Source organism: Cetorhinus maximus, unplaced genomic scaffold (genome assembly GCF_964194155.1).
Source record: "Cetorhinus maximus unplaced genomic scaffold, sCetMax3.hap1.1 HAP1_SCAFFOLD_1664, whole genome shotgun sequence".
Taxonomy (NCBI): domain Eukaryota; kingdom Metazoa; phylum Chordata; class Chondrichthyes; order Lamniformes; family Cetorhinidae; genus Cetorhinus; species Cetorhinus maximus.
In genome coordinates, this window is record NW_027597604.1 from 290 (window position 1) to 70,237 (window position 69,948).

The 69,948-nt window shown below is 52.3% G+C and overlaps 1 protein-coding gene across 1 annotated transcript; it reads left to right on the top strand.

Annotated features, from left to right (window-relative positions):
* The first annotated feature begins 26,597 nt into the window (after nucleotides 1-26,597).
* LOC144676522 (uncharacterized) lies at nucleotides 26,598-51,705 on the top strand. Its single transcript, XM_078536918.1, has 5 exons — nucleotides 26,598-26,972; nucleotides 41,520-41,551; nucleotides 41,869-42,678; nucleotides 50,526-50,577; nucleotides 51,367-51,705. The coding sequence occupies exons 1-5, from the start codon at nucleotides 26,689-26,691 to the stop codon at nucleotides 51,515-51,517; spliced, it is 1,329 nt and encodes a 442-aa protein (XP_078393044.1). The 5' UTR covers nucleotides 26,598-26,688; the 3' UTR covers nucleotides 51,518-51,705.
* Nucleotides 51,706-69,948: the final 18,243 nt, after the last annotated feature.

The following is a 69,948-nucleotide window of genomic DNA, read 5'->3' on the forward strand; positions in this document are numbered from 1 at the left end:
GAAGAGAGAGAGAGAGACTGTGGGTGAAGAGAGAGAGAGAGAGAGAGAGAGAGACTGTGGGGGCGAAGAGAGAGAGAGACTGTGGGGGCGAAGAGAGAGAGAGAGTCAGTGGGGGCGAAGAGAGAGAGAGAGAGACTGTGGGGGCGAAGAGGGAGAGAGAGAGAGACGGTGGGGGCGAGGAGGCAGATAGAGATAGACGGTGGGGGTGAGGAGGGAGAGAGAGAGAGACGGTGGGGGCGAGGAGGGAGAGAGAGAGAGACGGTGGGGGCGAGGAGGGTGAGAAAGAGAAACGGTGGGGGGCGAAGAGAGAGAGAGAGAGACGGTGGGGGCGAAGAGCGAGAGAGAGAGACAGACCGTGGGGGCGAAGAGAGAGAGACAGAGAGACCGTGGGGGCGAAGAGAGAGAGACAGAGAGACCGTGGGGGCGAAGAGTGAGAGGGAGAGAGACCGTGGGTGCGAAGAGTGAGAGGTAGAGAGAGAGAGACGCGGGGGCGAAGAGTGAGAGAGATAGAGAGAGAGATACCGTGGCGGCGAAGTGTGAGAGAGAGAGAGACCGTGGGGGCGAAGAGAGAGAGACAGAGATGGAGAGAGAGAGAGATAGAGAGACCGTGGAGGCGAAGTGAGAGAGAGAGAGAGAGACACCGTTGGGGCGAAATAGAGAGAAAGAGACTGTGGGGGCGAAGAGATAGAGGGAGAGGACTGTGGGGGCGAAGAGAGAGAGTTACTGTGGGGGCGAAGAGAGAGAGAGAGAGAGACTGTGGGGGCAAAGAGAGAGAGACAGAGAGACTGTTGGGGCGAAGAGAGTGAGACAGAGAGACGTGGGGGCGAGAGAGAGAGAGAGAGACTGTGGGGGCGAAGAGAGAGAGAGAGACTGTGGGGGTGAAGAGAGAGAGAGAGACTGTGGGGGCGAAGAGAGAGAGAGAGACTGTGTGGGCGAAGAGAGAGAGACTGTGGGGGCGAAGAGAGAGAGAGAGAGAGACTGTGGGGGCGAAGAGAGAGAGAGAGAGAGACTGTGGGGGCGAAGAGAGAGAGAGAGAGAGACTGTGGGGGCGAAGAGAGAGAGAGAGAGACTGTGGGAGCGAAGAGAGAGAGAGAGAGAGAGAGAGACTGTGGGGGCGAAGAGAGAGAGAGAGACTGTGGGGGCGAAGAGAGAGAGAGAGACTGTGGGGGCGAAGAGAGAGAGAGAGACTGTGGGGGCGAAGAGAGAGAGAGAGACTGTGGGGGCGAAGAGAGAGAGAGAGACTGTGGGGGCGAAGAGAGAGAGAGAGACTGTGGGGGCGAAGAGAGAGAGAGAGACTGTGGGGGCGAAGAGAGAGAGAGAAACTGTGGGGGCGAAGAGAGAGAGCTAGACACTGTGGGGGCGAAGAGAGAGAGAGAGACTGTGGGGGCGAAGAGAGAGAGAGAGACTGTGGGGGCGAAGAGAAGAGACTGTGGGGGCGAAGAGAGAGAGAGAGACTGTGGGGGCGAAGAGAGAGAGAGAGAAACTGTGGGGGCGAAGAGAGAGAGCTAGACACTGTGGGGGCGAAGAGAGAGAGAGAGACTGGGGGCGAAGAGAGAGAGAGAGACTGTGGGGGCGAAGAGAGAGAGAGAGACTGTGGGGGCGAAGAGAGAGAGAGAGACTGTGGGGCGAAGAGAGAGAGAGAGACTGTGGGGGCGAAGAGAGGGTGAGAGAGACTGTGGGGGCGAAGAGAGGGTGAGAGAGACTGTGGGGGCGAAGAGAGGGTGAGAGAGACTGTGGGGGCGAAGAGAGGGTGAGAGAGACTGTGGGGGCGAAGAGAGGGTGAGAGAGACTGTGGGGGCGAAGAGAGGGTGAGAGAGACTGTGGGGGCGAAGAGAGGGTGAGAGAGACTGTGGGGGCGAAGAGAGGGTGAGAGAGACTGTGGGGGCGAAGAGATAGCGAGAGAGACTGTGGGGGCGAAGAGATAGCGAGAAGACTGTGGGGGCGAAGAGAGAGAGAGAGACTGGGGGCGAAGAGGGAGAGAGAGTCGGTGGGGGCGAAGACGGAGAGAGAGAGAGAGACGGTGGAGGCGAAGAGGAGAGAGAGACTTTGTGGGCGAAGAGAGAGAGAGAGAGACTTTGGGGGCGAAGAGAGAGAGAGAGAGACTTTGGGGGCGAAGAGAGAGAGAGAGAGACTTTGGGGGCGAAGAGAGATAGAGAGAGACTTTGGGGGCGAAGAGAGAGAGAGAGAGAGAGAGACTTTGGGGCGAAGAGAGAGAGAGAGAGAGAGAGAGAGACTTTGGGGGCGAAGAGAGAGAGAGAGAGAGAGACTTTGGGGGCGAAGAGAGAGAGAGAGAGAGACTTTGGGGGCGAAGAGAGAGAGAGAGAGAGACTTTGGGGGCGAAGAGAGAGAGAGAGAGAGAGAGAGACTTTGGGGGCGAAGAGAGAGAGAGAGAGAGACTTTGGGGGCGAAGAGAGAGAGAGAGAGAGAGACTTTGGGGGCGAAGAGAGAGAGAGAGAGAGAGAGACTTTGGGGGCGAAGAGAGAGAGAGAGAGAGAGAGAGACTGTGGGGGCGAAGAGAGAGAGAGAGAGAGACTGTGGGGGCGAAGGGAGAGAGAGACTGTGGGGGCGAAGAGAGAGAGACTTTGGGGGCGAAGAGAGAGAGACTTTGGGGGCGAAGAGTGAGAGAGAGACCGACCGTGGGGCCGAAGAATGAGTGAGAGAGTGAGAGAGAGGGAGACCTTGGCAGTGAAGAGTGAGAGAGAGAGAGAGGGAGAGAGACCGTGGGGGCGAAGAGTGAGAGGGAGAGAGAGAGAGACCGCGGGGGCGAAGAGTGAGAGAGATAGAGAGAGAGATACCGTGGGGGCGAAGAGAGAGAGACAGAGATGGAGAGAGAGAGAGATAGAGAGACCGTGGAGGCGAAGTGAGAAGGAGAGAGAGAGACCGTGGGGCCGAAGAGAGAGAGAGAGAGAGAGAGACACCGTTGGGGCGAATAGAGAGAAAGAGACTGTGGGGGCGAAGAGATAGAGAGAGAGGACTGTGGGGGCGAAGAGAGAGAGATACTGTGGGGGCGAAGAGAGAGAGAGAGAAAGACTGTGGGGGCAAAGAGAGAGAGACAGAGAGACTGTTGGGGCGAAGAGAGTGAGACAGAGAGACTGTGGGGGCGAAGAGAGAGAGAGAGACTGTGGGGGCGAAGAGAGAGAGAGAGACTGTGGGGGCGAAGTGAGAGAGAGAGAGAGAGAGAGAGAGAGACTGGGGCAAAGAGAGAGAGACAGAGAGACTGGGGCAAAGAGAGAGAGACAGAAACTGTGGGGTGAAGAGAGAGATACAGAGAGACTGTGGGGGCGAAGAGAGAGAGAGAGACTGTGGGGGCGAAGAGAGAGAGAGAGACTGTGGGGGCGAAGAGAGAGAGAGAGAGAGACTGTGGGGGCGAAGAGAGAGAGAGACTGTGGGGGCGAAGAGAGAGAGAGAGACTGTGGGGGCGAAGAGAGAGAGAGAGACTGTGGGGGCGAAGAGAGAGAGAGAGACTGTGGGGGCGAAGAGAGAGAGAGAGACTGTGGGGGCGAAGAGAGAGAGAGAGACTGTGGGGGCGAAGAGAGAGAGAGAGACTGTGGGGGCGAAGAGAGAGAGAGAGACTGTGGGGGCGAAGAGAGAGAGAGAGACTGTGGGGGCGAAGAGAGAGAGAGAGACTGTGGGGGCGAAGAGAGAGAGAGAGACTGTGGGGGCGAAGAGAGAGAGAGACTGTGGGGGCGAAGAGAGAGAGAGAGACTGTGGAGGCGAAGAGAGAGAGAGAGACTGTGGGGGCGGAGAGAGAGAGAGACTGTGGGGGCGAAGAGAGAGAGAGAGAGACTGTGGGGTTGAAGAGAGAGAGAGAGAGACACTGGGGGCGAAGAGAGAGAGAGAGAGAGACTGTGGGGGCGAAGAGAGAGAGAGAGACTGTGGGGGCGAAGAGAGAGAGAGAGACTGTGGGGGCGAAGAGAGAGAGAGAGACTGTGGGGGCGAAGAGAGAGAGAGAGACTGTGGGGGCGAAGAGAGAGAGAGAAACTGTGGGGGCGAAGAGAGAGAGAGAGGCTGTGGGGGCGAAGAGAGAGAGAGACTGTGGGGGCGAAGAGAGAGAGAGAGACTGTGGGGGCGAAGAGAGAGAGAGAGACTGTGGGGGCGAAGAGAGAGAGAGAGACTGTGGGGGCGAAGAGAGAGAGAGAGACTGTGGGGGCGAAGAGAGAGAGAGAGACTGTGGGGGCGAAGAGAGAGAGAGAGACTGTGGGGGCGAAGAGAGAGAGAGAGACTGTGGGGGCGAAGAGAGAGAGAGAGACTGTGGGGGCGAAGAGAGAGAGAGAGACTGTGGGGGCGAAGAGTGAGAGAGAGACTGTGGGGGCGAAGAGTGAGGGAGAGACTTTGGGGGCCAAGAGAGAGAGAGACTTTGGGGGCCAAGAGAGAGAGAGACTTTGGGGGCGAAGAGAGAGAGAGAGACTTTGGGGGCGAAGAGAGAGAGAGAGACTTTGGGGGCGAAGAGAGAGAGAGAGACTTTGGGGGCGAAGAGAGAGAGAGAGAGAGACTTTGGGGGCGAAGAGAGAGAGAGAGAGACTTTGGGGGCTAAGAGAGAGAGAGAGAGAGACTTTGGGGGCGAAGAGAGAGAGAGAGAGACTTTGGGGGCTAAGAGAGAGAGAGAGAGAGAGAGACTTTGGGGGCGAAGAGAGAGAGAGAGAGACTTTGGGGGCAAAGAGAGAGAGAGAGAGAGAGAGAGACTTTGGGGGCGAAGAGAGAGAGAGAGAGAGACTTTGGAGGCGAAGAGAGAGAGAGAGAAAGAGACTTTGGGGGCGAAGAGAGAGAGAGAGACTGTGGGGGCGAAGGGAGAGAGAGACTGTGGGGGCGAAGAGAGAGTGACTTTGGGGGCGAAGAGAGAGGGAGAGACTTTGGGAGCGAAGAGAGAGGGAGAGACTTTGGGGGCGAAGAGAGAGACTTTTGGGGCGAAGAGAGCGAGACTGTGGGGGCATAGAGAGAGAGAGACGGTGGGGGCGAAGAGAGAGAGAGACGGTGGGGGCGAAGAGAGAGAGAGAGACTGTGGGGGCGAAGAGAGAGAGAGAGACTGTGGGGGCGAAGAGAGAGAGAGAGACTGTGGGGGCGAAGAGAGAGAGAGAGACTGTGGGGGCGAAGAGAGAGAGAGAGACTGTGGGGGCGAAGAGAGAGAGAGAGACTGTGGGGGCGAAGAGAGAGAGAGAGACTGTGGGGGCGAAGAGAGAGAGAGAGACTGTGGGGGCGGAGAGAGAGAGAGACTGTGGGGGCGAAGAGAGAGAGAGAGGCTGTGGGGGCGAAGAGAGAGAGAGAGACTGTGGGGGCGATGAGAGAGAGAGAGAGACTGTGGGGGCGAAGAGAGAGAGAGAGAGAGACTGTGGGGGCGAAGAGAGAGAGAGACTGTGGGGGCGAAGAGAGAGAGAGAGACTGTGGGGGTGAAGAGAGGGAGAGAGAGACTGTGTGGGCGAAGTGAGGGAGAGAGAGACGGTGGGGGCGAAGTGAGGGAGAGAGAGACTGTGGGGGCGAAGAGAGAGCGAGAGAGACTGTGGGGGCGAAGAGAGAGAGAGATACTGGGGGCGAAGAGGGAGAGAGAGACGGTGGGGGCTAAGACGGAGAGAGAGAGAGAGAGACGGTGGAGGCTAAGAGGGAGAGAGAGAAAGAGACGGTGGAGGCGAAGAGGGAGAGAGAGAGAGAGAGACGGTGGGGGCGAAGAGGGAGAGAGAGATTATGGGGGCAAAGAGAGAGCGAGAGAGACTGTGGGGGTGAAGAGAGAGAGAGACTGTGGGGGCGAAGAGAGAGACTGTGGGGGAGGAGAGAGCGCGAGAGAGACTGTGGGTACAACGGGAGAGAGAGAGAGACTGTGGGGGTGAAGAGAGCAAGAGGGAGACTGTGGGGGAGAAGAGAGAGGGAGAGACTGTGGGGGCGAAGAGAGAGAGAGAAAGACTGTGGGGGCTAAGAGAGAGAGAGAGACTGTTTGGCTGAGAGAGAGAGTGTGTGTGTAAGACTGTGGGGGCGAAGGGAGAGAGAGAGAGACTGTGGGGATGAAGAGAGAGAGAGAGACTGGGGGCGAAGAGAGAGAGAGACTGTGGGTGAAGAGAGAGAGAGAGAGAGACTGTGGGGGCGAAGAGAGAGAGAGAGACTGTGGGGGCGAAGAGAGAGAGAGAGAGAGAGACTGTGGGGGCGAAGAGAGAGAGAGAGAGAGAGACTGTGGGGGCGAAGAGAGAGAGAGAGTCAGTGGGGGCGAAGAGAGAGAGAGTCAGTGGGGGCGAAGAGAGAGAGACTGTGGGGGCGAAAGAGAGAGAGAGAGAGAGACTGTGGGGGCGAAGAGAGAGAGAGAGACTGTGGGGGCGAAGAGAGAGAGAGACTGTGGGGGCGAAGAGAGAGAGAGAGACTGTGGGGGCGAAGGGAGAGAGAGACTGTGGGGGCGAAGAGAGAGAGAGAGACTGTGGGGGCGAAGAGAGAGAGAGACTGTGGGGGCGAAGAGGGAGAGAGAGAGACTGTGGGGGCGAAGAGGGAGAGAGAGAGAGACGGTGGGGGCGAGGAGGCAGATAGAGAGAGACGGTGGGAGTGAGGAGGGAGATAGATCGAAACGGTGGGGGCGAGGAGGGAGAGAGAGAGAGACGGTGGGGGCGAGGAGGGTGAGAAAGAGAAACGGTGGGGGGCGAAGATAGAGAGAGAGAGACGGTGGGGGGCGAAGAGAGAGAGAGAGAGACGGTGGGGGGCGAAGAGAGAGAGAGAGAGACGGTGGGGGCGAAGAGCGAGAGAGAGAGAGAGACGGTGGGGGCCAAGAGCGAGAGAGAGAGAGAGACGGTGGGGGCGAAGAGTGAGAGAGAGACCGACCGTGGGGCCGAAGAATGAGTGAGAGAGTGAGAGAGAGGGAGACCTTGGCAGTGAAGAGTGAGAGTGAGTGAGAGAGAGAGAGAGACAGACCGTGGGGGCGAAGAGAGAGAGACAGAGAGACCGTGGGGGCGAAGAGAGAGAGACAGAGAGACCGTGGGGGCGAAGAGTGAGAGGGAGAGAGACCGTGGGTGCGAAGAGTGAGAGGTAGAGAGAGAGAGACCGCGGGGGCGAAGAGTGAGAGAGATAGAGAGAGAGATACCGTGGCGGCGAAGTGTGAGAGAGAGAGAGACCGTGGGGGCGAAGAGAGAGAGACAGAGATGGAGAGAGAGAGAGATAGAGAGACCGTGGAGGCGAAGTGAGAGAGAGAGAGAGAGACACCGTTGGGGCGAATAGAGAGAAAGAGACTGTGGGGGCGAAGAGATAGAGGGAGAGGACTGTGGGGGCGAAGAGAGAGAGATACTGTGGGGGCGAAGAGAGAGAGAGAGAGAGACTGTGGGGGCAAAGAGAGAGAGACAGAGAGACTGTTGGGGCGAAGAGAGTGAGACAGAGAGACTGTGGGGGCGAAGAGAGAGAGAGAGACTGTGGGGGCGAAGAGAGAGAGAGAGACTGTGGGGGCGAAGAGAGAGAGAGAGACTGTGGGGGCGAAGAGAGAGAGAGAGACTGTGGGGGCGAAGAGAGAGAGAGAGACTGTGGGGGCGAAGAGAGAGAGAGAGACTGTGGGGGCGAAGAGAGAGAGAGAGACTGTGGGGGCGAAGAGAGAGAGAGAGACTGTGGGGGCGAAGAGAGAGAGAGAGACTGTTGGGGCGAAGAGAGAGAGAGACTGTGGGGGCGAAGAGAGAGAGAGAGACTGTGGGGGCGAAGAGAGAGAGAGAGACTGTGGGGGCGAAGAGAGAGAGAGAGACTGTGGGGGCGAAGAGAGGGGGAGAGAGACTGTGGGGGCGAAGAGAGGGGAGAAAGACTGTGGGGGCGAAGAGAGGGTGAGAGAGACTGTGGGGGCGAAGAGAGGGTGAGAGAGCTGTGGGGGCGAAGAGAGGGTGAGAGAGGCTGTGGGGGCGAAGAGAGGGTGAGAGAGACTGTGGGGGCGAAGAGAGGGTGAGAGAGACTGTGGGGGCGAAGAGAGGGTGAGAGAGACTGGGGGCGAAGAGAGGGTGAGAGAGACTGTGGGGGCGAAGAGAGGGTGAGAGAGACTGTGGGTGCGAAGAGAGGGTGAGAGAGACTGTGGGTGCGAAGAGAGGGTAGGAGAGACTGTGGGGTGCGAAGAGAGGGTGAGAGAGACTGTGGGGGCGAAGAGATAGCGAGAGAGACTGTGGGGGCGAAGAGAGAGAGAGAGACTGGGGGCGAAGAGGGAGAGAGAGTCGGTGGGGGCGAAGACGGAGAGAGAGAGATAGAGAGACGGTGGAGGCGAAGAGGGAGAGAGAGAGAGAGACGGTGGAGGCGAAGAGGGAGAGAGAGATTATGGGGGCAAAGAGAGAGCGAGAGAGACTGTGGGGGTGAAAGAGAGAGAGAGACTGTGGGGGTGAAGAGAGAGACTGTGGGGGAGGAGAGAGCGCGAGAGAGACTGTGGGTACAACGGGAGAGAGAGAGAGACTGTGGGGGTGAAGAGAGCAAGAGGGAGACTGTGGGGGAGAAGAGAGAGGGAGAGACTGTGGGGGCGAAGAGAGAGAGAGAAAGACTGTGGGGGCTAAGAGAGAGAGAGAGACTGTTTGGCCGAGAGAGAGAGTGTGTGTAAGACTGTGGGGGCGAAGGGAGAGAGAGAGAGGTAGAGACTGTGGGGGCGATGGGAGAGGGAGAGACTGTGGAGGCGAACAGAGAAAGGGAGAGAGAGGCTGTGGGGATGAAGAGAGAGAGAGAGAGAGAGAGACTGTGGGGGCGAAGAGAGAGAGAGAGACTGTGGGGGCGAAGAGAGAAAAGGAGAGAGAGACTGTGGGGATGAAGAGAGAGAGAGAGAGACTGTGGGGATGAAGAGAGAGAGAGAGAGACTGTGGGGATGAAGAGAGAGAGAGAGACTGTGGGTGAAGAGAGAGAGAGAGAGACTGTGGGGGCGAAGAGAGAGAGAGACTGTGGGGGCGAAGAGAGAGAGAGAGTCAGTGGGGGCGAAGAGAGAGAGAGAGTCAGTGGGGGCGAAGAGAGAGAGTCAGTGGGGGCGAAGAGAGAGAGTCAGTGGGGGCGAAGAGAGAGAGAGAGAGTCAGTGGGGGCGATGAGAGAGAGAGAGAGACTGTGGGGGCGAAGAGAGAGAGAGAGAGACTGTGGGGGCGAAGAGAGAGAGAGAGAGACTGTGGGGGCGATGAGAGAGAGAGAGACTGGGGGGGCGAAGAGAGAAAAGGAGAGAGAGACTGTGGGGATGAAGAGAGAGAGAGAGAGACTGTGGGGATGAAGAGAGAGAGAGAGACTGTGGGGATGAAGAGAGAGAGAGAGACTGTGGGTGAAGAGAGAGAGAGAGAGACTGTGGGGGCGAAGAGAGAGAGAGACTGTGGGGGCGAAGAGAGAGAGAGAGTCAGTGGGGGCGAAGAGAGAGAGAGAGTCAGTGGGGGCGAAGAGAGAGAGTCAGTGGGGGCGAAGAGAGAGAGAGAGAGACTGTGGGGGCGAAGAGAGAGAGAGAGAGAGACTGTGGGGGCGAAGAGAGAGAGAGAGAGACTGTGGGGGCGAAGAGAGAGAGAGAGAGACTGTGGGGGCGAAGAGAGAGAGAGAGAGACTGTGGGGGCGAAGAGAGAGAGAGAGACTGTGGGGGCGAAGGGAGAGAGAGACTGTGGGGGCGAGAGAGAGAGAGAGACTGTGGGGGCGAAGAGAGAGAGAGAGACTGTGGGGGCGAAGAGAGAGAGAGAGACTGTGGGGGCGAAGAGGGAGAGAGAGAGACTGTGGGGGCGAAGAGGGAGAGAGAGAGAGACGGTGGGGGCGAGGAGGCAGATAGAGAGAGACGGTGGGGGTGAGGAGGGAGATAGATCGAAACGGTGGGGCGAGGAGGGAGAGAGAGAGAGACGGTGGGGGCGAGGAGGGTGAGAAAGAGAAACGGTGGGGGGCGAAGAGAGAGAGAGCGAGACTGTGGGGGCGAAGAGAGAGAGAGAGAGACTGTGGGGGCAAAGAGGAGAGACAGAGACTGTTGGGACGAAGAGAGTGAGACAGAGAGACTGTGGGGGCGAAGAGAGAGAGAGAGACTGTGGGGGCGAAGAGAGAGAGAGAGACTGTGGGGGCGAAGAGAGAGAGAGAGACTGTGTGAGCGAAGAGAGAGAGAGAGACTGTGGGGGCGAAGAGAGAGAGAGAGAGAGACTGTGGGGGCGAAGAGAGAGAGAGAGAGAGACTGTGGGGGCGAAGAGAGAGAGAGAGAGAGACTGTGGGGGCGAAGAGAGAGATAGAGAGAGACTGTGGGGGCGAAGAGAGAGAGAGAGAGACTGTGGGAGCGAAGAGAGAGAGAGAGAGAGAGAGAGAGAGAGAGAGAGAGAGAGAGAGAGACTGTGGGGGCGAAGAGAGAGAGAGAGACTGTGGGGGCGAAGAGAGAGAGAGAGACTGTGGGGGCGAAGAGAGAGAGAGAGACTGTGGGGGCGAAGAGAGAGAGAGAAACTGTGGGGGCGAAGAGAGAGAGCTAGACACTGTGGGGGCGAAGAGAGAGAGAGAGAGACTGTGGGGGCGAAGAGAGAGAGAGAGACTGTGGGGGCGAAGAGAGGGTGAGAGAGACTGTGGGGGCGAAGAGAGAGAGAGAGACTGTGGGGGCGAAGAGAGAGAGAGAGAAACTGTGGGGGCGAAGAGAGAGAGCTAGACACTGTGGGGGCGAAGAGAGAGAGAGAGACTGTGGGGGCGAAGAGAGAGAGAGAGACTGTGGGGGCGAAGAGAGAGAGAGAGACTGTGGGGGCGAAGAGAGGGTGAGAGAGACTGTGGGGGCGAAGAGAGGGTGAGAGAGACTGTGGGGGCGAAGAGAGGGTGAGAGAGACTGTGGGGGCGAAGAGAGGGTGAGAGAGACTGTGGGGGCGAAGAGAGGGTGAGAGAGACTGTGGGGGCGAAGAGAGGGTGAGAGAGACTGTGGGGGCGAAGAGAGGGTGAGAGAGACTGTGGGGGCGAAGAGAGGGTGAGAGAGACTGTGGGGGCGAAGAGAGGGTGAGAGAGACTGTGGGGGCGAAGAGAGGGTGAGAGAGACTGTGGGGGCGAAGAGAGGGTGAGAGAGACTGTGGGGGCGAAGAGAGGGTGAGAGAGACTGTGGGGGCGAAGAGAGGGTGAGAGAGACTGTGGGGGCGAAGAGAGGGTGAGAGAGACTGTGGGGGCGAAGAGAGGGTGAGAGAGACTGTGGGGGCGAAGAGAGGGTGAGAGAGACTGTGGGGGCGAAGAGAGGGTGAGAGAGACTGTGGGGGCGAAGAGATAGCGAGAGAGACTGTGGGGGCGAAGAGATAGCGAGAGAGACTGTGGGGGCGAAGAGATAGCGAGAGAGACTGTGGGGGCGAAGAGAGAGAGAGAGACTGGGGGCGAAGAGGGAGAGAGAGTCGGTGGGGGCGAAGACGGAGAGAGAGAGAGAGAGACGGTGGAGGCGAAGAGATAGCGAGAGAGACTGTGGGGGCGAAGAGAGAGAGAGAGACTGGGGGCGAAGAGGGAGAGAGAGTCGGTGGGGGCGAAGACGGAGAGAGAGAGAGAGACGGTGGAGGCGAAGAGGGAGAGAGAGACTTTGGGGGCGAAGAGAGAGAGAGAGAGCCTTTGGGGGCGAAGAGAGAGAGAGAGAGACTTTGGGGGCTAAGAGAGAGAGAGAGAGACTTTGGGAGCGAAGAGAGAGAGAGAGAGACTTTGGGGGCGAAGAGAGAGAGAGAGAGAGAGAGAGACTTTGGGGGCGAAGAGAGAGAGAGAGAGACTTTGGGGGCGAAGAGAGAGAGAGAGAGAGACCTTGGGGGCGAAGAGAGAGAGAGAGAGAGAGACTTTGGGGGCAAAGAGAAAGAGAGAGAGAGAGAGACTTTGGGGGCGAAGAGAAAGAGAGAGAGAGAGAGACTTTGGGGGCGAAGAGAGAGAGAGAGAGAGAGACTGTGGGGGCGAAGAGAGAGAGAGAGAGAGAGACTGTGGGGGCGAAGGGAGAGAGAGACTGTGGGGGCGAAGAGAGAGAGACTTTGGGGGCGAAGAGAGAGAGACTTTGGGGGCGAAGAGTGAGAGAGAGACCGACCGTGGGGCCGAAGAATGAGTGAGAGAGTGAGAGAGTGAGAGAGAGGGAGACCTTGGCAGTGAAGAGTGAGAGTGAGAGTGAGAGAGAGAGAGAGACAGACCGTGGGGGCGAAGAGAGAGAGACAGAGAGACCGTGGGGGCGAAGAGTGAGAGGGAGAGAGACCGTGGGTGCGAAGAGTGAGAGGGAGAGAGAGAGAGACCGCGGGGGCGAAGAGTGAGAGAGATAGAGAGAGAGATACCGTGGGGGCGAAGAGAGAGAGACAGAGATGGAGAGAGAGAGAGATAGAGAGACCGTGGAGGCGAAGTGAGAGAGAGAGAGAGAGACCGTGGGGCCGATGAGAGAGAGAGAGAGAGACACCGTTGGGGCGAATAGAGAGAAAGAGACTGTGGGGGCGAAGAGATAGAGAGAGATGACTGTGGGGGCGAAGAGAGAGAGATACTGTGGGGGCGAAGAGAGAGAGAGAGAGAGACTGTGGGGGCAAAGAGAGAGAGACAGAGAGACTGTTGGGGCGAAGAGAGTGAGACAGAGAGACTGTGGGGGCGAAGAGAGAGAGAGAGACTGTGGGGGCGAAGAGAGAGAGAGAGACTGTGGGGGCGAAGTGAGAGAGAGAGAGAGAGAGAGAGAGAGAGAGAGAGAGAGACTGGGGGCAAAGAGAGAGAGACAGAGAGACTGGGGCAAAGAGAGAGAGACAGAAACTGTGGGGTGAAGAGAGAGATACAGAGAGACTGTGGGGGCGAAGAGAGAGAGAGAGACTGTGGGGGCGAAGAGAGAGAGAGAGACTGTGGGGGCGAAGAGAGAGAGAGAGACTGTGGGGGCGAAGAGAGAGAGAGAGACTGTGGGGGCGAAGAGAGAGAGAGAGACTGTGGGGGCGAAGAGAGAGAGAGAGACTGTGGGGGCGAAGAGAGAGAGAGAGAGACTGTGGGGTTGAAGAGAGAGAGAGAGAGAGAGACTGTGGGGGCGAAGAGAGAGAGAGAGAGACTGTGGGGGCGAAGAGAGAGAGAGAGACTGTGGGGGCGAAGAGAGAGAGAGAGACTGTGGGGGCGAAGAGAGAGAGACTGTGGGGGCGAAGAGAGAGAGAGAGACTGTGGGGGCGAAGAGAGAGAGAGAGACTGTGGGGGCGAAGAGAGAGAGAGAGACTGTGGGGGCGAAGAGAGAGAGAGGCTGTGGGGGCGAAGAGAGAGAGAGAGACTGTGGGGGCGAAGAGAGAGAGAGAGGCTGTGGGGGCGAAGAGAGAGAGAGAGACTGTGGGGGCGAAGAGAGAGAGAGAGACTGTGGGGGCGAAGAGAGAGAGAGAGACTGTGGGGGCGAAGAGAGAGAGAGAGAGACTGTGGGGGCGAAGAGAGAGAGAGAGAGACTGTGGGGATGAAGAGAGAGAGAGAGACTGTGGGGGCGAAGAGTGAGAGAGAGACTGTGGGGCCGAAGAGAGAGAGAGAGACTGTGGGGGCGAAGAGAGAGAGAGAGACTGTGGGGGCGAAGAGAGAGAGATAGACTGTGGGGGTGAAGAGAGAGAGACTGTGGGGGCGAAGAGAGAGAGAGAGACTGGGAGCGAAGAGAGAGAGAGAGACTGGGGGGGCGAAGAGAGAGAGACTGAGGGGGCGAAGAGAGAGAGAGAGACTGTGGGAGCGAAGAGAGAGAGAGAGACTGTGGGGGCGAAGAGAGAGAGAGAGACTGTGGGGGCGAAGAGAGAGAGAGAGAGACTTTGGGGGTGAAGAGAGAGAGACTTTGGGGGCGAAGAGAGAGAGAGAGACTTTGGGGGCGAAGAGAGAGAGAGAGAGACTTTGGGGGCTGAGAGAGAGAGAGAGAGACTTTGGGGGCAAAGAGAGAGAGAGAGAGACTTTGGGGGCGAAGAGAGAGAGAGAGAGACTTTGGGGGCGAAGAGAGAGAGAGAGAGACTTTGGGGGCAAAGAGAGAGAGAGAGAGACTTTGGGGGCAAAGAGAGAGAGAGACTTTGGGGGCAAAGAGAGAGAGAGAGAGAGAGACTTTGGGGGCAAAGAGAGAGAGAGAGAGACTTTGGGGGCAAAGAGAGAGAGAGAGAGACTTTGGGGGCAAAGAGAGAGAGAGAGAGAGAGACTTTGGGGGGCGAAGAGAGAGAGAGAAAGAGACTTTGGGGGCGAAGAGAGAGAGAGAGAAAGAGACTTTGGGGGCGAAGAGAGAGAGAGAGACTGTGGGGGCGAAGGGAGAGAGAGACTGTGGGGGCGAAGAGAGAGAGACTTTGGGGGCGAAGAGAGAGGGAGAGACTTTGGGAGCGAAGAGAGAGGGAGAGACTTTGGGGGCGAAGAGAGAGAGACTTTGGGGGCGAAGAGAGCGAGACTGTGGGGGCATAGCGAGAGAGAGAGACTGGGGGCGAAGAGAGAGACTGTGGGGGCGAAGAGAGAGAGAGGTAGACTTTGGGGGCGAAGAGTGAGAGAGAGACTTTGGGGGCGAAGAGAGAGAGAGAGACTTTGGGGACGAAGAGAGAGAGAGAGAGACTTTGGGGACGAAGAGAGAGAGAGACTGTGGGGGCGAAGAGAGTTAGAGAGAGAGAGACTCTGGGGGCGAAGAGAGCAAGACTGTGGGGGCATAGCGAGAGAGAGAGAGAGAGAGAGACTGTGGGGGCGAAGAGAGAGAGAGAGAGACTTTGGGGACGAAGAGAGAGAGAGAGACTTTGGGGACGAAGAGAGAGAGAGGGACTTTGGGGACGAAGAGAAAGGGAGAGAGACTTTGGGGGCGAAGAGAGAGAGAGAGACTTTGGGGGCGAAGAGAGAGAGAGAGAGAGAGACTTTGGGGGCGAAGAGAGAGAGAGAGATTTGGGGGCGAAGAGAGAGAGAGAGATTTGGGGGCGAAGAGAGAGAGAGAGATTTGGGGGCGAAGAGAGAGAGAGAGATTTGGGGGCGAAGAGAGAGAGAGAGAGACTTTGGGGGCGAAGAGAGAGAGAGAGACTTTGGGGGCGAAGAGAGAGAGAGACTTTGGGGGCGAAGAGAGAGAGAGAGAGACTTTGGGGGCGAAGAGAGAGAGAGAGAGACTTTGGGGGCGAAGAGAGTGAGAGAGACTTTGGGGGCAAAGAGAGAGAGAGAGACTTTGGGGGCGAAGAGAGAGAGAGAGACTTTGGGGGCGAAGAGAGAGAGAGAGACTTTGGGGGCGAAGAGGGAGAGAGCGACTTTGGGGGCGAAGCGAGAGAGAGAGCGACTTTGGGGGCGAAGCGAGAGAGAGAGAGACTTTGGGGGTGAAGAGAGAGAGACTTTGGGGGTGAAGAGAGAGAGACTTTGGGGGTGAAGAGAGAGAGACTTTGGGGGTGAAGAGAGAGAGACTTTGGGGACGAAGAGAGAGAAAGAGACTTTGGGGACGAAGAGTGAGAGACTTTGGGGACGAAGAGTGAGAGACTTTGGGGACGACGAGAGAGAGACTTTGGGGGCGACGAGCGAGGGAGAGACTTTGGGGGCGAAGAGAGAGAGAGAGACTTTGGGGGCGAAGAGAGAGAGAGACTTTGGGGGCGAAGAGAGAGAGAGAGACTTTGGGGGCGAAGAGAGAGAGAGAGAGAGACTTTGGTGGCAAAGAGAGAGAGAGAGAGACTTTGGGGGCGAAGAGAGAGAGAGAGACTTTGGGGGCGAAGAGAGAGAGAGACTTTGGGGGCGAAGAGAGAGAGAGACTTTGGGGGCGAAGAGAGAGAGAGAGACTTTGGGGGCGAAGAGAGAGAGAGAGACTTTGGGGGCGAAGAGAGAGAGAGAGACTTTGGGGGCGAAGAGAGAGAGAGAGACTTTGGGGGCGAAGAGGGAGAGAGCGACTTTGGGGGCGAAGCGAGAGAGAGAGCGACTTTGGGGGCGAAGCAAGAGAGAGAGAGACTTTGGGGGCGAAGCAAGAGAGAGAGAGACTTTGGGGGTGAAGAGAGAGAGACTTTGGGGACGAAGAGAGAGAAAGAGACTTTGGGGACGAAGAGTGAGAGACTTTGGGGACGAAGAGTGAGAGACTTTGGGGACGAAGAGTGAGAGACTTTGGGGACGACGAGAGAGAGACTTTGGGGGCGACGAGCGAGGGAGAGACTTTGGGGGCGAAGAGAGAGAGAGACTGACTTTGGGGGCGAAGAGAGAGAGAGAGAGATAGACTCTGGGGGCGAAAAGAGAGAGAGAGATACACTCTGGGGGCGAAGAGAGAGAGAGAGAGAGAGACACTCTGGGGGCGAAGAGAGAGAGAGACACTCTGGGGGCGAAGAGAGAGAGAGACACTCTGGGGGCGAAGAGAGAGAGAGAGAGAGAGACACTCTAGGGGCGAAGAGAGAGAGAGAGACTGTAGGGGCTTAGGGAGATAGAGAGAGACTGTGGGGGCAAAGAGAGAGTGAGACTGTGGGGCCAATGAGAGGGTGAGACTGTGGGGGCAAAGAGAGGGTGAGACAGTTAAATAAGGCAGGATCTGGCCAAGGTAGCATCAACTTGCGGGGAATTCTACAGGTGAGCAGTTCAAAGAGGAAATCGGGAGGGTACAGGCTCCTTCGGAAGGAACACCTTTGGTCTGTCCGCAAGCATGACCCAGACCTCCCTGTTGATTGCCATTTCAACACTCCGCCCTGCTCTCATGCCCACATGTCCGTCCTTGGCCTGCTGCAATGTTCCAGTGAAGCTCAATGCAAACTGGAGGAACAGCACCTCATCTTCCAACTAGGCACTTTACAGCCTTCCTGACTGAATATTGAGTTCAACAATTTGAAATCATGAACTCTCTCCTCCATCCCTACCCCCTTTCCCATCCCCCTTTCCCATCCCCCTTTTTTCCAATAATTTATATAGATTTTTCCTTTCCCACCTATTTCCATTATTTTTAAATGTATTTCCATCCATTGTTTTATCTCCAACTTTTAGCCTATTGCGATCCCTTCCCCCCACCCCAACCCCACTAGGGCTATCTGTACCTTGCTCGTCCTGCTTTCTACCCTTAATGTCACCTATTAGCACATTTCTTAGGTAATATCACCACCGTCAACACCTCTTTGTCCTTTTGTCTATGACATCTTTTGGCAATCTCCACCTATCACTGGCCCTCTATCCACCTCTACTTGTCCCACCCCCCTTAAACGAGCTTATATTTCACCTCTCTTCTATTTTTCTTTAGTTCTGTTGAAGAGTCATACGGACTCAAAACGTTAATTGTGTTCCTCTCCGCAGATACTGTCAGATCTGAGTTTTTCCAGGTATTTTTATTTTTGTTTTTGTTGTGATGACAGAAGGATGCTTTAGTGACTGGAAGCCAGTGGCGTACCACAGGGACCTGTGCTGGGTCCCCTATTATTCGTCATTTATGTAAACGACATGGATGACTATGTGGGGGGAAGGATTATTAAGTTTGCGGATGACACAAAGATTGGCCAGTGGTTAACAGTGAGGTTGAGTGTTTTCGGCTACAGGAAGATATAGACGGGATTGCCAAATGGGCAGATAAGTGGCAGATAGAATTTAACCCTGATAAGTGTGAGGTGGTACACTTTGGAAGGAGTAATTTGACAAGGGAGTATTCAATGAATGGCATGATACTAACAAATTCTGAGGAACAAAGGGACCTGGGTGTATGTGTCCATAGATCTCTCAAGGCCAAGGGGCATGTTAGTAGGGTGGCAAGAAAGGCGTATGGGACACTTGCCTTTATCAATCAAGGCATAGATTACAAAAGTAGGGAGGTCATGTTGGAATTAAATAGAAGCTTCGTGAGGCCACAGCTGGACTACTGCGTGCAGTTCTGGTCGCCACATTATCGGAAGGATCCAGCTCAACCTGTCCCACCCCCCCGCTTAAACCAGCTTATATTTAATCTCTCTTCTATTTTTCTTTAGTTCTGTTGAAGAGTCATACGGACTCGAAACATTAACTGTGTTCCTCTCCGCAGATGCTGTCAGACCTGCTGAGTTTTTCCAGGTATTCTGATTTTCGTTTTTGTATGGGAAGAATGTGATTGCACTGGAGGGGGTGCAGAGAAGATTCACCAGGATGTTGTCTGGGATGAAACATTTAAGTTATGAAGAGAGGCTGGATAGAGCTGGGTTGTTTTCGTTGGAGCAGAGAAGACTGAGGGGCGACCTGATCGAGGTGTGCAAGTTTATGACGGTCATGGCATGGCCACGGTGGATAGGGAGCAGCTCTTCCCCTTAGTTGAAGGGTCAGTCACGAGGGGACATAAGTTCAAGGTGAGGGGCAAGAGGTTTAGGGGGGTTGTGAGGAAAAGCATTTTTACCCAGAGGGTGGTGACGTTCTGGAATGCACTGCCTGGGAGGGTGGTGGAGGCGGGTTGCCTCACATCCTTTAAAAAAGTACCTGGATGAGCACTTGGCACGTCATAACATTCAAGGCTATGGGCCAAGTGCTGGTAAATGGGATTAGGTAGGTAGGTCAGGTGTTTCTCATGTGTCGGTGAGAAGGGCTTCTTCTGCACTGTATGATTCTGTGATTCTGAGTGGGGTGGTGTGCTGGGTCTGTGTGCAAGAATGGGAGAGACGGGCCGGGTGTGTGGGTCAGCATGGCCTTGGTGGGAGAAAAGAGGTGGGGAAAAGGAGGCTGGGGAGAAAAGAGCCGAAAGAGTGTGGGGAGGGGAAAGAGGGAGGGCAGCCGGTGGAGTGGAGGGAGTAGGGTGAGGACAGAGGGGCAGTGTGGGAGAGGGAGGTAGGGCATTCTGGGTGGGATGTTACGGGGAGGATGGCAATAGTGGGAGGGTAGCTGGGGGCTGGGGAGAGAGAAGGGTCAAGTGGGGATGGTGGGGGCGGACAGCTGGGATTGTGGTGTGGGGGTTGTCGGGGGTGGTGCTTGTTGTGGAGAGATGAGGGGAAGTGATCTGGGGCTGCGAAGGGAGATGAGCTGGATGCAGTTTGGATCCAGACACGGGGGACATGGTGGGTGAAGATATGGACATGGGTTTGAGGGCGGGTGGAGGGAGAGGACCTGGAGGCTGGAGAGATGAACCCAGTTTGGTGTTGGTGTTGAGGCAGATGGTGGAGAGGGCCAAAATTAAGAGTGGACCTGGGAGCTGCCTCCATTTTTAGACAGAGCAATGAGTAACTGAAAAGATGGTGGGATCAATGGTTCGAATGATTGTCAGAACCAAAGAAAGAGAGCCGGAGTGAGTGGTTTTGCCCTTTGAGCCTTCTCCACTGTCCAAAAGATCATGGCTGATCATCTCCCTCAACTCCACCTGCCTACACTATTCCCATATCGGCGAATTCCCTTCGCATTCAAAAATCTAACCACCTCTGTCTTGAAGGTAGTTAATGCTGTATGGGGTACATAATTCCAAAGTTCTCAGTTCGAAATGGTTGACCCTTTATTCTGAGACACTGACCCTGTGTTGCCGAGTGATGACTGGGGAACCCATTAACCCCTTTTCAACATATACAACTCTTAACTCCCATTCTCAGAAACTTCAGGGAATCTAGTCCTCCATGATTCAATCTCTGCTGAAAGGGCAGCCCCCTTACCTCTGGAAGCAGATGCATTTTCCAAGGTGAGTATATCTATCCTTGGGTAAGGAGACCAAAACTGCCTCACGAAGGCCCTGTATAATGACTTTGAGACTTCTCTAATCCTTCTATCGCTTTGCAATAAAGGATAACATACCATTTGCTTTCCTAATTGTTTGATGTACTTGCATGTTAACTGTCTGTGATTTGTGCACAAGGACACCCAATTCCAATAAAAACCAACATTTCCCAATCTCCCAGCATTGAAAAAGGTATTCAGCTTTTCATTTTTCTTTCCAAAGTGGACTTCAAAACGGAGGGAAGACTACCGGCCAGTTAGCTTAACATCTGTCACAGAGAAAATGTTAGAAACTATTGTTAAAGACATGAACACTTGGAAAAAATCAGGGAAATCGGGCAGAGGCAACATGATTTCGTGAAAGGGCAATCATATTTAACCAATTTATTGGAGTTCTTTGATAAAGTAAAATGTGCTGTGGATGAAGTGGAACTGGTGGATGTACTGTATTTATAGCTCAAGAAGGCATTTGATAAGGTGTCACATCAAAGATTATTGTGAAAAATAGAAGCTTATGGTGTAGGGGGTAACATTGGCATTAACACAAGATTGGCTGGCTAACAGGAAACAGAAGGTAGGCATAAAGGGATTTTTCTGGTTGGCAACATGTAACGAGTAGTGTGCCACAGGGATCAGTGCCAATCCTGAACAAAATGACTTTGCTGAAGGGACTGAGGTATGGTTGCTAAATTTGCTGATGACACAAAGATGGCATAATAAGATGTGAAGTGGACACGAGGTTACAAAGTGACATAGATTGTTTAAGTGAGTGGGCAAAGACCTAGCAAATGGAGTACAATGTGGGAAAGTGTGAAATTGCCCATTTTTGCAGGAAGAATAAAAAAGTTTATTATCTAAATGGTGAGAGATTGCAGAGTTCTGAGGTGCAGAGGGATCCAGGCGTTGGAGTGCACAAATCGCAAAAGGTTAGTAAGCAGGTGCATCATGTAAATAGGAAAGCCAATGTAATGTTATCATTTATTGCGAGGGAATTGAAGACATATTCAGGAGGTTGTGCTTCAGTTATACAGAGCACTGATGAGACCACATCTGGAGTACTGTGTACAGTATTGGTCACCTTATTTAAGGAAGCAGTTCAGAGAACATTTACCAGACTAATATCTGGAATGGGCAGGTGTTATCAGGTTCGGCTTGTATCCACTGGAATTTAGAAGCGGAGGAGGCGACTTGATTGAAACATAAATACTGAGGGGTCTTGACAGGGTGGATATGGAGAGGATGTTTCCTCTTGTGGGAGAAAGTAGTAGGGGCCAAGCTTTTAAAATAAGAGGTCACCCATTCAGGACAGAGATAAGGAGAATTTTTTCTGAGGGTTGAGTGTTTTTGGAACCCTTCTTCAAAAGGTGGTGGAAGCAGAGTCTTTGAATATTTTTTAAGGTAGAGGTACATAGATTCTTGATAAGCAAGGGGGTGAAAGGTTATCGGGGTAGGCTGAAATGTGGGGTTGAGGTTACATTCAGATCGGCCATGATCTTATTGAATGGCGGAGCAGGCCCCAGGGGCCGAGTGGCCTACCCTTGCTCCTGATTCGTATGTTCACACTTCCCCACATAAAAGTCTGTCTGCCTTGTTCTTGCCCACTTGCAATGATAGATTTCCAGGATGTTATGACACACACTTGGCCAGGGGTTAGCAACCCATTGTTTTGGAGGCTCATGTCATTTATTTTGTCAAGAAAATGTGCTGTTAAAATTCTCCAGGAAACCTTCATAAAGCTGAAGGCAAATTGAGATTTAGGTAGTATCAAGATTGAAGTTGGAAATGTAAAGTCAAAGTTTGATCTATTCCTGGGTTGTAGAAACCAGATGTTCTGCCCAACCTATATACAAGATTGAAATTCTAGGACGTTCAAATGCAATTGTGGCCATTCTTCATCTCAGAGAGAAATTACAGCAAATTACTTTGTACACAAACACAAGCGCGTATTATTCCTTCGATTCTCCCTGATCACTGTCGCTGGTTCAGAATCCTGGAACTCACTCCCCAATAGCACTGTGGTGTACCTGGACCACATGAATTGCAGCAGTTCAAAAAGGTAGCTCACCACCATCTTCTCAAGGGCATTTGGGGAAGGGCAATAAATGCTGGCCTAGCCAGTGACACCCAAATGGATAATAAAAAAAAGGTATGATTGTGCCTTTCATCCATTCTTTCATCTTTGTTGTCTTCCCTATAGATATTGTTGGCGAACTTTTTAAGAAAAAAGGCAGTGCATGTTTAAAAAGGTTGATGATCCCTTCCAAGGGAGTCGGTAGCTCAAAACTATCAAGATATATTCAAAACAACAAACAATGATCCAGGAGATGAGTGTATTTGCAAACCATGGAGTCATGCATCCTCCTTAAATACAGCAAGAATTAAGAGTTTAAAAAAGTTGGGCACTTGATTTATCCTGACTGTCAAGCTGAAATGCTTCTGTCCCCGAGACTTGGTGAGGTAAATTTTATTTAGAGAGTTATCATGATCCTACATACAAGGAAAGAGGCTGATTGGAGGCAGTTGTAATAACTTTCAAAGGAAAATGGGTGCACCCTTCAAATGAAGAATTTTCAGCGATGTAGGAGTGAGCATTGAGAAATTGCGATAAAATGGCTAACTCTTTCGAAGACTATTGTGAGAGAAATGGGATTCAATTCATGAGGCAGTGTCACCAGTACTGGGGAGATTGGGAGCTGCACCACTGGGACAGGCTTCACTTGAACCATACTGGGACTCTGGTGAGTTGTATAGCTAGGGTGGGAAAGAGGGCTTTAAACTAAATAGAGGGGGAAGGGATCATGCGAGAGAAGATGCAATAAATCAAAGGGAAACAACGAGGTAATGGAGCAGAGTAGTGATTTGGAAAATGATAACCAGGGTGTGTGAAGAAGGAAGAGAGGACAAATTTAAGATTACACTAGCAATTAAGGCTATGAGAGTGCAAAAAGACAAAATTTAAAGGTTCTATATCTGAATGAGCGCAGCATTCATAACAAAATAGATGAATTGTTAGTAGAGACAGAAATAAATAAGCATGATCTGATACGATCACAAGGGTGGAATCTAAATGTTGAAGGATATTTGGCATTTCGAAAAAAGAGGAAGCTCGGAGAAGGTGGTGGGGTAGATCTGTTACTTAATGATGTCATTCGTAAGTGCTCGAAAGAGCAAAATGTAGAATCAGTTTGGGTAGAAGTAGGAAATAGTAAAGGTAAGAGGTCACTTGTGGGAGTAGCCCATGGGTCCCTAAGAATAGTTACATGGTAGGACAGGGTATACAGCAAGAAATAAATGGGACGTGTAAAAAAAAAAGGTATGGCTATAATCATGGGTGACTTTAATCTAAACGTAGATTAGGTGAATCAAATTGGCAAGGTAGCCTGGAAAATGAGTTCAATGAGTGTATTTGGGGCAGTTTCTTCAAACAGTACATTCCGCCTGCCCTTAGCACAGACAAGATGGGCTGAATGGCCTCTTTCTGTACCGTAACTTTTCTGTGGTAGTCCCTGTACCATCAGCAAATACAAAGAGTTTTTCTTTGTCTACCTCATCTGAACCTGTCATAATCTATCAATTCTCCCTTCAATCTCTGTTACGCCAAGGGTAAAGCTCCAGCTCCCCAGACCAAAACTTGTAGCTAAATTGCCTGCTCTCCAGAATGATTGTGGTAAATCTGTACTCTCTCAAGGACGGGTTGGTGGAGTGGGCGGTAAAGCGGCAGATGGATTTTAACATAGAGAAGTGTGAGGTCATACATTTAGGGAGGTCAAGCAGTTACAGGGATTACAAAATAAATGGGAATATACTAAGAGGGGTAGATGAAGTGAGAGATCTTGGCGTACAAGTACACAGGTCCCTGAAGGCAGCAGTTCAAGTAGACAAGGTTGTAAAGAAGGCATATGGAATGCTCTCCTTCATTGGCAGAGGTATAGAATAAGGTAAGGATATAATGTTGGAATTGTATAAAACACTGGTGAGGCCACAACTGGAGTATTGTGTGCAGTTCTGGTCACCACATTACAGGAAGGACGTAATAGCTCTGGAGAGAGTGCAGAGGAGGTTTACAAGAATGTTGCCAGGGTTAGAAAAGTGCAGCTATCATGGAGAGATTGGATAGGTTGGGGTTATTTTCCTTAGAACAAAGAAGGATGAGAGACTTGATTGAAGTGTACAAAATTATGAGGGGAATAGATAGAGTGGACAGGATAAAATTGTTTCCCTTGATGAAGAATTCTAGAACCACGGGACATAGATTCAAGATAAGTGGCAGAAGGTGCAGGGGGGACATGAGGAAAAACTTTTTTATGCAGAGGGTAGTGGGTGTCTGGAATTCGCTGCCCAAGTTGGTGGTAGAGGCAGAAACTCTAAACTCTTTTTAAAAAGTACCTGGATCTGCACCAAAAATGCTGTAAGCTGCAGGGTTATGGGCCGGGTGCAGTAAAGATGGGATTAGAAATGGCACCTGGGTGTCCTCGGTCTGGCATGGACAAGATGGGCCGAATGGCCTCCTTCTGTGCTGTAACTTTTCTATGGTTCTAACCTGGCCCTGAATGCTGTATAATGTTTAGTTTGATTCAGTTAGGGAAGGCATAGAATTGAAGATTCTACCTGTGAGTGACAGCATGACACCAAGTGGTGTCATGATACAAATCCACTTGTAAAAACCTGCACATCTTAATTGCTAATTTAAAGGACAAAGCGATAATTTGATTAAATATTTCTCAAACATTTATTTTTAATGAGCTGAGAAACAATGTTCCATTTCGCAAACTGCATGTGAAAACCATGCATCTTCCACGTAGATTTCAGCTAGATATATTTTTTTTAGATATATAAAGGGTAAGAGAGAGGCAAAAGTGGACATTGGGCCGCTGGAAAATGACGCTGGAGAAGTAATAGTGGGGAACAAAGGAATGGTGGAGGAACTGAATAGGTACTTTGCGTCAGTCTTCACAGTGGAAGACATGAGTGACATGCCCAAAGTTCAAGAGAGTCGGGGGGCAGAGGTGAGTATGGTGGCCATTACCAAGGAGAAGGTGCTAGGAAAACTGTAAGGACTGAAGGTGGATAAATCACCTGGACTAGATGGATTACACCCCAGAGTTCTGAAGGAGATAGCTGAAGAGATAGTGGAGGCGTTATTGATGATCTTTCAGTAATCACTGGAGTCAGGGAGGGTCCCAGAGGACTGGAAAATCGCTAATGTAAACCCCCCTGTTTAAGAAGGGAGTGAGGCAAAAGACGGGAACTTACAGGCCGATTAGCCTGACCTCAGTCGTTGGTAAGATTTTAGAGTCCATTATTAAGGATGAGATTTCAGAATACTTGGAAGTGCATGGTAAAATCGGGCAAAGTCAGCATGGTTTCATCAAGGGGAGGTCATGCCTGACAAATCTGTTAGAATTCTTTGAGGAGGTAACAAGTAGGTTAGACAAAGGAGAGCCAATGGATGTTATCTACTTGGACTTCCAGAAGGCCTTTGACCAGGTGCCGCACAGGAGGCTGCTCAGTAAGATAAGAGCCCATGGTGTGAGAGGCAAGGTATTAGCATGGATAGAAGATTAGCTGTCTGGCAGGAGGCAGAGAGTGGGGATAAGGGGGTCCTTCTCAGGATGGCGGCCGGTGACTAGTGGAGTTCCGCAGGGGTCAGTGTTGGGACCACAACTTTTCACTTTATACATTAATGATCTAGATGAAGGAACTGAGGGCATCCTGGCTAAGTTTGCAGATGATACAAAGATAGGTGGAGGGACAGGTAGTATTGAGGAGGCTGCAGAAGGATTTGGACAGGTTAGGAGAATGGGCAAAGAAGTGGCAGATGGAATACAACATGGGGAAGTGTGAGGTCATGCACTTTGGTAGGAAGAATAGAGGCATGGACTATTTTCTAACTGGAGAGAGAATTCAGAAATCTGGAGTGCAAAGGGACTTGGGAGTCCTAGTCCAGGATTCTCTTAAGGTTAACTTGCAGGTTGAGTCGGTAGTTAGGAAGGCAAATGCAATGTTGGCATTTATTTTGAGAGGACTAGCATATAAAAGCAGGGATGTGCTGCTGAGGCTTTATAAGGCTCTGATCTGACCACATTTAGAATATTGTGAGCAATTTTGGGCCCCGTATCTCAGAAAGGGTGTGCTGGCCCTGGAGAGGGTCCAGAGGAGGTTCACGAGAATGATCGCAGGAATGAAAGGCTTAACATATGAGGAACGTTTGAGGACTCTGGGTATATACTCGATGGAGTTTAGAAGGATGAGGAGGGATCTGATTGAAACTTACAGAATACTGAAAGGCCTGGATAGAGTGGACGTGGGGAAGATGTTTCCATTAGTAGGAGAGACTAAGACCCGAGGGCACAGCCTCAGAGTAAAGGGAAGACCTTTTAGGACAGAGATGAGGAGAAACTTCTTTAGCCAGAGAGTGGTGAATCTATGGAATTCATTGCCACAGAAGGCTGTGGAGGCCAGGTCATTGAGTGTATTTAAGACGGAGGTAGATAGGTTCTTCATTGGTAAGGGGATCAAAGGTTACGGGGAGAAGGTGGGAGAATGGGGTTGAGAAACTTATCATTCATGATTGAATGGCGGAGCAGACTCGATGGGCCGAATGGCCTAATTTCTGCTCCTATGTCTTATGGTCTTATACTGACTGTGGCATTTATCAACGATTAATGTCACTGTTAGCATCAGACACATCTTCCGACCTTCAAAACTTCTTGAATCTGTCTACACCTTCTGTCTTGCTATCATATCACTCTCAATACTTCTGTCAGCCTCCCCCATTCCCACGGAAGATTGTCTCTATCACTCAACAAGCTTTTCTCCAGGTGCAGGCACAGAGAAGCTGCTCCTGTTTCGGAGGGGGGGGCGGGGGTGGAATGAGAAAATAACAATATTCTGATCACGAATTCAAGATCAATTGCTTCACTCAGAGAGGTGTGAGCAGCTGGATCTGGTTACCAGCAGGAGCAACAGAGGGGAAACACCGCAGCGATATCAAAAATGAGGCTGGGGGTGGCAGGCGTCATGAAGCAGAGATAGGGAGGCGTCAGTACGTAGGGCGGGACTTAGAAAAGCGTCATCACGCAGGGTGCCGGTGGAAGCGTCGGCAGGCTGGATCAGGCTCTGGTTGCTAGGGCTGGTGCGTCATTGCGTAGCGCCGCGCTGGTTGCTATGGCACTTACCGGCCGTGCGCGCCCCCGACAGGTGGACGTGCGCGCGCTCTCGTAGCGTCCGCAGTCTGGGCCCCGGGACGGTGATTCCCCCGCCCCCAGGCTGAGCCCAGCGGGATGGCCCAGCTTCAGACCCCATCTCAGGGCCAGGCTCCCCGCCTGCGGGCCTCAAGCCGGACCCCGGCACCTCCGCCACCACAGCCCCCAGCCCCCGGGAAGCGCCGCCGCGGACGGCCCCGGATTCGCACCGAACTGGAGCTGGAGCAGCGCCGCAAGGCCTGGTACCGCCAGCGGTACCTATGTAGCGTCTATCTGGGTCAACAGAGCGAACGCTGGAAGCGGGTTCGCCAACAACTCGGGCATCACAAGGACGAGCAGACTGCTCAGAGCCTGCTAGACAGGTCAGATAGAGAGACTTGGGTGGGTGGGGTGGGGGTGGTGGTGAGCTGAAAGAAGGAGGGTGGACAGAGAGAGAGAGACGGGGGGAGCTGGGCAGAGAGAGAGAGACGGGGGGGAGCTGGGCAGAGAGAGAGATGGGGGGTGGGCAGAGAGAATGACGGTGGGTGAGCAGAGAGCAAGATGGGGGAGGGTGGGCAGAGAGAGAAATGGGTGGGCTGTGCAGAGAGAGAGATGGGGTGCTGGGCAGAGAGAGAGAGTGACGGGGGTGGGGATGGGCAGAGAGAGAGAGAGACGGTGGGGGGTGGGCAGAGAGAGAGAGACGGGGGGGTGGGCAGAGAGAGAGAGACGGGGGGGTGGGCAGAGAGAGAGAGAGACGGGGGGCTGGGCAGAGAGAGAGAGACGGGGGGCTGGGCAGAGAGAGAGAGACGGGGGGCTGGGCAGAGAGAGAGAGAGACGGGGGGCTGGGCAGAGAGAGAGAGAGACGGGCTGGGCAGAGAGAGAGAGACGGGGGGCTGGGCAGAGAGAGAGAGACGGGGGGGGTGGGCAGAGAGAGAGAGACGGTGGGGGTGGGCAGAGAGAGAGAGACGGTGGGGGTGGGCAGAGAGAGAGAGAGACGGTGGGGGTGGGCAGAGAGAGAGAGACGGGCTGGGCAGAGAGAGAGAGACGGGGGGCTGGGCAGAGAGAGAGAGACGGGGGGCTGGGCAGAGAGAGAGAGAGACGGGGGGCTGGGCAGAAAGAGAGAGACGGGGGGTTGGGCAGAGAGAGAGAGACGGGGGGGTGGGCAGAGAGAGAGAGACGGGGGGTGGGCAGAGAGAGAGAGACGGGGGGGTGGGCAGAGAGAGAGACGGGGGTGGGCAGAGAGAGTGACGGGGGGGTGAGCAGAGAGCGAGACGGGGGAGGGTGAGCAGAGAGCGAGACGGGGGAGGGTGAGCAGAGAGCGAGACGGGGGAGGGTGGGCAGAGAGCGAGACGGGGAAGGGTGGGCAGAGAGCGAGACGGGGAAGGGTGGGCAGAGAGCGAGACGGGGAAGGGTGGGCAGAGAGCGAGACGGGGAGGGTGGGCAGAGAGCGAGACGGGGAGGGTGGGCAGAGAGCGAGATGGGGGAGGGTGGGCAGAGACCGAGATGGGGGTGCTGTGCACAGAGAGAGAGAGACGGGGGGGTGGGCAGAGAGAGAGACGGGGGGGTGGGCAGAGAGAGAGATGGGGGACGGTGGGCAGAGAGCAAGATGGGGGAGGGTGGGCAGAGAGCAAGATGGCGGGGCTTTGCAGAGAGAGAGAGAGATGGGGTGCTGGGCAGAGAGAGAGAGAGAGAGCCTTGGGGGCGGGCAGAGAGCGAGACGGGGGAGGGTGGGCAGAGAGCGAGACGGAGGGTGGGCAGAGAGCGAGACGGGGGAGGGTGGGCAGAGAGAGAGAGAGCCGGGGGTGTGGGCAGAGAGAGAGAGCCGGGGGTGTGGGCAGAAAGAGAGAGAGTCGGGGGGGCGTGGGCAGAGAGAGAGAGACGGGTGGGGTGGGCAGAGAGAGAGAGTCGGGGGGGCGTAGGCAGAGAGAGAGAGCCGGGGGCATGGGCAGAGAGAGAGAGAGACGGGGGGCTGGGCAGAGAGAGAGACGGGGGGGGTGCTGGGCAGAGAGAGAGAGACGGGGGGTACTGGGCAGAGAGAGAGAGGGACGGGGGGGGCTGGGCAGAGAGAGAGAGGGACGGGGGGGCTGGGCAGAGAGAGAGACAGGGCGGGTGCTGGCAGAGAGAGAGACGGGGGGTACTGGGCAGAGAGAGAGAGAGAGATGGGGGGGGTGGGCAGAGAGAGAGAGAGACGGGGGTGTGGGCAGAGAGAGAGAGAGACGGGGGGGTGGGCAGAGAGAGAGAGAGAGACGGGGGGGGTGGGCAGAGAGAGAGAGAGACGGGGGGGTGGGCAGAGAGAGAGAGACGGGAGAGGATGCTGGGCAGAGAGAGAGAGACGGGGGGATACTGGGCAGAGAGAGAGACAGGTGGCTGGGCTGAGAGAGAGAGGGACGGGGCGGCTGGGCAGAGAGAGAGAGACAGGTGGGTGGGCAGAGAGAGAGACAGGTGGGTGGGCAGAGAGAGACACGGGTGGGTGAGCAGAGAGAGAGACGGGGGACGGTGGGCAGCGAGCAAGATGGGGAGGGTGGGCAGAGAGCGAGACGGGGAAGGGTGGGCAGAGAGCGAGACGGGGGAGGGTGGGCAGAGAGCGAGATGGGGCAGAGAGAGAGAGAGAGATGGGGTGCTGGGCAGAGAGAGAGAGACGGAGGGGTGGGCAGAGAGAGAGACGGGGGACGGTGGGCAGCGAGCGAGACGGGGACGGTGGGCAGCGAGCGTGACGGGGGAGGGTGGGCAGAGAGCGAGACGGGGAATGGTGGGCAGAGAGCGAGATGGGGAAGGGTGGGCAGAGAGCGAGATGGGGAAGGGTGGGCAGAGAGCGAGATGGGGAAGGGTGGGCAGAGAGCGAGATGGGGAGGGTGGGCAGAGAGCAAGGTGGGGCTGAGCAGAGAGAGAGAGATGGGGTGCTGGGCAGAGAGAGAGAGACGGGGGGGTGGGCAGAGAGAGAGAGACGGGGGGGGTGGGCAGAGAGAGAGAGACGGGGGGTGGGCAGAGAAAGAGAGACGGGGGAGTGGGCAGAGAGAGAGAGAGACGGGGGGGGTGGGCAGAGAGAGAGAGACGGGGGGGTGGGCAGAGAGAGAGAGCAGGGAGGTGGGCAGAGAGAGAGAGCAGGGGGGGGATGGGCAGAGCAAGAGAGTCGGGGGCGTGGGCAGAGAGTGAGAGATGGGGGGGTGGGCAGAGAGAGAGAGACGAAGTTTGGGCAGAGAGAAACGGGGGGGTGGGGGGAGAGAGAGAGACGGGGGGTGGGAGGAGAGAGATGGGGGGTGGGGAGAGAGAGGCACGGGGATGGGCAGGGAGAGAGAGGGAGATGGGGGGGAGAGAGACTGGCTGGGGGGAGAGGGGTAGAGAGAGATGGGGGGTGGGAGGAGAGAGACGGGGGGGTGGGAGGAGAGAGACGGGGGGGGGTGGGAGGAGAGAGACGGGGGGGTGGGAGGAGAGTGACGGGGGGGGTGGGAGGAGAGAGACGGGGGGGTGGGAGGAGAGAGACGGGGGGGGTGGGAGGAGAGAGACGGAGGGGGTGGGAGGAGAGAGACGGTGGGGTGGGAGGAGAGAGACGGTGGGGTGGGAGGAGAGAGACGGTGGGGGTGGGAGGAGAGAGACAGGAGGGTGGGAGGAGAGAGACGGGAGGGTGGGAGGAGAGAGACGGGGGGGTGGGAGGAGAGAGACGGGGGGGTGGGAGGAGAGACGGGGGGGTGGGAGGAGAGACGGCGGGGGTGGGAGGAGAGAGACGGAGGGGGTGGGAGGAGAGAGACGGTGGGGTGGGAAGAGAGAGATGGGGGGTGGGGAGAGTGAGACGGGGGGTGGGTGGGGAGAGAGAGGCACGGGGGTGGGCAGGGAGAGAGAGGGAGATGGGGGGAGAGAGACTGGCTGGGGGGAGGGAGAAGGGGAGAGAGAGAGACTGGCTGGGGGGAGGGAGAATGGGAGAGAGAGAGACTGGCTTGGGGGAGGGAGAGGGGGAGAGAGAGAGACTGGCTGTGGGGGGGAGGGGGAGAGAGACTGGCTGTGCGGGGGAGGGGGAGAGAGACTGGCTGTGGGGGGGAGGGGGAGAGAGACTGGCTGTGGGGGGGAGGGGGAGAGAGACTGGCTGGGGGGAGGGGGAGAGAGACTGGCTGGGGGGGAGGGGGACAGAGACTGGCTGGGGGGGAGGGGGACAGAGACTGGCTGGGGGGGAGGGGGACAGAGACTGGCTGGGGGGGAAGGGGACAGAGACTGGCTGGGGGGGAGGGGGAGAAAGACTGGCTGGGGGGAGGGGGAGAGGGAGAGAGACTGGCTGGGGGGAGGGGGAGAGGGAGAGAGACTGGCTTGGGGGGGAGGGGGAGAGAGACTGGCTTGGGTGGGGAGGGGGAGAGAGACTGGCTTGGGCGAGAGGTAGAGAGACTGGCTGGGGGCAAGAGGGAGGGAGACTGGGTGGGGGCGAGAGGGAGGGAGACTGGCTGGGGGCGAGGGGGAGGGAGCGAGAGACTGGCTGGGGGCTAGAGGGAGGAAGACTGACTGGGGGCGAGAGGGAGAGAGCGAGAGACTGGCTGGGGGGTAGAGGGAGGGAGACTGGCTGAAGGGAGAGGGAGTGAGCAAGAGGCTGCCTGGGGGAGGGGGAGTGGGGCTGCTAGAGAGGGAGTGGGGCTGGGGGAGAGGGAGTGGGGCCGGAGGGGGAGAGAGAGAGAGAGAGAGAGAGACTGGCTGTGGGGGCGAAAGAGAGAGAGAGAGACTGGCTGGGGGAGAGAGAGAGAGAGAGAGAGTGAGTCTGGCTGGGGGAAGAGAGAGAGTGAGAGAGAGACTGGCTGCGGGGGAGGGAGAGCGAGAGAGACTGGCTGGGGGTGGGAGAGCGAGAGAGACTGGCTGGGGGGTAGAGAGAGAGAGAGAGAGTCTGGCTGGGGGGAGAGAGAGAGTGAGAGAGAGACTGGCTGCGGGGGAGGGAGAGCGAGAGAGACTGGCTGGGGGTGGGAGAGCGAGAGAGACTGGCTGGGGGGTAGAGAGAGAGAGAGAGAGACTGGCTGGCGGGGTGAGAGAGAGATACTGGCTGGGTGGGACAGAGTGAGAGAGACTGGCTGGAGGGACAGAGAGATAGAGACTGGCTGGGGGATAGAGAGAGCGAGACTGACTGGGTGGGACAGAGTGAAGAGACTGGCTGGTGGGAGAGACTGGCTGAAGGGAGAGAGTGAGAGAGACAGGCTGGAGGGAGAGAGTGAGAGAGACTGGCTGGAGGGAGAGAGTGAGAAAGACTGGCTGGAGGGAGAGAGTGAGAGAGACTGGCTGGAGGGAAAGATTGAGAGAGACTGGTTGGAGGGAGAGTGTGAGAGAGACTGGCTGGAGGGAGAGAATGAGAGAGACTGGCTGGAGGGAGCGAGTGAAAGAGACTGGCTAGGGGAGGAGAGAGAGAGAGAGATTGGCTGGGGGGGAGAGAGAGAGACTGGCTTGCGGGGAGAGAGAGACTGGCTTGGGGCGTAGAGAGTGAGAGAGAGACTGGCTGGCTGGGTAGAGAGCGAGAGAGAGACTGGCTCGGGTGGAGAGAGAGAGAGCGTCTGCCTGCGGGGGCGAGAGAGAGACTGGCTTGGGGGGAGAGCGAGAGAGAGAGACTGGCTGGGGGGCAGAGAGAGAGAGAGAGATAGAGACTGGCTTGGGGGGAGAGCGAGAGAGAGAGACTTTCTGGGGGGGTGAGAGAGAGACTGGCTGCGGGGGCGGGAGAGTGAGAGAGAGACTGGCTGGGGGGGAGAGAGAGAGAGAGACTGCCTGGGTGCCAAGAGAGAGAGAGAGAGAGAGAGAGACTGGCTTGGGGGGAGAGAGAGACTGTCTGGGGGGTGAGAGAGAGAGTGAGACTGGCTGCGGGGGCAGGAGAGCGAGAGAGACTGACTGGCAGTGGGGGGGAGAGTGAGAGAGACTGGCTGGGGGTGAGAGAGTGAACGAGACTGGCTGGGGGCGAGAGAGTGAGAGAGGCTGGCTGGGGGCGAGAGAGTGAGAGAGACTGGCTCTGGGGGAGAGAGTGAGAGAGACTGGCTGGGGGGAGAGAGAGTGAGAGAGACTGGGGGGAGAGAGAGAGAGAGACTGACTGAGGGGGTAGAGAGCGAGAGAGACTGGCAGGGGGGGAGAGATGGAGAGAGACTGGCTGGGTGGGACAGAGTGAGAGAGACTGGCTGGAGGGACAGAGAGATAGAGACTGGCTGGGGGGGTAGCAGAGAGAGTCTGGTTGGGTGGGACAGAGTGAGAGAAAGTGGCTGGAGGGAGAGAGAGAGAGAGACTTCCTGGGTGGCGAGAGAGAGAGAGAGAGACCGGCTTTGGGGGAGAGCTAGAGAGAGAGACTGTCTGGGGGGTGAGAGAAAGAGAGAGACTGGCTGCGGGGGTGGGAGAGCGAGAGAGACTGGTGGGGGGGGAGAGAGTGAGAGAGACTGGCTGTGGGGGAGAGAGTGAGAGAGACTGGCTGGTGGTGAGAGAGTGAGAGAGGCTGGCCGGGGGGGAGAGAGTGAGAGAGACTGGCTGGGGGGAGAGAGAGAGGGACTGGCTGGGAGCAGAGAGTGAGAGAGAGAAACTGGCTCGGTGGGAGAGAGAGAGAGAGAGACTGGCTGGGGGGTAGAGAGAGAGAGACTTGCTGGGGGTGAGAGAGAGAGAGAGAGAGAGACTGGCTGGGAGGGAGCGAGAGAGACTGGCTGGGGGGGAGAGAGAGAGAGAGAGAGACCGGCTGGAGGGAGAGAGTGAGAGAGACCGGCTGGAGGGAGAGAGTGAGAGAGACTGGCAGGAGGGAGAGAGTGAGAGAGACTGGCAGGAGGGAGAGAGTGAGAGAGACTGGCTGGAGGAAGAGAGTGAGAGAGACTGTCTAGGGGAGGAGAGAGAGAGAGACTGGCTGGGGGGAGAGAGAGGGACTGGCTTGGGGCGTAGAGAGCATGAGAGAGTGGCTGGGGGGGAGGGAGAGCAAGAGAGAGATTGGCTGGGGGTGGGAGAGAGAGAGAGACTGGCTGGGGGGTAGAGAGTGAGAGGGACTGGCTGGGGGGCAGAGAGTGAGAGAGACTGGCTGGGGGGGAGAGAGAGAGACTGGCTGGGGGGGAGAGAGTGAGAGAGACTGGCTGGGGGGGGAGGGAGAGAGAGACTGGCTGAGGGGGGAGAGAGTGAGAGAGACTGGCTGAGGGGAGAGAGAGAGAGAGGCTGGCTGGGGGGAGAGAGAGAGAGAGGCTGGCTGGGGGGGAGAGAGAGAGAGACTGACTGACTGGGTGGGGGAGAGAGAGAGAGACTGGCTGGGGAGGGTAGAGAGCGAGAGAGAGACTGGCTGGTGGGGAGAGAGAGAGAGACTGGTTGGGGGGGTAGAGAGCGAGAGAGAGACTGGCAGGGTGGGAGAGATGGAGAGAGACTGGCTGGGTGGGACAGAGTGAGAGAGACTGGCTGGAGGGACAGAGAGATAGAGACTGATAGAGACTGGCTGGGGGGATAGACAGAGAGAGACTGGCTGGGTGGGACAGAGTGAGAGAAAGTGGCTGGAGGGAGAGAGAGAGAGAGAGACTTCCTGGGTGGCGAGAGAGAGAGAGACCGACTTGGGGGGAGAGCTAGAGAGAGAGACTGTCTGGGAGGTGAGAGAGAGAGACTGGCTGCAGGGGCGGGAGAGCGAGAGACTGGCTGGGGGTGGGAGAGAGAGAGACTGGCTGAGGTTGGGTGAGAGAGAGAGAGAGAGAGACTGGTGGCGGGGAGAGAGTGAGAGAGACTGGCTTGGGGGGAGAGAGTGAGAGAGACTGGCTGGGGGTGAGAGAGTGAGAGAGGCTGGCCGGGGGGAGAGAGTGAGAGAGGCTGGCCGGGGGGAGAGAGTGAGAGAGACTGGCTGGGGGTGAGAGAGTGAGAGAGGCTGGCCGGGGGGAGAGAGTGAGAGAGGCTGGCCGGGGGGAGAGAGTGAGAGAGACTGGCTGGGGGTGAGAGAGAGAGAGTGGGGGAGAGAGTGAGAGAGGCTGGCCGGGGGGAGAGAGTGAGAGAGACTGGCTGGGGGTGAGAGAGTGAGAGAGGCTGGCCGGGGGGAGAGAGTGAGAGAGGCTGGCCGGGGGGAGAGAGTGAGAAAGACTGGCTGAGTGGGGGAGAGAGTGAGAGAGACTGGCTGGTGGTGAGAGAGTGAGAGAGGCTGGCCGGGGGGGAGAGAGTGAGAGAGACTGGCTGGGGGGAGAGAGAGAGACTGGCTGGGGGGCAGAGAGAGAGAGAGAGATAGAGACTGGCTTGGGGGGAGAGCGAGAGAGAGAGACTTTCTGGGGGGGTGAGAGAGAGACTGGCTGCGGGGGCGGGAGAGCGAGAGAGAGACTGGCTGGGGGGAGAGAGAGAGAGAGACTGCCTGGGTGCCAAGAGAGAGAGAGAGAGAGAGAGAGACTGGCTTGGGGGGAGAGAGAGACTGTCTGGGGGGTGAGAGAGAGAGTGAGACTGGCTGCGGGGGCAGGAGAGCGAGAGAGACTGACTGGCAGTGGGGGGGAGAGTGAGAGAGACTGGCTGGGGGTGAGAGAGTGAACGAGACTGGCTGGGGGCGAGAGAGTGAGAGAGGCTGGCTGGGGGCGAGAGAGTGAGAGAGACTGGCTCTGGGGGAGAGAGTGAGAGAGACTGGCTGGGGGGAGAGAGAGTGAGAGAGACTGGGGGGAGAGAGAGAGAGAGACTGACTGAGGGGGTAGAGAGCGAGAGAGACTGGCAGGGGGGGAGAGATGGAGAGAGACTGGCTGGGTGGGACAGAGTGAGAGAGACTGGCTGGAGGGACAGAGAGATAGAGACTGGCTGGGGGGGTAGCAGAGAGAGTCTGGTTGGGTGGGACAGAGTGAGAGAAAGTGGCTGGAGGGAGAGAGAGAGAGAGACTTCCTGGGTGGCGAGAGAGAGAGAGAGAGACCGGCTTTGGGGGAGAGCTAGAGAGAGAGACTGTCTGGGGGGTGAGAGAAAGAGAGAGACTGGCTGCGGGAGTGGGAGAGCGAGAGAGACTGGTGGGGGGGGAGAGAGTGAGAGAGACTGGCTGTGGGGGAGAGAGTGAGAGAGACTGGCTGGTGGTGAGAGAGTGAGAGAGGCTGGCCGGGGGGGAGAGAGTGAGAGAGACTGGCTGGGGGGAGAGAGAGAGGGACTGGCTGGGAGCAGAGAGTGAGAGAGAGAAACTGGCTCGGTGGGAGAGAGAGAGAGAGAGACTGGCTGGGGGGTAGAGAGAGAGAGACTTGCTGGGGGTGAGAGAGAGAGAGAGAGAGAGACTGGCTGGGAGGGAGCGAGAGAGACTGGCTGGGGGGGAGAGAGAGAGAGAGAGAGACCGGCTGGAGGGAGAGAGTGAGAGAGACCGGCTGGAGGGAGAGAGTGAGAGAGACTGGCAGGAGGGAGAGAGTGAGAGAGACTGGCAGGAGGGAGAGAGTGAGAGAGACTGGCTGGAGGAAGAGAGTGAGAGAGACTGTCTAGGGGAGGAGAGAGAGAGAGACTGGCTGGGGGGAGAGAGAGGGACTGGCTTGAGGCGTAGAGAGCATGAGAGAGTGGCTGGGGGGGAGGGAGAGCAAGAGAGAGATTGGCTGGGGGTGGGAGAGAGAGAGAGACTGGCTGGGGGGTAGAGAGTGAGAGGGACTGGTTGGGGGGCAGAGAGTGAGAGAGACTGGCTGGGGGGGAGAGAGAGAGACTGGCTGGGGGGGAGAGAGTGAGAGAGACTGGCTGGGGGGGGAGGGAGAGAGAGACTGGCTGAGGGGGGAGAGAGTGAGAGAGACTGGCTGAGGGGAGAGAGAGAGAGAGGCTGGCTGGGGGGAGAGAGAGAGAGAGGCTGGCTGGGGGGGAGAGAGAGAGAGACTGACTGACTGGGTGGGGGAGAGAGAGAGAGACTGGCTGGGGAGGGTAGAGAGCGAGAGAGAGACTGGCTGGTGGGGAGAGAGAGAGAGACTGGTTGGGGGGGTAGAGAGCGAGAGAGAGACTGGCAGGGTGGGAGAGATGGAGAGAGACTGGCTGGGTGGGACAGAGTGAGAGAGACTGGCTGGAGGGACAGAGAGATAGAGACTGGCTGGGGGGATAGACAGAGAGAGACTGGCTGGGTGGGACAGAGTGAGAGAAAGTGGCTGGAGGGAGAGAGAGAGAGAGAGACTTCCTGGGTGGCGAGAGAGAGAGAGACCGACTTGGGGGGAGAGCTAGAGAGAGAGACTGTCTGGGAGGTGAGAGAGAGAGACTGGCTGCAGGGGCGGGAGAGCGAGAGACTGGCTGGGGGTGGGAGAGAGAGAGACTGGCTGAGGTTGGGTGAGAGAGAGAGAGAGAGAGACTGGTGGCGGGGAGAGAGTGAGAGAGACTGGCTTGGGGGGAGAGAGTGAGAGAGACTGGCTGGGGGTGAGAGAGTGAGAGAGGCTGGCCGGGGGGAGAGAGTGAGAGAGGCTGGCCGGGGGGAGAGAGTGAGAGAGACTGGCTGGGGGTGAGAGAGTGAGAGAGGCTGGCCGGGGGGAGAGAGTGAGAGAGGCTGGCCGGGGGGAGAGAGTGAGAGAGACTGGCTGGGGGTGAGAGAGTGAGAGAGGCTGGCCGGGGGGAGAGAGTGAGAGAGGCTGGCCGGGGGGAGAGAGTGAGAGAGACTGGCTGGGGGTGAGAGAGTGAGAGAGGCTGGCCGGGGGGAGAGAGTGAGAGAGGCTGGCCGGGGGGAGAGAGTGAGAAAGACTGGCTGAGTGGGGGAGAGAGTGAGAGAGACTGGCTGGTGGTGAGAGAGTGAGAGAGGCTGGCCGGGGGGGAGAGAGTGAGAGAGACTGGCTGGGGGGAGAGAGAGAGACTGGCTGGGGGGTAGAGGGAGAGAGACTGGCTGGGGGTGAGAGAAAGAGAGAGACTGGCTGGGGGGGGAGAGAGAGAGGGAGAGAGAGAGACTGGCTGGGAGCGAGCGAGAGAGACTGGCTGGGGAAGAGAGAGAGAGAGAGAGACTGGCTGGAGGGAGAGAGTGAGAGAGACTGGCTGGAGGGAGAGAGTGAGAGAGACTTGCTGGAGCAAGAGAGTGAGGGAGACTGGCAGGAGGGAGAGAGTGAGAGAGACTGGCTGGGGGGAGAGAGAGAGACTGGCTTGGGGCGTAGAGAGCAAGAGAGAGAGTGGCTGGGGGGGAGGGAGAGCGAGAGAGATTGGCTGGGGGTGGGAGAGAGAGAGAGACTGGCTGGGGGGTAGAGAGAGAGAGAGACTGGCTGGGGGGCAGAGAGTGAGAGAGACTGGCTGGGGGGCAGAGAGTGAGAGAGATGGCTGGGGGGGAGAGAGTGAGAGAGACTGGCTGGGGGGGAGAGAGAGACTGGCTGAGGGGGGAGAGAATGAGAGAGACTGGCTGGGGGGAGAGAGAGAGAGAGAGGCTGGCTGGGGGGCAGAGAGAGAGAGACTGACTGACTGGGTGGGGGAGAGAGAGAGAGCCTGGCTGCGGGGGAGAGAGAGAGAGACTGGCTGGGGTGGGTAGAGAGCGAGAGAGATACTGGCTGGCGGGGTGAGAGAGAGATACTGGCTGGGTGGGACAGAGTGAGAGAGACTGGCTGGAGGAACAGAGAGATAGAGACTGGCTGGGGGGGTAGAGAGAGCGAGACTGACTGGGTGGGACAGAGTGAGAGAGACTGGCTGGAGGGAGAGACTGGCTGAAGGGAGAGAGTGAGAGAGACTGGCTGGAGGGACAGAGATAGAGACTGGCTGAGGGGTGGGAGAGAGAGAGAGACTGGCTGGGGGGGTAGAGAGAGACTGGCTTGGGGTGTAGAGAGCGAGAGAGAGAGTGGCTGGGGGGGTAGAGAGCGAGAGAGAGACTGGCTGGGGGGGAGAGAGAGAGAGAGAGTCTGCCTGGGGGCGAGAGAGAGAGAGAGACTGGCTTGGGGGGAGAGCGAGAGAGAGAGACTGGCTGGGGGACAGAGAGAGTGAGAGAGAGAGACTAGCTGGTGGGAGAGAGAGAGGGAAAGACTGGCTGGGGGGGAGAGGGAGACTGGCTGGGGTGAGGGGGAGAGAGAGAGACTGGCTGTGGGGGTCGAGAGAGAGAGAGACTGGCTGAGGGGTCGAGAGAGAAAAAGACTGGCTGAGGGGGACAGAGAGATAGAGACTGGCTGGGGTGGTAGAGAGAGAGTCTGGCTAGGTGGGGTAGAGAGCGAGAGAGAGACTGGCTGGGAGCGAGAGAGAGAGACTGGCTGGGAGCGAGAGAGAGAGAGGCTGGCTGGGAGCGAGAGAGCGAGGCTGGCTGGGAGCGAGAGAGCGAGGCTGGCTGGGAGCGAGAGAGAGAGACTCTCTGGGAGCGAGAGAGCGTGGCTGGCTGGGAGCGAGAGAGAGAGACTGGCTGGGAGCGAGTGAGAGAGACTGGCTGGGAGCGAGAGAGAGAGAGGCTGGCTGGGAGCGAGAGAGAGAGACTGGCTGGGAGCGAGAGAGAGAGACTGGCTGGGAGCGAGTGAGAGAGACTGGCTGGGAGCGAGAGAGAGGGGCTGGCTGGGAGCGAGAGAGAGGGGCTGGCTGGGAGCGAGAGAGAGAGGCTGGCTGGGAGCGAGAGAGAGAGACTCTCTGGGAGCGAGAGAGAGAGGGGCTGGCTGGGAGCGAGAGAGAGAGGGGCTGGCTGGGAGCGAGAGAGAGAGAGACTGGCTGGGAGCGAGAGAGAGAGAGACTGGCTGGGAGCGAGAGAGAGAGAGGCTGGCTGGGAGCGAGAGAGAGAGACTGGCTGGGAGCGAGAGAGAGAGACTGGCTGGGAGCGAGAGAGAGAGGCTGGCTGGGAGCGAGAGAGAGAGAGGCTGGCTGGGCGCGAGAGAGAGAGAGGCTGGCTGGGAGCGAGAGAGAGAGGCTGGCTGGGAGCGAGAGAGAGAGGCTGTCTGGGAGCGAGAGAGAGAGAGACTGGCTGGGAGTGAGAGAGAGAGGCTGGCTGGGAGCGAGAGAGAGAGGCTGGCTGGGAGCGAGAGAGAGAGGCTGGCTGGGAGTGAGAGAGCGTGGCTGGCTGGGAGCGAGAGAGAGAGACTAGCTGGGAGCGAGAGAGAGAGAGGCTGGCTGGGAGCGAGAGAGAGAGAGGCTGGCTGGGAGCGAGAGAGAGAGAGAGAGACTGGCTGGGAGCGAGAGAGAGAGAGGCTGGCTGGGAGCGAGAGAGAGAGACTGCCACTGGCTGGGGGAGAGAGAGAGACTGCCACTGGCTGGGGGAGAGAGAGAGAGACTGCCACTGGCTGGGGGAGAGAGAGAGAGACTGCCACTGGCTGGGAGAGAGAGAGAGAGAGAGAGAGACTGCCACTGGCTGGGGGAGATAGAGAGACTGCCACTGGCTGGGGGAGAGAGAGAGACTGCCACTGGCTGGGGGAGAGAGAGAGAGACTGCTACTGGCTGGGGGGGAGAGAGAGAGACTGCCACTGGCTGGGGGAGATAGAGAGACTGCCACTGGCTGGGGGAGAGAGAGAGACTGCCACTGGCTGGGGGGTGGGGGGGAGAGAGAGAGACTGCCACTGGCTGGGGGAGAGAGAGAGAGACTGCCACTGGCTGGGGGAGAGAGAGAGAGACTGCCACTGGCTGGGGGAGAGAGAGAGAGACTGCCACTGGCTGGGGGAGAGAGCAAGTGACTGGCTGGTTGGGAGGGAGAGAGAGGCTGGCTGGGGGAGGGACAGACTGGCTCGGGGAGCAAGAAAGCGCAAATTGGCGGGGTGGAGGGAGAGAGAGTGAGACTGGGGGGAGGGAGAGATAGGGAGACTGGTGGGATAGGGAGAGAGAGGGAGACTGAGTGATGGGGGAGAGGGAGACTGCGGGGGGTGGGAGTGAGTGGGAGACTGGGGGGGAGGGAGAGAGATGGAGACTGGGGGGTGGGAGAGAGTTGGAGCCTTGGGGGAGTGAGGGAGACTTGTGGGAGGGAGAGTGAGGGAGACTCGGTGGGAGGGAGAGCGTGGGAGTCTCGGTAGGAGGGAGAGAGAGGGAGACTGGGGGAGGGAGAGAGATGGAGAGAGAGGGAGACTGGGGGAGGGAGAGAGATGGAGAGAGGGAGTCTTGGTGGGAGGGGGAGAGAGGGAGACTGGGGGGTAGAGAGAGACTGGGGTGGTAGGGAGAGAGAGGGATTCTTGGGGGGGTTGAGAGAGAGAGACTGGGTGGGAGAGAATCTCGGGAGAGAGTGATAGAGACTGTGGGGTTGGAAAAAGAGAGAGAATTGTGGGGAGAGAGGGAGTGACTGGAAGGGAGGGAGAGAGAGAGAGATGGGAAGGAGGGAGAGATAGACTGGGGGAAACTGGAGGAACAGCACCTCATCTTCCGATTAGACACTTTACATCCTTCTGGACTTAACATTGAATTCAACAACTTCAGACCATGAATTCTCCTCTATTCTCACCCCTTTTTTAACCCTTTTTTTCCAAATTCATTTTTATTTTTTTCATTATTTTATCCCCTTTTTTTCCCCCTTTTTCCATTTTCTCTTTTTTTCTCCAACACACTCATTCCCCCCAATTCCCAAAAGGGCCATCTGTTACTTATTCTGCTCTTGTCACATTCCGCTTTCTTAGCTTTATGCCACTTAGCACCTTTTACCATTAACACTCTATGCCCTTTTGTTCATGACATCTTTTCAATTTTTCCTTTGCCTCCACCTATCGCTGGCCTTCTATCTAGCTTCACCTGCTCCGCCCCCCTTAAACAGTATAAATTTTATCGCATTTCTACTTTCTTTTGCTCTGAAGACGGGTCACACAGACTCGAAACGTTAACTGTTTCTCTCTCCACAGATGCTGCTAGACCTGAGTTTTTCCAGCATTTTCTGTTTTTGTTTCAGATTTCCTGCATCCGCAATGTTTTTCTTTTATCTTGGTTAAAGTGTGTGTTTGTGGGTGAGGCTGGGCAGGGAGACCATGAGCGAGAATGGTGGGAAAGAGAGAGATTGCTGTTGCGGTTCAGTGTTCAAGTTGAGGCATGCTGGGGCACAGCATGCCATTGAAGGAGAGATGTTTCAGGGGGAAAGGAGGGAAACATTTTGCTGGATGGAAGGACAGGGTAATGAGAGTGAGGGATGTATTGTTGACTTGATAGTGTGTGACCTTAATTTTTATATTTCTCTGCAGTTTCTCAGCAAGGAGCCGAGGGAGCTGTTCAGGTAAAGAGCAAACACTTCACACTTATAAAGTTCCTTTCACATCCTCAGGCCATCATTGCCAAACAAGTTGCTTTATAGTGTAATCAGCCGTGGAAAGTCACCATGTGACTGGAGAAATTTTATCTTATTTCAACACCCTACTGCATGCTTGGGATTTGATATGTTCCATCCTGGTAGTGTTTGATGGGGACAGTGTAGAGGGTGCTTTACTCTGTATCCAATCCCATGCTATTCCTGTCCTGGGAGGGTTTGATGGGGACAGTATAGAGGGATGTTTACTCACTATTTAGCTTACTCTCTTGTCCTCTCCCACCCAGGGAAGGTTTGTTCGGCTGAAAACATTGACCATTTGCACACGTCTTGCGATGCCCTGCGTCAACTGATGGTCTGGTCACATGATCACAGCAGGGAGTGTGGCTTCATCCCGAACCTGAAGTCAATCGTGTCAGGACGTGTCGACGACTCAGTGACTGTGGTGTGGAGCTGTGCCGGGGGCCATTCCTACTCTTGGGAGATGCTGGCATTAAGAAAGGGAGTGGAGGAAGGTGGCGGAGAGCAGAGGGCAGCTCGGGCTCCTGCACGCAGCACTGGCCGGCCCAAGAGGCGGGTTCTGAGCACCTTGCCGGCCAATGGCAAGCGGGCCCGGCTGGGGTCAGAGAGAGTGACAAAGGAGGGATCTCAGGAAGTGTTAAGTGACGAGCAAGTAAAGGAGACAGACTCCAGCGTCACAACGGAGGGTGACGCAGGAGGGGCAAGCTGTCAAATGAGAAAGGATGGTGAACCTGCGAGCAGCGTTCATGCAGTATTACCTGAGGCCCAGGAAGAGACTGAGACCCCAACACCACCGGTACAACCTGTCCAGGCAGAGGGCGAGGGAAAGGCAGGCGACAACCACAGCTTTGAGCAGCCCACCCCAGTGGAGAGTCTCCCAGCCACACCGAGCCAAGAAGATGTCACTCCACAAGGTGCCACAACCCCAGGCAGACCCCGGAGAAACTGCAGGAAAGTAGGCCGCACACCAGCACAACTGGACAATGCTGACCTGCTGCAGCTAGTGTGCGAGTCAGACAGTGAGGACCAGCCAAACGAAAAGGCAAATACCAGGCAGGAGGAGCAGCAGCAGGAAGGTGAGGTTAGAATCAACAGCGCTGTTTTGTGTGTTTGAGTTCAAAGGGACTGCCTGTGTGTCTGAGTGGCTGTGCATACCCGCGCGCCTTTGTGTATATGCATGTGTGTGTCAATGTCTGTGTGCCACCTGCAGCAGTACGCACACCGTGGCAGTGCATGCAGGTGCCCAACCCCAGTGGCAGTGTGCATGCATGGCCACAAGAGATAGAGAGAGATGGCCTGACAGCACACCCATGAGAGAGATGGCTTGTCAGTGTGCAACAGTTGGCCTGACAGTGAGTGACAGTCTAAGTTTGACACAGTCTGTGTGCGTACGCATGTGAGACGGGGAGAGATGGCCTCTGTGCGCGTGCACGAGGGAGAGACGGCCTCCACGCCCGCGAGGGAGAGACGGCCTCCGCGCCCGCGAGGGAGAGACGGCCTCCGCGCCCAGAGCAGTCGGGCCGCGTTACCTCCCCGCATACAGGGAATGAGGGTATGTGAGTTATAGAATGAAAAGTGACTGGGTTATTGTGTTTTTTCGAATCAAAAGTGACTGGGGGTGTGTGTGTTGTAGAATTGATAAGGCATGGGGGTGTGTTCTCTTGAATCGATAGGGTCTTCGTGTGTGCATGTTATAGAATCGATAGGGACTGGGTGTGTGTTTTTTCTGGAATCGATTGGTCCTGGGTGCGTGTGATTTATTGAATTGATAGGGTCTGGCTGTGTGTGTGTGAGCGTGTGTGTTGTAAAATTGATAGGGACAGGGTGTGTGTGTATTATTGAATCCAAAGGGATTGGCTGTGTGTTTTTTCGAATTGATAGGGGCGGGGTTTGAGTGTGTTATAGAATCGATAGGGCTTGGGGGGTGTGTGTTATAGATTCAACAGGGACTGGATGTGTGTGTGTGTGTGTTTTAGAATCGATGGGGACTGGATTTGTAGAATGCAGTAGTGTGTTGAAATCAGCACAAATTTGTCTAGTCACATTGTAGAATCGATGGGGACTGGGTTGGTGTGTTTTATAGAATCGATAGGGACTGGGTGCGTGTGAATTATAGAATCGAAAGGGACGAGGTGTGTGTGTGTTATAGTCTAGATAGGGTCTGGCTGTGTGTGTGTGTTATAGAATTGATAGGGAGTTCGGTGTGTGTTTTATGCAATCAGTAGGGATTGGGTATGTGCAGGTTTGTTTTGGATCGACAGGGGTTGGGTGTAAGTTTGTTATAGAATCAGTTGGGACAGGATGTGTGTGTGTTCTAGAACCAATAGGGACTGAGTGTGTTATCGAATCAATAGGGACAGGATGTGTGTGTTCTTGAACCAATAGGGACTGAGTGTGTTTGTTATTGAATCGATAGGGACAGGGTGTGTGAGTTCTTGAATCAATAGGGACTGAGTGTGTTATCGAATCGATAGGGACTGGGTGTGTGTGTTCTTGAACCAATAGGGACTGAGTGTGTTTGTTATTGAATTGATAGGGACTAGGTGTGTGTGTTCTTGAACCAATAGGGACTGAGTGTGTTTGTTATTGAATTGATAGGGACTAGGTATGTGTGTTCTTGAACCAATAGGGACTGAGTGTGTTATCGAATCAATAGGGACTGGGTGTGTGTGTTCTTGAACCAATAGGGACTGAGTGTGTTTGTTATTGAATTGATAGGGACTGGATGTGTGTGTTACAGAATCGATAGGGCATGGGGGTGTGCTATAGAATCAATAGGGTCTGGCTGCGTTTGTGTGCAACAGAATTGATAGGGCCTGGCTGTGTGTGTAAAACACACCCCCAGTTCCTACCGATTCTATAACACATAAACGCACCCAGTCCCTACCGATTCTATAACACATACAGTTCCAGTCTATTGATTCTATACCATAAACATACCCAGTCCCTGTCAATTTTCAAACACACAAATTTGCAGTCCCTATCAGTTTTATAACACACACCCAGTCCTTATCGATTCCATAAAACACACACACCCAGTCCTTATCGATTCCATAAAACACACACACCCAGTCCTTATCGATTCCATAAAACACACACAGTCCCTATCGATTCCATAAAGCGCACACATCCAGCCCCTAACGATACTATAGCAAGCACACACACCCAGTCCTTAAGGATTCTATAGAACACGCATCCAGTCCCTATTAGCTCCACTACACACACAGCCAGACCCTATCTATTGTACAAAACACACACCAGACCCTATCGATTCTATAAAACACACACACCAGACCCTATCGATTCTGTATCACACAGACACACACACAGTCCCTGTCGATTCTATAACACACACACACACATACATAGTCCCTAATGATTCTATAACATGCACACACCCAGACCCTATTGATTCTATAACACACCCCCTTGTCCTGTCAATTCTATAACACATACACACACACTCTCACAATCATCCAGTCCCTATCGATTCTATAACAAACACTCCGCCCCTATCGATTCGATAACAAACACTCCGTTACGATCGATTCTATAACAAACACTCCGTCCCTGTTGATTCTATAACAAACACTCCATCCCTATCGATTCTATAAGGAACACTCCGTCCCTGTTGATTCTATAACAAACACTCCATCCTTATTGATTCTATAATAAACACTCCGTTCCGATCAATTCTATAACAAACACTCCGTTCCGATCGATTCTGTAACAAACACGCCGTCCCTATCGATTCTATAACAAACACTCCGTTCTGATCAATTCTGTAACAAACGCTCCGTCCCTATCGATTCTATAACAAACACTCCATTCCGATCGATTCTGTAACAAACACTCCGTCCCTATCGATTCTATAACAAACACTCCGTCCCTATTGATTCTATAACAAACACTCCGTCCCTATCGATTCTATAACAAACACTCCGTTCCGATCGATTCTATAACAAACACTCCGTCCCTGTCGATTCTATAACAAACACTCCGTTCCGATCGATTCTGTAACAAACACTCCGTCCCTATCGATTCTATAACAAACACTCCATCCCTATTGATTCTATAACAAACACTCCGTCCCTATCGATTCTATAACAAACACTCCGTTCCGATCGATTCTATAACAAACACTCCGTCCCTATCGATTCTATAACAAACACTCCGTTCCGATCGATTCTATAACAAACACTCCGTTCCGATCGATTTTATAACAAACACTCCGTCCCTATCGATTCTATAACAAACACTCCGTCCCTGTTGATTCTATAACAAACACTCCATCCCTATCGATTCTATAAGAAACACTCCGTCCCTGTTGATTCTATAACAAACACTCCGTCCTTATTGATTCTATAATAAACACTGCGTTCCGATCAATTCTATAACAAACACTCCGTTCCGATCGATTCTGTAACAAACACGCCGTCCCTATCGATTCTATAACAAACACTCCGTTCCGATCAATTCTGTAACAAACACTCCGTCCCTATCGATTCTATAACAAACACTCCGTTCCGATCGATTCTGTAACAAACACTCCGTCCCTATCGATTCTATAACAAACACTCCGTCCCTATTGATTCTATAACAAACACTCCGTCCCTATCGATTCTATAACAAACACTCCGTTCCGATCGATTCTATAACAAACACTCCGTCCCTATCGATTCTATAACAAACACTCCGTTCCGATCGATTCTGTAACAAACACTCCGTCCCTATCGATTCTATAACAAACACTCCATCCCTATTGATTCTATAACAAACACTCCGTCCCTATCGATTCTATAACAAACACTCCGTTCCGATCGATTCTATAACAAACACTCCGTCCCTATCGATTCTATAACAAACACTCCGTTCCGATCGATTCTATAACAAACACTCCGTTCCGATCGATTCTATAACAAACACTCTGTTCCGATCGATTCTATAACAAACACTCCCAGTCTCTATCAATTCTATAACAAATACTCCGAATCCCTATCGATTGTATAATACACAGCTCCAGTCTATCGATTCTATACCACGAACACACCCAGTCCCTATTGATTCTATAACACACACACACCCATCAGTATTGATTCTGTAACACACACACACAGCCAGACCCAATCGATTCTCTAACACACACGCACTCCTAGTCCCTACTGATTCTCTAACACACACACCCAGTCCCGATTTGATTCTCTAACCCACACACCCAGTCCCTATCGATTCTATAACACACAACCTGGCACTATCGATTCTATGAAACAGATTCATCCAATCCCTATCGATTCTATAACACATACTCCCAGCCCCTATTGATTTGAAAAAACACACACCCAGTCCTTGTTGATACTGTAGCACATACACACAGTCCCTATGGATTCTATAGGACACACACCCAGTCCCTATCAATCCTATAATAAACACTCCCAGTCCCTATCAATTCAATAACACTCCCAGTCGCTGTCAAGTCTATAACGCGTGCACTCCCAGTTTCGATCGATTCTATAACACACACATGCAGTCTATGATTCTGTAACATGAACACACCCAGTCCCTATCGATACTATAATAAACGCTCCCAGTTCCTGGCGATTCTATAACAAACACACTCAGTTCCTATCGATTCTTTAAAACGCACACACACAGCCCATGTCGATTCGAAAAAACACACACTCCCAGTCCCTAACGATACTATGGGGCACGTACGCGCACACACACACACACACAGTCCTTATCAATTCTATAAAACACACTCACCCAGTCCCTATCGATACTATAACACACACACACATACACACACACACACACACAGTCAGACACTATTGGTTCTGTAACATAAATACACCCAGTCCCCATCCATTCGATAACACACATAGCCCCTGTCGATTCTAGAACAAACACTGTCAGTCCCTAATGCTTCAAAAACATACACACACACGCACCCAGCCACAATCAATTCAAAAGAAACAAACACACCCAATCCCTATCGATTCTATAACACACACTCCCAGCCCCTATTGATTTGAAAAAACACACACCCAGTCCTTGTTGATACTGTAGCACATACACACAGTCCCTATGGATTCTATAGGACACACACCCAGTCCCTATCAATCCTATAATAAACACTCCCAGTCCCTATCAATTCAATAACACTCCCAGTCGCTGTCAAGTCTATAACGCGTGCACTCCCAGTCTGGATCGATTCTATAACACACACATGCAGTCTATGATTCTGTAACACGAACACACCCAGTCCCTATCGATACTATAATAAACGCTCCCAGTTCCTGGCGATTCTATAACAAACACACTCAGTTCCTATCGATTCTTTAAAATGCACACACACAGCCCATGTCGATTCGAAAAAACACACACTCCCAGTCCCTAACGATACTATAGGGCACGCACACACACACACACACACACACACACAGTCCTTATCAATTCTATAAAACACACTCACCCAGTCCCTATAGATTCAATAAAACACATGTACCCAATCCCTATCGATACTATAACACACACACACACATACACACACACAGTCAGACACTATTGGTTCTATAACATAAATACACCCAGTCCCCATCCATTCTATAACACACATAGCCCCTGTCGATTCTAGAACAAACACTGCCAGTCCCTAATCCTTCGAAAACATACACACACATGCACCCAGCCACAATCAATTCAAAAGAAACAAACACACCCAATCCCTATCGATTCTATAAAACACATGCACCCAGTCCCTATTAATTCTATAACATACAAAGACACCCGCAGTATCTATCAATTTGATAACACACAAACACACCCCCAGTACCTATCAATTCGATAACACACTGTATGCATGTGTTTTATAGACTGAATAGGGTCTGACTGTGTGTGTGTGTGTGTATTATAGAATCAATAGGGACTGGGTGTGTGTTTTATAGAATCAATCGGAAACTGGACGTTTGTATGTGTTATAGAATCGTTAGGCCATGGGGGTGTGTTATAAAATCGATAGGATCTGGGGGTGTGTTGTGTGTGTGTGTGTTATAGGATCAATAGTTCATGCGGATGTTTGTTATCGAATCGATAGGGACTTGGTGTTTGTGTGGTATAGAATTGATAGGGCATGGGGGTGTGTGTTTTAGAATCGACAGGGTCTGGCTGTGTGTTTGTGTGTTATAAAATTGATGGGGATTGGGTGCGTGTGTTTTATAGAATTGATAGGGGCTGGGTGTGTGTTTTACAGAATCGATAGGGTCTGGCTGTGTCTGTGTTGTAGAATCGATAGGGACTGGGTGTGTGTTTTATAGAATCCGCAGGGACTGGATGCGTGTGTGTGCTATAGTATCGATAGGGACTGGATTTGTGTGGGTGTTAGAGAATCAATAGGGACTGGGTGTGTTATAGAATCGATCGGGACTGGGTGTGTGCATGTTCTATAATCGATGGGGACTGGGCATGTGCGTGTTATAGAATTGATAGGGACTGGGTGTGTGCGTGTTATAGAATTGATATGGACTGGGGGTTTGTGTGTTATAATATTGATAGGGACTCTGTGTGTGTTTGTTATAGAATCAGTAGGGTGTGTTAAAGTAGCTATAGGAACTGGGAGTGTGTGTGTTATAGAATCGATAGAGTCTGTCTCTGAGTTCTCGAATCGATAGGAACAGGGGGTTGTGTGTGTGTCTGTGTTACAGAACCGATAAAGACTGGAATCACCCATTTAAGACATGAGTATTTTTTTCTCTCTGGGCTGTGAGTCTTTGGTCTCCTTTCCTCGAAGGGCAGTGGAAGCAGCGTCTTTAAATATTTTTTAGGATTCTTGATAAACAAGAAGGTGAAAAGTTATCAGGGGTAAACCGGTGGTTACAATCAGATCATCCATGATCTTATTGAATAGAGGAGCAGGCTCAAGGGGTTGAGTGGCCAACTCATGCTCCTAATTCATTTGTTCGCATGTCTTTGTGGTGTGACTCTATGGGTGTGCGCGCCACACCCCATTCCCAACACACTTGGCGATCCTCATGCTTGCACACTCTCCCACGATTCAAGCGTGCGCACACGCAACCATTGTTGATGCACACGTACACACAACGTGTGTCCAGGTGGCCTGTAGGGAGGTGCATCTAACGTGTGGATGTGCGTGTGAGGGGCGAATGTGTGAGCATGTGTGGGGCTGATGGATGGGTATGCCTGTGTGAAGGGCAGGTTCTTGAGCGTGAGGGGTTGGTGAATGGGTGTGTGTGTGTGAGGGGTTGATGGATGGGTGTGTGTGTGAGGGGTTGATGGATGGGTGTGTGTGTGAGGGTTTGATGGATGGGTATGCATGTGTGAAGGGCAGGTTCGTGAGCGTGTGAGAGGTTGATGGGTGTTTGTGTGTGTGTGTGTGTGTGTGTGTGTGAAGGGCAATTCGTGAGCATGTGTGGGGTTGATGGGTGTGTGCATGTGTGTGAAGGGCAGGTTCGTGAGCGTGTGAGAGTTTGATGGTTGTGTGTGAAGGTCAGGTTTGTGAACATGCGAGGGCTTGATAGGGCTGTTTGTGTGTGAAGGGCAGGTTTGTGAGTGTGTGAGACATTGATGGATGGGTGTGTGCATGAAGAGCATGTGAGGGGTTGATGAATGGGTGTGTGTGTGTGAAAGACACGTTTGTGAGCCTGTGAGGGGCTGATGGATCTGTGTGTGTGTGTGTGTGTGTGTGTGTGAAGGGCAGCTTTGTGAGGGATTGATGAATGGGTGAGAGTGAGAGAGGGGCTGATGGATGGATATGTGTGTGTGTGAAGGGCAGGTTTGTGAGCATGTGAGAGGCGGGGATGCACGTGCATGGGGGTTGGGGGGAGGAGGCGGTGGTGCCATGGGTCTTGAGTTTGCAATGTGGTGGAGTTCCTTTGCTCTGTGCAATTTCTGCCTTTATCTTTTGCAGGTTCCCAGGAGTCAGAGATGCAAGTTGCAGAGACGGAGCTGATGTTGACTAGGTGAGATCTCAAGATCTTCCCGTGTTACGTTCAGGTGCGTTGTTTCTGGGGTAATGATCACCTCTATGTGAGGCCCAGCACGGGTTAATGAGTAAAGGCCCTGATGTCCCACAGAAACACTCCCAATGCCCCACTGTAACGTCCCACTGACCCCTGTATCCCACCATATTGCCCTGTGTCCCGTCAAAATGGCCCCGTGTCCTGCCACAACACCCCCCCATGTCCCAACGAAATGATCCCCCCTGCCTCCCCCACAACCTGCCAGTGTCCACCTGAAGACGTCCCCCCGTGTCCCACATGAGGCCGATATAGAGTAAAAATACATCTTCCGCATCAACCACCCTTGATGTTGGAACACTCTAGTGTTGCACCCCAACAACTGCACGGGTGTCATATCCTGCTTTCCCTCACCCTGTCAATCACACCGCCCCGTCTATCAGTGTTCCCATCAAACACCCTCTCCTTCCACCACCACTACTCCATCAAACACCCAAACTGAGCATAAGCAGGTTATTGCTGTTTTAGTGCCACTTGATAGCACTGTCAACAATCCCTTCCATCGCTCTGTTTGTAATCAGTCCACTAATGGGATGGATATTGACCAATTAGATTTCTCCTCTTGGCAGACACTATAGCTGGACAATTTTCCACACTGTCAGGTAGATGCCTTTATTTTAACTGTAATGGAACAGCTTGGTGGTAGGGCAGCATCGTTCGGGACACAAGTCTTCACTACTATTGCCAGATGTTGTAATGACGTGGAACCTTTTCTGTATCCATTGTCTTCAGCTTCTTTTTCATCACATTGAGTGAATCAGATTGGCTGAAGACTGGATGTTGGGGACCTCAGGAGGAGGCTAAGCTGAATCATCGATTGGCACTTCTGGCTGAAGATGGTTGCAAATACTTCAGCTTTGCTTCTTGCACTGATGTGTTGTGATCCCCATCATTGAAAATGTGGATATTTGTTGAGCCTCCTCCTCCTGTTGGTTGTTTAATTGTCCACCACCATTCACGACTGGAAGTGGCAGGGCTGCAGAGCTTAGATCTGATTTGTTGGTTGTGGGATCATTTTGCTCTGTATATCGCATGCTGCTTCCGCTGTTGTCTTGTAGCTTCACCAGGTTGGCACCTGATGTCTGGCACTGCTCCTGGCATACTCTGCTGCACTTATTATTATACCAGAGTTGATCCCCCAACTTGATGATAATTGTAGAGTGGAGGATATGCCGGGCCAAGAGGTTAGCGATTGTGGTTGAATACATGTTGCTGCTGATGATGTACAGCGCCTCACAAATGTCCAGTTTTGAGCTGCTTGATCTGTTCTGAATCTATCCCATTTAGCTCGGTGGTTGTGCCACATAACAGCTTAGAGTGTGTACTCAGTGTGAAGACAGGATTTTGTCTACACAAGGACTATGCTGTGGTCACTCCTACCTAGACTGTCATGGACAGATGTATCTGCAACAGATAAATTGGTGAGATCGAGGTTTTTCCCTCTTGTTGTTTCTGGCAGATGTATCCTTCAGGACTGGATCAGTAGTGGTGCTACTGAGCCACTCTTGGTGATGGACATTGAAGCCCCCTACCCAGAGTATATTCTGTGCCCTTGCCACAGAGTATATTCTGTGCCCTTGCCAGCCTCTGTCTGTTCCAAGTGGTGTTCAACATGGAGGAGTACTGATTTCATCATCTGAAGGAGAGTAATATGTGGTACTTCGGTTTCCTTGCCCATGTTTGACCTGATGCCATGAGACTTCATGGGGTCCGCAGTCAATGTTGACGACTCCCAGGGCAACTCCCTCCCCCTACTATGTACCACTGTGCCACCACTTCTGCTGGGTCTGTCCCGGGTTTCAAAATACATCGGGGTGCCGGGTGAATTTTACCTCAAACCTTCACAAATAGCCTGCGAAATCTCAAAGATGAGGGCAAAAAATTCAGTGGTCACCCCCATACATAACACAGTGTTTGGAGGAGCAGCAAGTGTGGAAGAGACAGAATCTGTGAGGAGCTGCTGCTCCAATCACAGATTCTGTCTCTCCGATGTTTGCTGCTCTAGCTCCTCCAGTCGCAGTTTCTGTCTCTTCCCAGCTTGCTGCTTCAGCTCCTCCAATCACTGCTCAAGCTCCTCCAATCACAGATTCCGTTTCTCCCAGGCTTGCTGCTCCAGCTCCTCCAGTCACAGATTCCCTCCCTCCCTCTCTTGCTGCTGCTCCAGAGACAGAATGTGTGATTGAGCAGCAAGGCCGGGAGGGAGGAAAACAGCTTGGGAGGTCAAGGAGCAATAAGTTATTACACAAGTTTTTTTTAAAATCCGGCACAAATATATTTTGCATTTGCACCATTACGTTGCATGAAGGAGGAGTAGGCCACTCGGCCCTTTGAGCCTGCTCTGCCATTCAATAATATCGTGGATGATCTGAATGTCATCTCACCCCCACATTGCTGCCTGTCCCCGATAACCTTTCACCCCCTTGTTAATCAAGAATCTATCTAGATCTGCTTTAAAAGTATTCAAAAACTCTGCTTTTATCGCCTTTTGAGGAAGAGAGTTCCAAAGATCCTCAACCCCCTGACAGAAAAAATGTTCTCCTCATCTCTATCTTAAATGAGCGACCCCTTATTTTTAAACAGTGACCCCTAGTTCTAGGTTCTCCCACAGGAGGAAACATCTTCTCCACATCCACCCTGTCAAGACCCCTCCGGATCCTAAAGGTTTCAATTAAGTCGCCTCTTACTCATAGAGTCATAGAAGTCCACAGCACAGAAAAAGGCCCTTTGGCCCATCGAGTCTGCGCCAGTCAAATAAGTACCTAACTTTTCTAATCCCATTTCCAGCACTAGGCCCATAGCCTTGTATGCCATGGCATCGCAAGTGCACATCCAAATACTTCTTAAATGTATGAAGATTTCTGCCTCTACCACCCTTTCAGGCAGTGAGTTCCAAATTCCCACCATCCTCTGGGTGAAAAAATTCTTCTTCACATCCCCTCTAAACCTCCTGCTTCTTACCTTAAATCTATGTTCTCTGGTTATTGATCCCTCCACCAAGGGAAAAAGTTACTTCCTGTCTACCCTATCTATGCCCCTCATAATTTTATACACCTCAATCATGTCCCCCCTCAATCTCCTTTGCTCCAAGAAAAATAACCCCAGTCTATCCAATCTCTGTTCATGTCTAAAACGGTTCAGCCCAGGCAACATCCTGGTAAATCTCTGCACTCTCTCTAGTGCAATCACATCCTTCCTATAAGGCGGACTCCAGAACTGCATGCAATACTCTAGCTGTGGCCTAACCAGCGTTTTATACAGTTCCAGCATAACCTCCCTGCTCTTATATTCTAATCCTTGGCTAATAAAGGCAAGTATCCCATATGCCTTCTTAACCACCTTATCTACCTGCTCCGCTACCTTAAGGGACTGGTGGACATGCACACCAAGGTCCCTCTGATCCTCGGTACTTCCCAGGGTCCTATCATTCATCGTGTATTCCCGTGCCTTGTTTGTCCTGCCCAAGTACATCACCTCAGACTTATCTGGATTAAATTCCATTTGCCATCGATCAGCCCATCTGACCAGCCTGTCTATATCCTCCTGTAATGCAAGGCTATCCTCCTCACGATTTACCACCCTGCCAATTTTCGTGTCATCTGCGAACTTACTGATCAGCTCTCCTACATTCAAGTCTGAATCGTTTATTTATATATATACATATATATATATATATATATATATATCACCAATCCTTGTGGAACCCCACTGGACACAGGCATCCAGTCACAAAAACACCCCTTGACCCTCACCCTGTGCTTCCTGCCACTCAGCCAATTCTGGATCCAATTTTCCAAATTGCCTTGGATCGCATTGGCTCTTAACTTCGTTATCAGTCTTCCATGCGGGACCTTATCAAAAGCCTTGCTGAAGTCCAAGTAGACTACATCAAATGCATTGCCGTCATCTACACACCTGGTCACCTCTTTGAAAAATTCAATCAAATTGGTCAGACATGACCTCCCCTTAACAAAATCATGCTGACTGTCCTTGATTAATCCCTGCCTCTCCAAGCGGTAGATTAATTCTGTCCCTCAGAGTTGCTTCCAATAGTTTCCCCACCACTGAGGTTAGACTGACTGGCCTGTAGTTCCCTGGTTTATCCCTTCCTCCCTTTTTGAATAACAGTACCACATTGGCTGCCCTCCAGTCCTCTGGCACCTCTCCTGTGGCCAGAGAGGTGTTGAAAATTATTGCCAGCGCCCCTGCTATCTCCTCCCATGCCTCACTCAACAGCCTGGGATACATTTCATCTGGGCCTGGAGATTTATCTACTTTTAAGCCTGCCAGACCACTTAGAACCTCCTCCCTTTCTATGCTAATTTCTTTAATTATATCACAATCCTTCTGCTTGATTTCCATACCTTTGTTGTCCCTCTCACTTGTGAACACCAACACAAAGTATTCATTTAGAACCCTACCTACGTCTTCTGGCTCCACACACAAATTACCACAATGGTCCTTAATGGGCCCAACTCTTTCCCTAGTTAAAAATAAAAATGCCTGGAAAATCTCAGCAGGTCTGGCAGCATCTGCGGAGAGGAACACAGTTAACGTTTTGAGTCCGTATGACTCTTCAACAGAACTAAGTAAAAATAGAAGAGAGGTGAAATATAAGCTGGTTTAAGGGGGGGTGGGACAAGTAGAGCTGGATAGAGGGCCAGTGATAGGTGGAGTTAGCCAAAAGATGTCATAGACAAAAGGACAAAGAGGTGTTGAAGGTGGTGATATTATCTAAGGAATGTGTTAATTAAGGGTAGAAAGCAGGACAAGCAAGGTACAGGTAGCCCTAGTGGGGTTGGGGGAATCAGAAAAGGCTAAACGGTAGAGATAAAACAATGGACAGTGTTAGGTGGAGATAGTTAAAAGATGTCATAGGCAAAAGGACAAAGAGGTGTTGAAGGTGATGATATTATCTAAGGAATGTGCTAATTAAAGGTAGAAAGCAGGACAAGGAAGGTACAGATAGCCCTAGTGGGGGTGGGGTGGGGTGAAGGAATTGAAAAAGGCTAAAAGGTAGAGATAAAACAATGGATGGAAATACATTTAAAAATAATGGAAATAGGTGGGAAAAGAAAAATCTATATAAATCATTGGAAATAAAGGGGGGGGATCGGAAAGGGGGTGGGGATGGAGGAGAGAGTTCATGATCTAAAATTGTTGAACTCAGTATTCAGTCTGGAAGGCTGTAAAGTGCATAGTCGAAAGATGAGGTGCTGTTCCTCCAGTTTGCGTTGAGCTTCACTGGAACAATGCAGCAGGCCAAGGACGGACATGTGCTTGCGGACAGACCGAAGGTATTCTGCAAAGCGGTCACCCAGTCTGCGTTGGTGACCGCAGACTGGGTGACCGCTTTGCATTACCCAAATCTCCCTGTCGCTTGCCATTTCAACACTCCACCCTGCTCTCTTGCCCACATGTCTGTCCTTGGCCTGCTGCATTGTTCCAGTGAAGCTCAACGCAAACTGGAAGAACAGCACCTCATCTTTCGACTAGGCACTTTACAGCCTTCCGGACTGAATATTGAGTTCAACAATTTTAGATCATGAACTTTCTCCTCCATCCCCACCCCCTTTCCGATCCCCCCCCCTTTTTTTCCAATAATTTATATAGATTTTTCTTTTCCCACCTATTTCCATTATTTTTAAATGTATTTCCATCCATTGTTTTATCTCTACCTTTTAGCCTTTTTCAATTCCTTCACCCCACCCCACCCCCACTAGGGCTATCTGTACCTTCCTTGTCCTGCTTTCTACCTTTAATTAGCACATTCCTTAGATAATATCACCACCTTCAGCACCTCTTTGTCCTTTTGTCTATGACATCTTTTGGCTATCTCCACCTAACACTGGCCCTCTATCCAGCTCTACTTGTCCCACCCCGCCCCCGCCTTAAACCAGCTTATATTTCACCTCTCTCCTATTTTTACTTAGTTCTGTTGAAGAGTCGAACAGACTCGAAACGTTAACTGTGTTCCTCTCCGCAGATGCTGCCAGACCTGCTGAGTTTTTCCAGGTATTTTTATTTTTGTTTTGGATTTCCAGCAACTGCAGTTTTTTGCTTTTATCTTTCCCTAGTTATCCTCTCATTCTTAATGTACTTATAAATTAGCTTTGGATTTTCCTTTATTTTACCTTTCAATGTTTTTTCATGCCCCCTTTTTGCTCTTCTAATTTCCTTTTTAAGTTTCCTCCCAACACATTCTATCCTCCTCTCGGGTACATATTCTATCCTCTCGAGCTTCCGCTGTTTTGAGCCCTCGGTATTTGCCATAAGCCCACCTTTTTCTCTTTATCCAATCCTGTATACCCCTCAACACCCAGGGCTCCGTGGATTTGTTGGTCCTACCTTTGATCTTTACTGGAATATGTTGGCCCTGTACTCTCCCTGTTTCCTTATTGAATGAGTCCCACTACTCTGACGTAGATTTACCTAAAAGCAGCTGCTCCCAGTCCACTCTGGCCAAATCATATCTGATCTTATTAAAATCGGCCTTCCCCCAATTTAGAACCCTGATTTCTGGCCCATCCTAGTCCTTTTTGATAACAACCTTGAATCTAATGGAGTTATGATCACTATCTGCAAAATGCTTCCCCACTGATAACTCTACCACTTGCCCGGCTTCATTCCCTAAAACTAAGTCCCCTCTCTTGTACGTACTGGCTTAAAAAGCTCTTCTGGATGCATTTTAAGAATTCCGCTGCCTCTAATGCTATCACACTATGACTAACCCAGTTAATGTTGGGGAAATTGAAATCCCCCACTTTTACTACCCTATTATTTTTACACTTCTCTGAAATTTGCCTACGTATCTGCTCTTCTATTTCTCTCTGACTGTTTGGGGGCCTATAGTACACTCCTAGCAATGTGATTGCCCCTTTTATGTTTTTCAGTTCTACCAATATGGCTTCATTTGAGGAGCCTTCTAAGATGTAATCCCTCCTTACTGCTGTTATTGATTCCTTGATGAATATTGCGATACCCCCCTCCTCTTTTACCTCCTTCCCTGCCTTGCCTGAAGACCCCATATCCTGGAATATTGAGCTTCCAATCCTGCCCCTCTCTCAACCATGTCTCTGTGACAGCATTGACATCATTCTTCCATGTGTTAATTTGTGCCCTCAACTCATCTGCCTTATTCGTCAGACTCCTTGCATTAAAATAAATAACATCCAACCTTGCCAAACTCCCTTGTGCCTTAACTGGCCTATAATTTCTATGCCTTCCAGACTCGCTTGCTTTCCTAATTTTGGCTGTGTATATTCCCCTGCTGAACCTCCTCTCAGGATCCCATCCCCCTGCCAAGTTAGTTTAAGCGCCCCCCAACAGCACCATCAAACCTCCCTGCAAGGATGTTGGTCCCATTCCGGTTCAGGTGCAACCCATCCACCTTGTACAGGTCCCACCACCCCCAGAAACGGTCCCAATGTCCCAGAAATCTAAAGCCCTCCCTCCTGCACCATGTCTGCAGCCATGCATTCATCTGGACTAACCTCCTATTTCTATACTTTGAGGTCCTGTTTTTTACTTTGCTTCCGAGCTCCCCAAATTCTGCTTGCAGGACCTCATCTCTCTTTCTTTAGAATGCCCTGCAGCCATTCAATGACATCCTTGACCTTGGCACCAGGGAGACAACATGCCCATCCTGGAGTCTCGCCTACGACCGCAGAAATGCCTGTCTGTTCCCCTTACGATCCCCTACCACTATTGCTCTTCCCCTCTTTTTCCTCCCCCTGTGCAGCTGAGCCACTCACAGTGCCATGAGCGTGGCTGCACTCCCCAGAGGAACTGTCACTCCCACCGTTTTCCAACACAGAGAAAAGGTTCTCGAGCGAGATGCACCGTGGGGATTTCCTGCATGACACCTTTCTTCTGACTGATGGTCACCCATTCCCTCTCTGTCTGCACTTCGTAAGCTGTGGGGTGACCACGTCTGAAAACGTGCAATCCACGAAACTCTCAGCCTTGCGGATGCACCTCAGTGCCTCCAGCTGCTGCTCAAGCTCCAAAACTCGGAGCTCAAGTAGCTGCAGCTGGTGACACTTCCTGCACACATGGTCGATCAGAGCGCAAGGAGCGTTTTGGACTTCCCACGTGTTGCGGTACATAATATGAGACTGAGGTGCCCTGCCATGCCTCTAGTTGAAAGAAAACCCCTTACTTTAAGTTAAATACAGTAAAAAAAAGTTAAATTATTTATGTACTTTAAATAAAAACTAGAACTATTACCTTTCCTTAGCTTAATCTATTTTAAGCTGGAGAAAAACACTTACACACTACTCACCAATCAGCTTTCACCGTTGTGCTGACATCACTTTTTGAATCTTGCCCGCCCTCGCACTGGTTCTGATCTCTCCACTGCTCTCGCGCTGTGTTGTGATTTCACTCTTGTTATTTTCAACAAGAACTGACTGCAGGACGCTCCTCCCAGTTGCAGGACACTCTTCCAGCTCTTCTAAATTCCAGTGGATACAAGCCTAAGCTGTCCAGCCTTTCCTCATAAGACAACCTGTCCATTCCTTGTATTAGTCTGGTAAACCTTCTCCGAATTGCTTCGAACGCATTTACATCTTTGTTTAAATAAGGAGACCAGTACTGCACACAATACTCCAGATGTGGTCTAACCAACGCTCTGTACAACTGAAGCATAACCACCCTACTTTTGTATTCAGTTTCCCTCGCAATAAATGATAACATTGTATTAGCTTTCCTAATTACCTGCTGTACCTGCATACTAACCATTAAATATATTATGGAAATATATTACGCAGAAAAATTAATTGCACACTAACATTGAAATACTGCCTCACAGACCATTCCCCTCACACCAGCTCTGATTGTTTTTCAATTCACATAACAGTCCTGTTTCACATGAGCCTAGTCATGCTGTGAGCCAGGGCTCAGCAGAGGGGAAGTGGGAGTGGGAGAGTCGAGGAGGGAGGTGGAGAGGCAAAAATAACTTAACCGACTTGAATTACTTTCAAAAGGATATTTGACAGATATTCAAAAAGAAAAGAAATTGCAGGGTTATAGGGAAAGAGCAGTGGATGTCGGACTAATTTGATGGCTCTTTCAAAGATGGCCTCCCTCTGAGCTCCCCCTTAACTGAGATATATCCAACCCATTTCTTCACTTTTGTATCATGTCATCAATCCCTGCCGTGGAGACTGGATGTTTGACTTCCTGGCCATTCTATTGATCTTTAGCCTCCTGTGAGAAGGGCGTCTTTTGGAACATCTTAGTCATGCTCTCATTAAGTTTTTCTTCTCCCCTGTCAGAAAATGCTTAGTTGAATTCCCGCAAGTTTCACTTAATACATTCTCAAAATGACGACTACGTTCTATTGTTCTACAGTGTTGGACACTAGGTACCAACATGTACACCCCAATGCCAACATTTGGAATTGGGGTGTAACGTTGGTATCCAGTGTGCCAATGTTGTGGAAGGATGGCAAATGGTTGAGGTATCTGCCAGGGTAGCCAAGTCAGTTGGAGAATGCATCAAGTGAAAACAAAGGGAATGCAGCTCAGTATTTTCTGACCGGGGAAATTGCTGAGCTTGTGGGCAAGATGTCCCAATAGACGTCCTTCTCACGGGAGATTACAAATCAACAGCATGACCGGAAGTCAGACGTCCAGTCTCCCTGATGGAGATTGATGGCATGCAACAAAATTGCTGAAAAAATGGGTTGGCTATATCTTGGGTACGAAGGAGCCTCATAGATTGATTCAGCTCAAAAGGAGGCCTTTTAACTTGTTAAACCTGTTGAAGGAGCTATCAAATTACTCATATCCATAAAAGCAAAATACTGCGGATGCTGGAAATCTGAACTAAAAACAGAAAATGCTGAAAAATCTCAGCAGGTCTAACAGCATCTGTGGAGAGAAAAAAAAAAGTTACGTTTCGAGTCTGTATGACTCTTCTTCAGAGATCTGAAGAGCTTCTTCATATGGACTTGAAACGTTAACTTTTTTTTCTCTCCACAGATGCTGTTGTATTTTGAAAGTGCTTCCACCATCCTTCCGGATCGTATCTTGATCGCAATTATCTTTACTCGTTCATCTGGTGAACACCCCTTCTGCCACTTGAAAACAGTTTATTTACTCTCTTTATTTACTCATTGGAAACCATTGATTTTAAACACCCCTCTGAAGCTGTAACTGTAAATATTACAGCATGTAAATGCACACTACAATCAGGAAGCTGGTGAAGGAACACAAGCATGGGCCAATTCTTCTTGGACAAACTACTTTCGGAAACCATGAACTTGCATTGGATTGGTCCATGATTATGCTCGGCAAAGTACTGCACTAGATTGGCATTGCCTTACGCAGTACAGCTCACCAGGAAACTCTGTCGCTCTCCTGCCATCAGGCCTATTGGAAGGATTTACGGGCTGTTAATCAACCTGTTTGGCCATGTTATGAAAGCACGTTCCATGGTCATCAAGTCCTAAAGTGGGACTTAAACCTGGAAGTTCTGACCCAGAGGTAGGGACGTACCCCACTGCAAGACCTCCAGAAGAACTAGCTTGCATTACAAATAGATCACAACATCAGATGGAGTTTGCACAATGGGCAAGCGAATACACAGTAAACTTATCAGAGTTGTATTGAAGAGCCATACGGACTCAAAACGTTAACTGTATTCCTCTCCACAGATGCTGTCAGACCTGCTGAGTTTTTCCAGGTATTTTTATTTTTGTTTTTGTTTTGGATTTCCAGCATCTGCAGTTTTTTGCTTTTATCAGAGTTGTGACTGACTTAATTCATACCAGCTGTGCTTATCAGTTTTCTGATTGCATATGGTGTCAGCTGTGGCTCAGTTCATAGCACCCTCGCCTTTGAATCAGAGGGTTGTGGGTTCAAGTCCCACTCCTGGAAACCAAGAACTGTGATTGTACTCGAAAAGAGTTGCAATCTGTGACTGTTGGTAACTCAAAAGAGTTTCCATTTCCCAAATTCCATATCCTGCAGCTTCCCATTGAATGCCATGGCTTGATTCAGTTATTCATGAGGGACATAAAGCTGCATCAGCCACACCAGGAATATGGTGCTTATTACCATGATCAACGCAGAATTTCCTTTGTTCTGTTACTTACTGCTTCTGCTTGTCTGCTTTCTGTTTCATTGCATCAAATAGTTGTAATTTTAGAGGAATTTGATGTTAGTTGATTATTGTAAATTGGGAGTTGTATTTAGAATCCAAATTTGGAAGAAAAATAACAAGGAACTCAAAGACTGGCATCCAGAGCTCCTCACATGAAAATGAAAAAAGAAGTCCCCAAAAATCAAATAGTAGCCTTTAACAAAGTTAAGCTAGGCTATTTTTTTTCTCAAAAAAATGCTTTTGGGGGAAAAAAAATCTTGGCACTTGGTCTATCCTGCTGGCGGTACAGGACATTCCTATTGATGGATAAGGCTTGGGCTGATAAATAGCAAGTAACATGTGCTATACACAAGTGCCAGGCAATGACCATCTCCAACAAGAGATAATCTCACCAATACCCTATTGACGTTCAATGGCTTTACCATCGCTGAATACCACACCATCAGGATCCTGGGGTTACCATTGACCAGAAGCTTAACATTACCAGCCATATAAATACTGTGGCTATAAGAGCAAGCCAAAGGCTGTGAATTCTGCAGCGAGTAACTGGACTGCTGACACCTCAAAACCTGTCCTCCATCTACAATGAACAAGTCCAGAGTGTGATGGAATAGTCTGTATTTGGCTGGGTGAATGCAGCTCTGAAAACACTCAAGCTTGATGCCATCAAGCACAAAGCAGTTCACTTGATTCCCCACCCCGTCCATCACCTTAAACATTTACACCCTCTCCCACCGCACAGCTGCAACAGTGTGTACCATCTACAACATGCACTGCAGCAACTCGTCAAGCCTCCTTCAACAGCACCTTCCAAACCCATGAACTCTGTCAACTAGAAGAACAGATGGGAACACCACCAGCTGCAATTTACCCTCCAAGCCATGCTCCACCCTGACTTGGAACTATATCACCTTTCCTTCACTGTAACTAGGTCAAAATCCTGGAACTCCCTTCCTAACCGCACTGTAAATGTCAATCATGTGACATATATAGTTGTTCAAGGTGGCAGCTCAGCACCACCAGTTGATGGGAAATAAATGTTGACTCTCATTCACACACTCGCATTGCAGATGGCATTTGACAGTTCCAGCTTTTAAAAAATCTTTCATGGGACGTGGACATAACTGACAAGGCCGGCATTTATTGCCCGCCCCAATTGCCCTTGAATGATCTGCCTTCGTGACAACGGAGCAGCTTCCAGAACATTTCAGAGGGCAATAAAGAATTAACCAGGTGACTGTGAAGCCACTTATAGGCCAGACTGGCGAAGGAAGGCAAATGTCCTTCCTTGAGGGACAACATAGATGACTATATGGGGGGTAGGATTAGTAAGTTTGCCGATGACACAAAGATTGGTCGGGTGGTTAACTGTGAGGTTGAGTGTCTTGGGCTACGGGAAGATATAGACAGGATGGTCAAATGGACAGATAAGTGGCAGATGGAATTTAACCCTGAAAAGTGTGAGGTGATACACTTCGGAAGGAGAAGTATTCAATGAACGGCATGACGCTAGGAAGTTCTGAGGAACAAAGGGCTCTTGGCCTATGTGTCCATAGATCTCTGAAGGCGGAGGGGCATGTTAGTGGGGTGGTGAAAAAGGCATATGGGACACTTGCCTTTATCAATCGAGGCATAGATTACAAAAGTAGGAAGGTCATGTTGGAGTTGTATAGAACCTTAGTGAGGCCACAGCTGGAGTACTGTGTGCAGTTCTGGTCGCCACATTATAGGAAAGGATGTGCTTGCACTGGAGGGTTGCAGAGGAGATTCACCAGGATGTTGCCTGGGATGAAACATTTAAGTTATGAAGACAGGTTGGATAGACTTGGGTTGCTTTCGTTGGAGCAGAGAAGACTGAGGGGCAACCTGATCGAGATGTACAAGATTATGAGGGGCATGGCCAGGGTGGATAGGGAGCAGCTCTTCCCCTTAGTCGAAGGGTCAGTCACGAGGAAACACAGGTTCAAGGTGAGGGGCAGGAGGTTTAGGGGGGATGTGAGGAAAAACCTTTTTATCCAGAGGGTGGTGACGGTCTGGAATGCACTGCCTGGGAGAGTGGTGGAGGCGAGTTGCCTCACATCCTTTAAAAAGTACCTGGATGAGTGCTTGGCACGTCATAACATTCAAGGCTATGGGCCAAGTGCTGGTAAATGGGATTAGGTAGGTAGGTAGGTCAGGTGTTTCTCACGTGTGGTGCAGACTCGATGGGCTGAAGGGCCTCTTCTGCACTGTGAGATTCTGTGAAAAGTGAACCAGATGGGCTTTTATGATCATCCAGCGATGACGCAGTCAACAATGTTGATACTATCTTTTTTTTGAGGTTTTGTTTAGATTTATTTAGTTACTTGATTTTGGGTGGTACAATGAAGGAACGGTGATGTATTTACAAATGAGGATGGTGAGGGGCTTGAAGGGAAACTTGAAGACGGTGGCATTCCCATGTATCTGCTGCTCTTGTCTTTCTAGATGGCAGTGGTCCGTGGGTTTAGAAGGTGCTGTCCAAGGAGTTTGAGCATGTGCACCTAGATCATGAGTCCAGGCTTACTCGCCCAGTAACATAACTAGTAAAAACAGAAACTGCTGGAACAGAGCGCCGTCAAACACTCCCGTCAGCGGGTTCCCCTGCCCCCAGCCCATTGTGTCGCTCACTGGCTCCTCCTGTTCCCTACCTGGATGCTGTGCAGTACTCCTACCTTTTTCTGTTTTTAATTCAGATTTTCAGCATCTGCAGTATTTTCATCTTGTATTAGAACATAATTGGTTATGTTACTGCTCCCAAAAAGAGAGGGCATGGAATTGGAGGCAATTTATTCGAAGCAGAATTACTTCGGAGGTGGGGGACAGAATTTGGGATAATTGGCCATCTTTGCCTATTCAAGGGATATGTCCTGAGCCTGAACTTATCATGATTACAAATGACTGGGATGAAGAAATAGTTTCAGGTAGTCATGAAAATAACATAGTTAGGAAATTGAAAGTTGCAAAGGAGCTTTGAAAGATCAATGTCCATCTTCAGTGCTGCCTCAGCTCATCTCATGCTGAAACCCTCAACTGTGCCTTCAGTTATTCCACTGCACTCCTGGCTGGACTTCTGTCGTGCACCCTACATGAACTGGAATTGATCCAAAACTCTGCTGCCTATATCTGAACTTGAACCAAGTCACTTTTTCCCATCATCCCCATGCTCATTGACCTACAATGGCCCTCCTCTTTGTTCTTAAACCTGTCCATGGCTTCAATCCTCCCTCTCCCTATAATCTGCCCCAGCTCCACAACACTCCAAGATATCTGCAGTTATTTCATTCTGGCCTCTTCGGGATCCAGTATTTCTCTTCCTAAACCTCTCCACCTCTTTCCCTGAAACTTAGCTCTACAACCAAGCTTTTCTTCATTCCTCCTTTGCTAATTCCTTCCGTGGTTCAAATTTAGAGGAGTAATACTTTGGATTAAGGGTGCGACAGAAATGCAATTCATTTTGTTGCATGGCAGGAGAAAATCTAGGAAAATATGGAGTCACCGAATTAGGTGAAGAAATGTAGGTCCGGGTACTCTAAAACAACGGTATAACTGGCAACTGTGAATGAGCAGAGATATTGATCAAATTTCTGACTCGCTCACTGTTATTCATCGAATCTCTCACTCGTTGTCACTGATTGAATCTGTGTCTCACTGTCACTGATCTCTCTCTGTGTCACTGATCCCTCCTCTCAATCACTGATCTCCTCTCTCACTGTTACTGATGGTGTCTCTTTCACTGTCACTGATGGCGTCACTTTCAATGTCACTGATCGAATCTGTCACTGTCACTGATCAGGTCTCTCCCACTGCCATTGCTCGAATCTCTCTCACTGTCACTGATCGAAACTCTCACCATTACTGCTCGAATCTCTCTTACTGTCAGTGATCGAAACTGTCTCACCATCATTGATCGAAACTGTCTCACCGTTAGTGATCGAAACTGTCTCACCGTCACTGATCGAAACTGTCTCACTGTCGCTGATCGAAACTGTCTCACCGTCAGTGATCGAAACTGTCTCACCGTCGCTGATCGAAACTGTCTCACCGTCGCTGATCGAAACTGTCTCACCGTCGCTGATCGAAACTGTCTGACCGTCGCTGATCGAAACTGTCTCACCGTCGCTGACGGCGTCTCTCTTGCTCTCGGCGTCTCTCTCGCTCTTGCCGGCGGCGCCTCCCTCGCCCTCGCTGGCAGCGGCGCCCTCGCCGGCGGCGCCTCCCTCGCCGAGCACGCCTCTCTCGCCCTCGCCAAGAGCACCTCCCTCGCCGGTGGCGTCACTCTCGCCCTCGCCGGTGGCGTCACTCTCGCCCTCGCCGGTGGCGTCACTCTCGCCCTCGCCGGTGGCGTCACTCTCGCCCTCGCCGGTGGGGTCACTCTCGCCCTCGCCGGTGGCGTCACTCTCGCCCTCGCCGGTGGCGTCACTCTCGCCCTCGCCGGTGGCGTCACTCTCGCCCTCGCCGGTGGCGTCACTCTCTCTCACTCTAACTGTCACTGATTGAAGCCCTCTCACTGTTGCTGAACGTGTCTCTCTATCTCTCTGCGACTGATGGCGTCTCTCTATCTCTCTCTGATGGCATCTCTCTCTCTGATGGTGTCTCTCTCTCTCTCTGTCATTGATGGCGTCTCTCTCTCTCTCTGTCACTGATGGCATCTCTCTCTCTCTGTCACTGATGGCATCTCTCTCTCACTCTGTCACTGATGGCGTGTGTCTCTCACTCTCTGTCATCGATGGTGTCTCTCTCTCTGTCACTGATGGTGTCTCTCTATCACCAATGACGTCTCTCTCTTTCTCTCTCTGTCACTGATGGCGTCTCTCTCTCACTGTCACTGATGGCTTCTCTCTCTCTCTCTCTCTGTCACTGATGGCATCACTCTATCACTAATGACGTCTCTCTCTTTCTCTGTCACTGATGGCGTCTCTCTCTCTCTGTGTCACTGATGGCATCTCTCTCTGTGTCACTGATGGCATCTCCCTATCACTAATGATGTCTCTCTTTCTCTCTCTGTCACTGATAACGTTTCTCTCTCTCTCACTGATGGCGTCTCTCTCTCTCACTCTCTGTCACTGATGGCGTCTCTCTCTCTCACACTCTCTGTCATTGATGGCGTCTCTCCCACTCTGTCACTGATGGCATCTCTCTCTCTCTCTCAATGATGGCATCTCTCTCTCTCTCACTCTCTGTCATTGGTGTCTCTCCCTCTCTCTCACTGATGGTGACACTCTCTCTGTCACTGATGGCGTCTCTCTCTCACTCTGTCACTGATGGCATCTCTCTATCACTAATGACGTCTCTCTCTTTCACTGATGGCGTCTCTCTCTCTCATTCTGTCACTGATGGCATCTCTGTCACTTATGACGTCTCTCTCCTTCACTGATGGCGTCTCTCTCTCTGTCACTGATGGCGTCTCTCTCTCTCTCTCTCTCTGTCACTGATGGCATCTCTCTGTCACTGATGACGTCTCACTCTTTCTCTGTCACTGATGGCGTCTCTCTCACACTGATGGCGTCTCTCTTTCTCTCTGTCATTGATGGTGTCTCTCTTTCTCTGTCACTGATGGCATCTCCCTATCACTAATGACGTCTCTCTCTTTCTCTCTCTCTGTCACTGATGGCATCTCTCTGTCACTGATGGCATCTCTCTGTCACTGATGGCATCTCTCTGTCACTGTTGGCATCTCTCTGTCACTGTTGGCATCTCTGTCACTGATGGCATCTCTCTCTGTCACTGATGGTGTCTCTCTCTCTGTCACTGATGGCTTCTCTCTCACACTGATGGCGTCTCTCTCTCTGTCATTGATGGTGTCTCTCTTTCTCTGTCACTGATGGCATCTCCCTATCACTAATGACGTCTCTCTCTTTCTCTCTCTCTGTCACTGATGGCATCTCTCTGTCACTGATGGCATCTCTCTGTCACTGATGGCATCTCTCTGTCACTGTTGGCATCTCTCTGTCACTGTTGGCATCTCTGTCACTGATGGCATCTGTCTCTGTCACTGATGGTGTCTCTCTCTCTGTCACTGATGGCATCTCTCTGTCACTGTTGGCATCTCTCTGTCACTGTTGGCATCTCTGTCACTGATGGCATCTGTCTCTGTCACTGATGGTGTCTCTCTCTCTGTCACTGATGGCTTCTCTCTCTCTCTCACTCTCTGTCACTGATGGCATCTCTCTCACTCTGTCACTGATGGCGTCTCACTGTCACTGATGGCGTCTCTCTCTTTCTCTCTGTCACTGATGGCATCTCTCTATCACTAATGACGTCTCTCTTTCTCTGTCACTGATGGCGTCTCTCTCTCTCTCTGTCACTGATGGCGTCTCTCTCCTCTCTCTGTCACTGATGGCGTCTCTCTCCTCTCTCTGTCACTGATGGCGTCTCTCTCTCTCACTCTGTCACTGATGGCGTCTCTCTCTGTGTCACTGATGGCATCTCTCTATCAATAACGACGTCTCTCTCTCTGTCGCTGATGGCGTCTCTCTCTCCAATTCTGTCACTGATGGCGTCTCTCTCTCTCTCACTCTCTCACTGATGGTGTCTCTCTCTCTCACACTCTGTCATTGATGGCCTCTCTCCCTCTCTCTCTGTCACTGATGGTGACTCTCTCTCTCACTCTGTCATTGACGTCTCTCCCTCACTGATGGTGACTCTCTCTCTCTCACTGATGGCATCTCTCTCTCTCTCTCTCTCACTTTCTGTCACTGATGGCGTCTCTCTCTCTCACTCTCTGTCATTGATGGTGTCTCTCTCTCTCTCTGTCACTGTTGGCATCTCTCTATCACTAATGACGTCTCTCTCTTTCTCTCCCTCTGTCATTGATGGCATCTCTATCACTAATGACGTCTCTCTCTCTGTCACTGATGACGTCTCTCTCTCTCTATCACTGATGGTGTCTCTCTCACTCTCTGTCATTGATGGCGTCTCTCCCTCTCTGTCACTGATGGCATCTCTTTCTCTCTCTCACTGATGGCATCTCTCTCTCTCTCACTCTCTGTCACTAATGGCGTCTCTGTCTCACTCTCTGTCACTGATGGCGTCTCTCTCTCTCACTCTGTCACTGATGGCGCCTCTGTCGCTCACTCTCTGTCACTGATGGCGTCTTTCTCTCTCTCTCGCTCTCTCTCTGTCACTGATGGCATTTCTCTCTCTCTCTCACTGATGGCGTCTCTCTCTCTCTGTCACTGATTATGTTTCTCTCTCTCTGTCACTGATTATGTTTCTCTCTCTCTGTCACTGATTATGTCTCTCTCTCACTGATGGCGTCTCTCTCTCTCTCTCTGTCACTGATGGCGTCTCTCTCGCTCTCGCGCTCGCTTTCTCTCTGTCACTGATTATGTCTCTCTCTCTCTCACTGATGGCGTCTCTCTCTCTGTCACTGATAGCGTCTCTCTCGCTCTCTCGCTCTCTATCTCTCTCTCTCGTTGATGGCGTCTCTCTCTCACTCTGTCACTGATGGCATCTCTCTATCATTAATGACGTCTCTCTCTTTCACTGATGGCGTCTCTCTCTCTCATTCTGTCACTGATGGCGTCTCTCTCTCTCTCTCTCTGTCATTGATGGCATCTCTCTGTCACTTATGATGTCTCTCTCTTTCACTGATGGCGTCTCTCTCTCTCACTCTGTCACTGATGGCGCCTCTGTCGCTCACTCTCTGTCACTGATGGCGTCTTTCTCTCTTGCTCTCTCTCTGTCACTGATGGTGTCTCTCTCTCTGTCACTGATTATGTTTCTCTCTCTCTGTCACTGATTATGTTTCTCTCTCTCTGTCACTGATTATGTCTCTCTCTCACTGATGGCGTCTCTCTCTCTCTGTCACTGATGGCATCTCTCTCGCTCTCTCTCTCTCTGTCACTGATGGTGTCTCTCTCACTCACTCCCTGTCACTGATGGCGTCTCTGCCTGTCTCTCCCTCTCTGTCACTGATGGCATCTCTCTCACTTTCAATGAATCTCTCACTCACTATCACCCATGGCTTCTCTCCCTGTCGCTGATGGCGGCTCTCTCACTGTCACTGACGGCATCTCTCTCTCTGGCGTCTTCTCTCACTCTCTGTCTTTGATGGCGTCTCTCTCTTTCTCTGTCACTGATGTCGTGTCTCTCTCTTCTCTGATGGCGTCTCTCGAACTATCTGTCACTGATGGCATTTCTCTCTCTGTCACTGATGGTGTTTCTCTCTCTCACTCTGTCTCTGAT

Excerpts from the sequence above, each read along its gene's own strand:
- LOC144676522 (XM_078536918.1), top strand. The coding sequence starts at position 26,689 with ATGGCCCAGCTTCAGACCCCATCTCAGGGCCAGGCTCCCCGCCTGCGG. Across the intron at positions 41,552-41,868 it reads GAGCCGAGGGAGCTGTTCAG|GGAAGGTTTGTTCGGCTGAA; the intron begins GTAAAGAGCAAA and ends TCTCCCACCCAG. Across the intron at positions 50,578-51,366 it reads ACGGAGCTGATGTTGACTAG|CTTCTTTTTCATCACATTGA; the intron begins GTGAGATCTCAA and ends CATTGTCTTCAG.